General features: G+C 33.0%; 2 protein-coding genes, 5 long non-coding RNA genes and 8 other non-coding genes across 22 annotated transcripts; 7 read left to right on the top strand and 8 right to left on the bottom strand.

The window, feature by feature from the left end:
* Nucleotides 1-13,352: 13,352 nt before the first annotated feature.
* LOC112282196 (nitrate regulatory gene2 protein) lies at nt 13,353-19,303 on the top strand. Of its 4 annotated transcripts, XM_073533980.1 has the most exons (8): nt 13,353-14,070; nt 14,993-15,180; nt 15,260-16,448; nt 16,774-17,125; nt 17,252-17,502; nt 17,652-17,875; nt 18,034-18,186; nt 18,362-19,303. In XM_073533980.1, the coding sequence occupies exons 3-8, from the start codon at nt 15,357-15,359 to the stop codon at nt 19,098-19,100; spliced, it is 2,811 nt and encodes a 936-aa protein (XP_073390081.1). In that variant the 5' UTR covers nt 13,353-14,070; nt 14,993-15,180; nt 15,260-15,356; the 3' UTR covers nt 19,101-19,303. The 4 variants fall into 4 exon arrangements, with proteins under 4 accessions (XP_073390081.1, XP_024375323.1, XP_073390083.1 ...); XM_024519555.2 differs by lacking the exon at nt 14,993-15,180 and having other exon boundaries at nt 13,353-13,522; XM_073533982.1 differs by having other exon boundaries at nt 13,353-13,522; nt 14,993-16,448.
* Nucleotides 19,304-24,418: 5,115 nt separating this feature from the next.
* On the top strand, nt 24,419-28,537 carry LOC112283015 (uncharacterized). Its single transcript, XR_002969999.3, has 2 exons — nt 24,419-26,891; nt 27,905-28,537. It is a non-coding gene; the product is annotated as an uncharacterized LOC112283015 (long non-coding RNA).
* On the top strand, nt 27,050-27,132 carry LOC112283031 (small nucleolar RNA SNORD24). Its single transcript, XR_002970010.1, has one exon. It is a non-coding gene; the product is annotated as a small nucleolar RNA SNORD24 (small nucleolar RNA).
* Nucleotides 28,034-29,121, bottom strand: LOC141045405 (uncharacterized). Its single transcript, XR_012217530.2, has 2 exons — nt 28,984-29,121; nt 28,034-28,767 (listed from the first exon to the last, which is right to left on the bottom strand). It is a non-coding gene; the product is annotated as an uncharacterized LOC141045405 (long non-coding RNA).
* Nucleotides 29,122-29,333: 212 nt separating this feature from the next.
* Nucleotides 29,334-29,406, top strand: TRNAA-AGC (transfer RNA alanine (anticodon AGC)). The gene has a single exon. It is a non-coding gene; the product is annotated as a tRNA-Ala (tRNA).
* Nucleotides 29,407-29,408: 2 nt separating this feature from the next.
* Nucleotides 29,409-29,482, top strand: TRNAT-AGU (transfer RNA threonine (anticodon AGU)). The gene has a single exon. It is a non-coding gene; the product is annotated as a tRNA-Thr (tRNA).
* Nucleotides 29,483-30,305: 823 nt separating this feature from the next.
* LOC112282345 (uncharacterized) lies at nt 30,306-33,768 on the bottom strand. 5 transcript variants are annotated; one of them, XR_002969867.3, is made up of 3 exons: nt 33,425-33,768; nt 31,101-31,429; nt 30,306-30,787 (listed from the first exon to the last, which is right to left on the bottom strand). XR_002969867.3 is itself a non-coding variant. In XM_090250289.1 (2 exons), the coding sequence occupies exons 1-2, from the start codon at nt 33,751-33,753 to the stop codon at nt 31,372-31,374; spliced, it is 387 nt and encodes a 128-aa protein (XP_090106415.1). In that variant the 5' UTR covers nt 33,754-33,768; the 3' UTR covers nt 30,808-31,371. The 5 variants fall into 5 exon arrangements, 1 of the variants encoding a protein (XP_090106415.1); XR_016502872.1 differs by lacking the exon at nt 30,306-30,787 and having other exon boundaries at nt 30,808-31,429; nt 33,308-33,432; XR_016502873.1 differs by lacking the exons at nt 30,306-30,787; nt 33,425-33,768 and adding an exon at nt 33,152-33,301 and having other exon boundaries at nt 30,808-31,429.
* On the bottom strand, nt 32,608-32,728 carry LOC112283028 (small nucleolar RNA SNORD14). The gene has a single exon (XR_002970007.1). It is a non-coding gene; the product is annotated as a small nucleolar RNA SNORD14 (small nucleolar RNA).
* Nucleotides 32,904-32,992, bottom strand: LOC112283032 (small nucleolar RNA Z223). Its single transcript, XR_002970011.1, has one exon. It is a non-coding gene; the product is annotated as a small nucleolar RNA Z223 (small nucleolar RNA).
* Nucleotides 33,769-34,894: 1,126 nt separating the features above from the next.
* LOC112282344 (uncharacterized) lies at nt 34,895-36,059 on the top strand. The gene is made up of 2 exons (XR_002969866.3): nt 34,895-35,264; nt 35,578-36,059. It is a non-coding gene; the product is annotated as an uncharacterized LOC112282344 (long non-coding RNA).
* Nucleotides 36,060-36,882: 823 nt separating this feature from the next.
* TRNAT-AGU (transfer RNA threonine (anticodon AGU)) lies at nt 36,883-36,956 on the bottom strand. The gene has a single exon. It is a non-coding gene; the product is annotated as a tRNA-Thr (tRNA).
* A 2-nt stretch (nt 36,957-36,958) lies between these two features.
* Nucleotides 36,959-37,031, bottom strand: TRNAA-AGC (transfer RNA alanine (anticodon AGC)). The gene has a single exon. It is a non-coding gene; the product is annotated as a tRNA-Ala (tRNA).
* Nucleotides 37,032-37,243: 212 nt separating this feature from the next.
* LOC141045404 (uncharacterized) lies at nt 37,244-38,331 on the top strand. Its single transcript, XR_012217529.2, has 2 exons — nt 37,244-37,381; nt 37,598-38,331. It is a non-coding gene; the product is annotated as an uncharacterized LOC141045404 (long non-coding RNA).
* On the bottom strand, nt 37,828-40,684 carry LOC112282342 (uncharacterized). The gene is made up of 2 exons (XR_002969865.3): nt 39,474-40,684; nt 37,828-38,460 (listed from the first exon to the last, which is right to left on the bottom strand). It is a non-coding gene; the product is annotated as an uncharacterized LOC112282342 (long non-coding RNA).
* LOC112283030 (small nucleolar RNA SNORD24) lies at nt 39,233-39,315 on the bottom strand. Its single transcript, XR_002970009.1, has one exon. It is a non-coding gene; the product is annotated as a small nucleolar RNA SNORD24 (small nucleolar RNA).
* Nucleotides 40,685-72,089: the final 31,405 nt, after the last annotated feature.

The raw sequence follows: 72,089 nt of genomic DNA, 5'->3' as shown, positions 1-72,089 counted from the left end.
CAATTAACTTATGAAATTAAAATAAGCTAAATAAGTAACTTGTAAAATTTTAATTTTTATTATCTTGTATTCATCAATCTACATCCCATTTTAAAACTCCTTCCAATAAAAAAAGATAATATAACAAAAATACATACTTGAGTATCATCTCAAGTAAGACTTTTTTTCTCTTAGCTTATTATATAGAATGACTTTGTATAGAGGTGATCCTAAGCAACATACATTAAAAAAAAATTGTTGCCAACAAGGAGTCTAATCTCTCTTTCTTTTATCTTTAATACTATTACAATTAAGAAATTATCTACTACTTGATTAACAATAAATATACTAGACAAAAAGGATTCTTTACATGCATTAATCCAACTTGAAGGAGAATTCACATGGTTGCATTGTCAACTAACCTGGCACGTATTAAAGAATTTTCAATGTGGCCTTCTTCCTATCCGATTTAAATTAAATGATTTTAAAAATTATTTTTGGATTGAAATAGTAAAAGATTTTAAGGCTATATTGATTCTAGGAAAAAATCTATAAGAAGGTTTAAAAGGTTATCTCTTCTTGCGTCCTCCTCCTAAATTACACCCTCGAGCTCTTATCTCATAATCTTTGTATTCAAGTAATTTGCTAAAATTTCATAGAAGGAAGTAATTGACAAAAGTTCAAAAAATTACTTATTTGCAAGCTATTGATAGTACTCAGTTCTTTTTCTTATGCTCCTATCTTTCAAATCACAATCTAAGTTAGCAAAATACAATTGAATTCAATAAATTTTATTAAAAAAATACTGACCTTGGATTATGATTTGAGCTTATTGATCTTTTTTTTCTTTTTTTTTTCTTTTTTCTTCTTCCTTCCAAACTTCTTCTATCTAACTTTTCTATCTATTTCTTTGTCTTAAATTTCTTCTTTTACTTAAGTTGATGAGGAATTCTCTTGAATTCTTTCAGAACTCCTTCTACACAACTTCTTATGAATAGAAGAGATACGAGGGGTGGAAAGAATGATTAAATCTCCCTACCACTAGAGAAAAACTCCCAATTAGAAATTCACAAAAGATGAAAAGAAATGATATAAAGAATGGAGGAAGCGATTAAATCTCCCTTCCACTAAAGATGGGCCCTCAACTAGAAAAATTACAAGAAAGGAGGTGATGAAATCTTGAAGATGAGCTCTACCGTTTATGCTATAGAAATGACGACTAACTTAATAGAACCACCAATTAATACTAACACTAATATTAAATTACTTATTAAATACTTACAATTAAAAATAATAATATTATATAAAAATAAATTAATAAATAAATAAATAATATATTAAACTTATTTCAATATTTAAATTTATTGTGTATATGAAAAAAAAAATAACTAATGTTAATAAGTAAATATTAAAATTAAAATTAAATAAGAAAAGTAAAGGTAAAAAATAAATAAATGTAAAAAATAAAAGAAAAAATGAAGATTAAAAGTAAATTAAAAATATTAATCAGGATTAATTTTTATTAATTAATTAAAATAATTATCCTAATTTAATATTATCATTTTATTTCTACTTTAGTTTCATTCATTATTATTATTAATTTAATTTAATTTAATTTTAATTTTATAATATTTTAATTCTTTCTTATTTTTATTTTTATTTATTATAATTTAATATAAATAAAAGAATGTAATTTTTTTTAATTATAACATAAAATTAAAAATATAAATGATTGAAGACATAGAAATTACTAACCTCACTTGTATTTTGCTTCAGATAGCAACCTCTTTCTATTCCAAAATTTGTCAAAAATTCAATTTTTATTCAATAGCATTGAATTTTTCACCACTATAAACTTAACTTCAAGGTACTTGTATTTAGAAATTTCTACTATTAAATAATTATTAAGTATTAAGAAATATCTTTTCAAACATGGGATATATGAAACTACGAAGGCAATGAATCTCTTTTCAATCTAAAACTCACTACAAATTCAAATCAACTCCAATTTGAACATATAATTTTTTTTAAATCTAAAAAGAAGATATAAAACCTCAAAAAGTTTCAACTTAAAAGATGAAACAAGTAAAAATTGATTGATGAAAATCCGAGAGCAATCAACATTCAACTCAACAATAAAATTCTTGACTATCTTATAAAGTATGAATTTGAAATGCTTTGTTTACAGCAATTAGGAAAAGATGTAGAAAAATTACTGATGATGAAAATCTGTTTGAATTATTTACTTAATTAAATTAAGCAAGATAATTACAACAAGCAACTTCACATTCACACACACCATTAGAAGCACCATCTTCTAGCAAACGCATCAAAATGTGAGTATAAAATTCACTCCTCAATCCAAGTTGTAAGATGGCCTCAATTAAGAGTTTCTTGTAATTAGTGGTATAAAGTGGAGAAAGAAAATCATAAGAATAAAAGAAGAAAAATACAAAACAATTGCAATAAATGAAATCAAACAATTACACAATCCAAAACTTGGTCTAATATGTTCACTGAGTTTTTATCTAATAAAAAATAAAAATATAAAATATAAAATATATATTTTTTAAAATAACTTACTTTATCTTTTTATTAGTATAAAAAACATGTAAATTAAAGTTATTATGAGTAAATAATAAAGATTTAAAAATAACATGTAAATAAATAAAAAATTAAGTAAAAATATTTTACCTCAATGATAACTTGCTTATAGATCAAAGGTTTTAACCTCACCAAGGCTCACGTATAGTATATAAGGATGTCTAAAAGAAGCCACAAGGTCTTAATCTTATCCTCATAACTACCTTCAAGCTGCTACAACCCATATGGAACTTGTGCACTTCCCTTCTTACAATGACTATACTAGCTGGTGGTCCTTCTATTTTCTACTAATAGATCCAATGTTTTTACAATTATAACTTCATCATAGTTTTTAAAAAAATCCAATTGGCCTATAAAACCTTTTTTGGCCTTCAAATCTTGCTCTATTTCTTCATAATGGCTCCTAAAGTAATAAAACTTATTTTTACCAAAGTCTTAAAATTTTCTCTAAAAATTCTAAATAAATTCTAAATAAACTCTAAATAAATTCTAAAAATTACTATAATGATTTTATAATTTTTATATTAGTTTAAGACTATAACTTCTTATCTTGATGATTTTTTATAGTAATAAAATCAATTCAAATCCATTACAAATCTTACTTTTAATATAAATAACTAAAAAGACATGAGGTTCTTTTTCATGCTTCTTTTAGATACTAACTAATATTTATAGTTTTTTATAAGTAATATGTATAGATAGAAGGCCAATATAAATATTGACCTAAATAAATAATCCTTGATACTCAATAATAAATAAAAAAAAAATACTATATCAACTAAGATAATTGCTTCTAAGACTTACTAAGACTCCAATTCTATAACTAACATTCTAATTTTCTATTTTTCTAAATGTTTCTATACTATTTACCATATATTATAATTTTAAGTACTTTAAATATATCTTTTTGTTCTAAAATAACTAGTGAGTTTATTTACTAACTCACCATATGTCTCCAAATCATGAACAAAATTTAGACAAATTGAGAAAAAGTCTATTGCTAAGAGTTGTTGAAGAATTCAAGGATTTTTTAGGAATACTACTATAAATCAAGATTATAGAGATATAAAAAGAGAAATATTATTGCATGATTTAGGTACCTTTGATTCAAGATTTATTGGTATTTTTAAAAAATGGAAGTACTATGTATAAAAAGATTTAAGATTAAAATAAAATAAAAAAAAAAAAAAAAAAAAAAAAAAAAAAAATTGTATGCTATCAAAAAAGAATTATGTAGATTATGAATATTAGAAAATAATAAAAAGATTACTGATATTTATGAAAAAAATGGATTGGATGATTCCTTGAAATTGATTGCATCCATTAGATTAGGTGATGATGTTAAAATTATACAAATCCATTTGAAAGATCTTTATGATATTTATGGAGTCTTTTCAAGTACCAAAGATCATGGTTGAAACAAAATACAAGACACTGGATAAGAAGGTGAAATCCATTACTAAACCTTTGCTAAAAGATTTAAAGAACAAATGGAAGAAGCATCAAGAAAAAAGAGCTTAAGTGATCAAAAGAATATTGGGTACAAGTTCACTAAAGATATTTTCAAAGAATTGAAGATTAATTCTGATAGTTCTTTATTGTTGGAAGAAATTATGTACTTCAAAGAAATGTTGGTAAAATAAGATAAATCATTTACCTTTGAATCTTGTGAAATTCAATATGTAGATCCAAATATTGTAACACCTATGGTTATTTTTACTATACCACATATATCTTAGAATTTGATATCAATTCTAGTACCAAGGATACATTTATCAAGTTTGATAAAATTATTAAAAGAGAAGCTTAAGATGAAGCTTTTAGAGACTTTTTTTGTATCATATTCTAGACAATGGTTTACAATACCTAAGAAAAATGGATTATTATGATTTATTCAAGTTATGTAGCCAATGAATGCAATGACTATAAAGAATGTAGGAATTGGATGAATAGTAGATGATTTTGCTGAAGTATTTGCAACAAGGGCAATCTATTCAATGATTGATTTGTATTTATACTATGACCAATTTCAACATATAGAAGAAAATAGAGACATGATAACAATGAAAAGACCACTTGGACTACTTAGAATGTGTACTTTTCTTTAAGGTGTTATTAACTCAATTGTATATATGATGAAAGAGATGAATAAGGTATTAAAGGATTTTATTCTTGAAAAGACTATATCTTTTTTAGATGATGTTTTTACTAAGAGATGCAAAGAAGAAGATAAGAATGAGACTTTACATAAGAAGGAGTATTACAAAAGTATTATAAATTATATACAAGATTGTAAAAAAATATTGACGTTGCTTGAGAAAGTTCATCTTACATTATTTGATATAAAATCTACATTTGAGATACAAGAGGTTGTAATTGTTGGACATTTATATGGATTTTATGGAAGAAAATCAGATCCAATCAAAATTGATGCAATTAAGAGAATGAAAGAAGATTGCACTTCTTTAACTAAAGTATGTAGGTTTTTAGATGCATGTATATTTTATCATATTTGAATTCTTTACTATGCTTATATAGCGGATTCATTGTATGAGTTATTACATAAGGGTTATTAGTTTGAATATAAAGAAAAGTATATTAAATCAATGCAAAGATTGAAGAAATTATTGACATCACCTCCAATGTTGAAAAAAATTGATTGTAAGTTCAATAGATTAGTAATTCTTATAGTAGATACTAGTCCAATTGCCATTGAATGGGCTATAGGTCAAGATGATTTGAATAGACATAGATTTGAAATCTAATTTAGAGCTAAGGTTTTAAGTACTTGCTAATGTATATATTTATAAGTGAAAAGAGAATTATAAGAGGTTGTTTCAGCTATGAAAGTTGAAAAAGATTATTTGATAGGAACAATAATTGTGATTGAAAAAAAAAATTATCTTTGCTTGGAATAATTACTAATTTTTTAATACCAAATATTATATTTTTGAGACGAATAGTTTATATCAAAATATTAAATCTAAAGTTTAAGCATATTGTGGAAAAAGACAATCTAGTAGCAAATATGTTATCTAGAACAAATATGATAAAGAAGATGAAATGATTGAAGATATTGATGATGTGGGTACAAAATTTTATTTGGTTTAATAATTGAACAAAGAAGATAAGTTATTTCATGAAAAAATTTATGAAAGAGAGTTATTAGATATTGGACATTATTTGAGTATATTAATCAAATAAAATAATTGATTGGTTGAAAAATTTAAATGGATAAAAAAAAAAGCATATAAGTTTATATTAGAAGGAAGGTTTCTTTAAATTAGGCCAAAATCAAACATTGGAATGCAACTATAAGTAGTAGGTATCAAAGAAGATCAACAAAATCTATTCAAAGAATTTTATGATACTCTATGGGTAAAGCATAGAAGAATTTGGACTACTTCTACTAAATTGAAGGGATGATATTGATAGAAGAATATATATATCAAGATGTAGCTTTGTTTGTAGAATCTTATATAACTTATTAAATGTATTCAAATATATAACATTAAGATGGTTTACATCCAAAATATCCTTTGTCTATTTATTTTAAATGGGTTGTAGATTTTATTATCATGCTAATAAAATTACAGCAAATGAGGTATTTAATTCTAGCTTGTGAAGATTTATCATAGTAAGTAGAAGGCAAGGTACTAAAAATAAAGTCTACAAAAGAAATTTGCACATTTTTGCTTGAAGATGTTATTTGTTGCTATGGATGCATGAAGAAGATTACTACAAATCATGGAGAATTAAATGTACATGAAGCTCATGAATTCTTTGAGATATGCAGTGTTGGAGTAGAGAAAATTTGCCTTATGAAAGCACTAGGCTTCTAGTTGTCATTAATTGTTCAACTAAGCCTTAAGATTAAAAAAAATATTAAGTTTATATATAAAATTATTTTTCCTTTGAACTACATGTACTATCTTCAATGCTTCATAATTTCTTCATACAAACTCCAAATACAAAAAAAATCTACAAAAGATATAGATCTTAAAATTATCCTTACAATTACAACTTTTAATTTTCAAAATTTGTCATAAAACTCTTTATATTTTTAAAAGATTAATAAGGACTTAAGTCCAAATCCTATAAAATTTATACACAAATTATAGCCTAAATTATAAATCTTATAATCTTTACTTTTGATTCTTGAATGTCTCTTTTAAAGTCACCAAAATCCTTGTTATGGTTACAAACAGCTTGTTGAATGCCTATTGGATATGGCCTTCAACCAATAAAGATGAAGATCTTTTTTTTTAGCCTTCATCTATCCATACCTTTCTTTCATTCCTCCAAATAAGTTTTTTAGAAGTTTGGATCTTTATCTTTGAGCTCCAATCTTTTCTTTAAAATTTATACTAAATATCTAAATTTTATATAATTTAAATACTATAATCAGCATAAGTAAACTTTAAAATAAATTTTCTTATATCAACTCTCTTTAAATCAATACTAACCTCTCTAATGTACATCAATATTTATAAATATATTATATTTTTTAGTTAATTTTTATACACTATAAACAATTACAATATTATAACGGAATTAAATTATCATTAATTATTGCTTATAATCTAGAAGAAAATACAAAGAGTGAATGTAGACATCCATTAATTATAAAAGCTTTGGTTAAAGCTTGCAATAGAAGATTGAAAGAATGGCCTTGACTTCTATCTTATGTATTATAGGCTGATTGAATAATACATAGTTAAATGACAATATATATGCTAATAGAACTCATGATAAGTCAAAAACCTATTATGTTGATTGAATAATATGTGCCAACTTGGAGTATACTACTTTGGAAAGATAGATGTTAGAAGAGTTGTTGGCTATTAGAATTCAATAACTTGAGGAAAGATCAAAAAATATAGAATTAATATTGAAAAGATTACAAAAAGTTAGTCTAAAAAATAAGGCTTGGTTTAATAAATAACATCAATTGACACCTAAAGCAATTAAAGAAGGTGATTTGGTACTTATTTATGACAGTATTTTGGATAATTAATAGAGTATTTTGTAGAAGTTTTTAAAATGGCAATTTGGACCATATATAGTGGTAATAGTCTATAATAATGCAATATATTTATTGAAAGAATTGGATGGTATAAAGTTAAAGATATCTATTTCTAAGAAGTGAGTAAAGATTTTCAAAAGATGAGATAGAGAAATCAATGTAAAAAATCATACTAAAAATATCAATATTTTTGAAGAAAATAATTATACTAAAATAGATAGTAAAAATAATAACAAAAGAATTGATGCAAAAAATAAAGAGATGGTGTAACATCAATTATGACATATGATTCATTTGGTGCATATCAAAAGATGCACAAGTTTAGAAGGGATGGATGTCATATTGTAACACAAATATATGATGAAAATATATTAAAAAATAAATTTCTAATTAATATTTAATCATCTTGGTTCAATAGGAATTCAAGACATTTAAACATGGTTTTTATAAAAGCCTTTTAATTTATTTTCTTATCTTAATAGTTAGTAGATTAAAGATTGGTTAATAATTTTACCTCCTAGATTATAGAATTTCTTTTAGTACCTTAGAAAGGCCATAAATTAATAAAAATAAAATAAAAGAGATAAATAATTAATATGGTTGATACTAGGCTTAAATTGAAGATAGGATTGGACTAAAAAATTCCTAGAATAGATTGAATTGATACCTTGAAGTCGACCATTTGTAGGACAAGATCAAAATTAGATCTCTAGCTACTAAAATGGCCGCCTAGGATAAAATAGAGAGACATTCAAAGATTATCAATTGGGATTTGTAAGCTAGTTTTAAGCTTCTTTCAAAGATACAAGGCTTGTTTTCATAGGATTTGAAATAATTTTGTAATTGTTGTTCAAATCAAGGTTTGTATTGATGACTTGGAATTTGTGCAATACAATTAGAACTAGCACTTTCAATTAATTTGTACAATTGATATTATATCTATAATTCAAAATTTAATAATAGTTGATTAATTAGGTGTGCTAAGTATATGTAAAATTTTGTATTAATATAATAGTGTAGTTGAGAGATATCTGGATTTTGGCTCAAGAGGATATCAAAAATTGATAGTTTGGAATCGGATAGGATTTCTATGATATCTAAAGATCTACAAATTAGATCTAGGTGAAATTTGGCATAGTGTTAGAAGACTTTAAGATCAAGCTACATACTAATTTTGAATTGAAGTTAATAGTTGAAGAAAGAGAAATTGCTACTAAAACATGTACATCAACTTTCAAGTTAGTAGCCAAGTGACATTAGTATGATTTTTGGACTTTTTCTCATAATCTGTAAGTTGGATTGGACTAAAAAAAATTAAGCATATAAAAGAGTTATAGTAGCATTTATTATAAAAAAATTGCACTAAGTAGATGATCAAATTAGAAGTTACAGCTTGCCAAAGCTTACTAACTAGAATTAGAGCTTGCAAAGAGAAATTAAAATTACCTAATTATGAGAGTAATGAGGCAATTGGAGTTTATGTATAATTGAGGTTACTAAAAAGAGTGTTTTTTAGTAATTTGTATTTGCTTTAAGTACTTTTGAATTAAAATTAAAATTACATTCTTCTTATATGAGTGAAACCTATTAAGATTTTTTGGATATTTGTAAGATACAATTTCATCTCTCAAAGCAAGGTGCCCAATGCATTTTCAAACAAGACAATATGTATTATGACATCATATAATAGTCTGAAAAAAAAAAAAAAAAAAAAAAAAAAAAACTTACCTAATATGATATTCAAATAAGCATTTTTTTTTAGATTATTTTTGTTATATTTTTTTTTACTATTGAAAGGAGTATTTAAGTATGATGCTTCAACAAGCTTTACAACAATTATCATGGAACTTATAAACTTCTTCAACTATTATCTATTATTGAATAACCATGGTCTATGGACTTTATCATGGATCTTTTAGTCTCAAGTTCTTTGTTAAGAACTTCTTTAAGTTGTACCTTCATCTGCATTGGTATTTTATTATTCTCAATGCAGATGCTTATTGCAAAAAATAATCTCAATTCCATGTTGGCAACAAGATATGATTACTTCATCATAATATCAAGCCTATTTGTCCTTATAATAAGTTAGATTACCAAAGACTTAAACTATTTTTTATACATAAATAGGTTAATTCAATTACTTATCAATTGTACCTACTAAAGTCTATAAAGATCCATTATGTATTCTATGTGCCGCTTTTTGAGCCATACAAGATAGCAAATATATCAAAAAGATGACAAATATCACTTTCTCTTATAAAAATGGATAATAACCAACAACATAATGTTAAAGAAGTCTTAGGCTCAAGGTGGTGCCAAAATAGGTTAAAATAACTTGTTCATTGGCATGAATATAATATGAATAAATACATATGGGAGTGAGCCAAGAATCTTATAAATGCAGCAAAAAATATTGATGTTTTTTATTAACAACATCCATCTAAACCAAGATGAAGGATAACAAAACTTTGCTATCAAAGATATATGGTTTAAGAAATATTACAATCTATCTTCTATCTTTATTTATAATTTTTTTATATTTGTGGCATTAAAAAAATAAAAAATCAACAACCAACAAATTTAATTAAAGAGCTATTATTTGCTAAGTTATCAAATGAGATATTGCAATTGTCACAACTTTCAAGACAACGCAATAGAAATAAGAACCCTCAAGAAAAACATGTGATTTTTCAAACATATGGAAAAATTATATTTAATAAGATGTTTTGAAAGATATTCATCAAAGGTAGCATGTACCAAATGAAAGGTTGTATTGGCAGTAGCAAAAACAGTAGTGACGTCAGAAATGCCTTTATTTTTATATATATATATATATATATATGTATATATCATTAAGCATGAATGAAAAAATAATAAATGATAAACTGATAAATAAATACATGTAGTTAGTTAGTTACAATGAAATGTTTGCACAGGGAATATTGGAAAAACAGCACAAGTTCTAGATGCGAACAGCAATGAATTTCAAAGCCAGACAATATATTGAGGTGTGGAGAATAAATAGTTTTAGCCCTTAAATAACAGACAGCCAGTTATACCGCCACTTTGTCTACTTGTTATTTAACATAACCTGAATTAGGGCAACAATAAAATCCAACACTAGGGAGTTTATTATAGAAAATAATAATTCCTGTGGGGCCGCTGGAATGGCATGAAAGATGAGGATCGAGGGGGCGCATCTCTGGCAGCGGCGGCACCTTAAAAGGCACCTTTTGGGTGGAAGCTCCTTTAATTTGTTTCTTTTATGTTTTAAAACAAGTTTTTAAATAAAAAGTGGATAGGAAGTTGTGAGATTTTCTTCCATGCGGATGGATTTCACGTGAGAGAAGATCAATGCAGAGATATATAAAAGGAGTAATCAATGTCTTCATTAATGACAATTTTATTTATATGTTAATTAAAGTGTAAAAAAAATAAAAACAACAAAAACATGTGTGCAGTGTACGATTTAGCAGAGTCCACAGAAACTGTTTCCAAATCTAATTGACACATTTTTTATTTTTTTATTTGTTTGTGGACACTGGCATCAGATATTCAGAACTTGTTTCTATTCTGAATAAAATAACCTTTTTAAACTTGTTTTAAGTGCTGTCATGTGTTAAAGTTATGTGCTTGTATCAAATATATTATGTTATTTTTTTTTTAATAATTTATTGATAAGAAAAAAATCCTCACACAATCATCATACACATAATATTTACATCCAAAACAAAGTGGTTTCATAATGTGAATTCAGTATCAACTGATAATTAACTAAAAATTAAATTTTGAATTTAAGTTCCTGATCATGAGTAGACTACTAATTACTTCATTAACAAGTGAATTGGTAGCACTTAATCACTTCGTAATGTAATATACAACCAAGTTTACAGAATGAAGTTAGAAGGATACATCACCATTCTTACTTTCTTTTACAAAGGAAAGATAAAAATATAAATATGTTTTTTTTTTTTTTTTTTTTAAAACTCACATCAGTATATTCAAACACGGTGTCTATTCAAAACCATGTGCACATTATATTTTCTTGAGTGATTTCAGGATGCAAATTCAAGATTGAATTTATTATTGCAATTTCAAAACATTATTGGTTCGGATGAATACAAGGTGTGTAAACAATGTAATCTTTTCATATTTTTGTTAGTATATATATATATATATATATATATATATACTAACAAAAATATGAAAAGATTACATTGTTAACAAAAATATGAAAAGATTACATTTTTTATATATATATATATATATATATATATATATGGGAATGTTATATAGATCCATGCTTTTACTAAATCAATCCACCATCAACAAAAAATATGATAATTATGATGAATGTGGTTGGTTTGTATTAGTTGTAGAACCGATAGTGAAGAAATAAATCTAGAGGTTGTTTATTTTTTTCATGATGGTTAGGATGGATGGGTCAACTTAGTAAAAACTTGGGTCTATTTAACATTCCCTTACGTGTATATATATATATATATATATATATATATACAAGTGCAAACTCATATCCTTAGTTGTAAAATGATCTCTTGTACAAATATTAAACTGGAGTTCTTTCTGCAAGTCATGCATGGATTTTTGCTAGCCAACAATTTCTTTGATTTTAGCCAATGAGAAGGCTTTTTTATATCTTTTTCTTATACCTAAGCTTCTTTATTACAAAAATAATCAACTTGATTGTTTTTAATGGAAGGAGTTTTTGAACTAAAACTTGGATATGAAAGTTGGTGCCGCTTGGTGTTGAAGTACTGTTAAGGAATGCACTATTCTGTTAACTCTACATGAAGAAGTTTTACTGTAAAAAGCACTGCCAACGTAAAAGTAAACATAAAATGCAAAAGGAGCAATAGCCATCCGATCAAAAGTCTTGTGTCAGATTGGAGACCAAGGGGGGTCTTCCCCCATCAATGGGGTGGCGGCGGCTACCTTTTGAAAGCCATGCAATCGCACGGATCCAACCTCATTTCTATCAAATTGTTCCCAGCAGCGTTCGCTACTCGTGGGAGCCCTAGAACCATGTTCGGGAACCAGGTCATTAATGGCCAGGGCAGCTCGGGCAGGAGCGAAAACTACCCATGCTCTGGATAAAGCCTGCCTGGTGGGTACCAAATCAGCACAGCTTCCGTTCCAGGCCTGAGGCCTGATACCGCAGCTACTGCATTCAACTTAACAATATGTCTTTTCAATGTTCATGTTGAAGTGATTGTTGGTAGTTGATGATAATTTTGACCAACATCTCATTCGCACACACTTTGCGGAGTTTCTCTTTTTTTGAAAAACGATTATTTTCTTAAAGTTTAATTTTTTTACTAGTAAGTTATTGATGTTGTTGTTGAGCAATAACGTGTTCTTAAGTTTATTTTTTCCATGGTCCATAATGATCGTGGGATTTGTTTTGTTGTGTAAAATAGATCTAGTATCAGTTATTTTGTTCTCGAGGGCAATTCTTTGATTCATCGTGTCATTATCAGTTATCTTACTTTTGCTCAAACACATATTTTGCCCATTCTTTTAGTGCTTTACCAGAAACCCGTACACATACTAGTGCGTGCCCATATATATATACGTACAATTATATAAAATATTAATAATACAGATCATGTTTACTCATACGACTACGGTGCTGCCACGAGTGACGCGAGAGACGGGCGGCCGCGGCGGAGGCATGGCTCGGGTTCCTTTGCTGCCGCTCTGCTTGCCCTCCTCTTTTGTTGTTGTTGTTGTTCATCGCACTCTCATCTCAATTGCATCCATCTTGCTTCTTCTTCACTCACACACCCTTGGCTCAAGCAGTCTTTGTCTTTCCTGCACGGTGATCTTGGCATGGAGAAGAATTATCGGGAACTTGTAATTTGGGAGGTCGGGGAGGAGCTGCTTCGATCTCAAGTATGATTTCTTGATATGGTCTTCGCTATTTCTTGACCACCTTCGACGTTGGAAGTATCTATGAGAGAGATTGCGTCTTCTGATAGTGCAATAGCCATGCAGTTAGGTATATGGAATTGATGAATACGAAGTGGATGAGTGATTTTGAGGTGTGGAGTTGGTGCTTTTGTGATGTTAAGAGCCTGCATTGAGTGAGGGATTGTTCAGTGAAGCACTTGGTGCAAGCAGAGAAGTCACCGTGATTCCATGTTTGATGCCCGAAGCAGCGGTACGGATGCGTTTGATTGTTTTGAGGGCACTGATCAGTTTCAGCCAGCTGTAGTTAAGTGATAGATTCAGTTGAATATCTTGTGCGCCACGGGATTGATCGTTCATGCATTAGATCGTGGAAAATTCCTCCCGAGATTGAAGTTAGTGGACAGAACAACTGTTGGCGAGACTTTTCCCCTAGCTGACGGAGAGTCAGCTCGCACTCCTCTGTGATCTGGATCTCTCAAAGGAGACATTTTCTTGGTGTCTCAGTCGCTTGAGGCAAAGTGTGTCATCAGGTAGCTGCACAAGGAGCTACTCTCTCGCAGAAGGGCACCCACTGCAGTGGTTTGTGAGATTAAAAATAACGCATGGCAATATTATTCCTATACACTGGATTCCTTGTACACTTTTTCTATACTTTTAATTAAAGCAATTCTACCAGACGATCGGCACCTTTACAATGGCTGATTCGCGTGTTTCCAATAATACATTGTCGAAAGAGCAGTCGTATCATTAGCATACCTTAGTAAATGCAAGTTGATCTTCTGGTGTGACATATCAGATGCAATATTTGAGTCAAATTATAAACTTTAAACTGAACCAGTGTTTCTCAACAAATCCATTTGCGGATTTGGTACAACTCTTGAATGCCGCTTGTTTTAATGTTGGTGCAAGTCTTTGTGTACGTTGCAATGTGCAAGACTTTGAACCCAACATCTTTATTAGTTTTTGTCAATGGTGTTGAGCCAGGCAAAACCCCAAGCTTTAATAGAATACTGGAGTCGAGAATCGTTTTCTGATGGCCTCTCTGATTTAAGCTCTCGGTAGCGCTAGAGTTGTCGGAGTGATTCTTTTAGAAGACAGTTCTAGTCGATGAAAGAGACAGAAGTTGCCTTGCATGTGACTGCCGGTTTGGGTCCTGTCCATTGACGAGAAGTGATGTCTAGTCGACATCCTTAAAGATTTAGGTACATTAATGCGTTTAAATTCAATCGTCTGAAGTCCATCCCAAAGTTTGGCGATTGATGAATCTTGGTCAGTGACAAATCTTTTTTCATAGCTTGCATCAGCAAGTGGTTAAACGAGGCAACTGAGATTATATAAGATTTTCATATTTATTGAAAAGTAATATGTGCGGAAGATCTTGTTTAGTTTACAGCTCTTTATATTAAGGGCTGTATCTTCGCGTTAGTTGACGAACCTCCTTTCTGCATGCAGGATTAGAGTGTGTGATCTTGGACTCCTTTGTATCTCATTTCATAACTTTACTCAAGTATTGGCCGATTTGCACAAGAGATGTTGCTCATTGATAGAACTCTGGAGCTGCAACATGCGAATGCTGTGACCTGCGCATGCGACCGCCAGCCTCTAAGCAGTGACTTTTAGTCGGAGTTAAAATCTCAAGGGTAATTATGCTCTGGAACTTAAACCTAGTCCTGCAACGACTTCATGGGTCTGATGCAGCAAATGTGACTTTGTGTGCAGAGTATGTCTATGCGAGGAAGATGCTAGCAAGGAAAAGAGAGTGGCATCTCAGAGACTCATTTGGTTTGGTTCCTATCATGGAAGGCAAATGGTGTGAATGAAGTGTGGAAGTTGGCGCTCGATTTCAAGTTGGAATCTCATCAAGTTCCAGCAGAGCTTCCCGTCCCACTATTTAAAATTCTCCTGTGCCGCGGAAGTCAATTCTTATAGGATAATTTTCAGAATGGGATGCTCTAATTCGAAAGTCGACAACGAGGATGCAGTTGCAAGATGCAAGCAGAGGAAGCAATTGATGAAGAAAACCATATTGTCTCGGCATAACTTCGCAGCTTCACATGCTCAATTTGTTTCTTCTCTCAAAGGAGTTGGCTCAGCTTTCCGACAATTTGCAGAGGGTGAGGAGACAAAGGATGGAGGGGCTAACACGATGTGTCTTCTGGAAACACCAACGACTTCGACGACACACGTCCTATCATTACGCCCTCCTCCCTTGTTACCGGCGTGGTCCTTCTTATATGGTTTTTCTGCTGGCTTTTCAACACCTTTTCCTCCTCACTCACCGCTTCGAAGGAGTCCTTCAGCAACACGATCACCGAACTCAAGAGCGGCTAATTCTCCGGAGAGTTTCAGCATGGAATTCTTTCCGCCTCCACCTCCTTTTATTGCGAATAAGAACAGAATGGAACATACTACCCTTTCCATACCAACCAAAATTTACAAGTTTGAAGGCTATCCAAGCTCTTGCATGCCAGGATCGTACAAATTGGAGGACTTTCCCCCTCCTCCTTTGATTCAACCCATTCAACTGGATGATGATTGGAGATACTCCTGTCAGACTCCTTCTCTATCACATGCTGCTAAAGAGAACAACTCTCCTCCACCCGTCGCGGGTCGGATTAGTTGGCAGGATTTGTTTCTGAATCCATTTCGATCTTTAACCTCAACATTCAGTTACACAGAACACAGAAGGAATCATGAGTCAGAAACAAGGCAAAGTCAGGAGATGGGGGAACAAAGTAGACAAAAGTTTCAGCGGGGACAGATCCCCGAGGTGGACTGTAGCAGGAAGGATGAGGTTGAGCAGAAGAAGTTTGTTGAGGAGCAGAGAAATGTCCTGGAAGTGAAGGAAATGAAGGTTTGGGGGCCCAAGCGCAGAGGCCTCAGAGGGATAGAGCGAACGAGAGCTGAGGTGCTCCTTCCCAAACTTCCTCTAGAGAATTCCTCAGATAAGCAGTGACCTCAGAAAGAATTTTAAATCAGAGTTGGGGACCAATCTAGACCTGGATCAGGACTTCGGATAGGAGTAAATTCGCTTCACTCGGAGTGCTTAGATGATCTTTCCTTATCTCAATGTTCCTTGTACGAAGCTTCTGCGTTCAGATGATTCTCAGTGTTAGACCTTTTGATCCAGTTGTGGGACAGGTTAATGAGTACGATCTGAGTTAAACTGGAGTTATATACTAAAGTTGACATTCTATTTAATTCCTTTACGTTCTATGATTGATGGTTCACAGGACTCGAACGGAGTGAAAGATGTCCAGAATGTCAAGAACTTCAAACCCGAACCTGAGACGCTTCCGAAATCTTTGTCGAAGGTTCAGAACCATATGTCGATAACTACAAAGTCAACGAAGGCGCATGTGTCAAGAAAACCTCCGAAACTTGAACAAAGCGATAAAACGGTGGTAAATACCGAAATTGATTTGGCTGTTATCAAGATGGAGAGTGGTGATCGGGACCTGCTCGATGTTCTGAAGGAGGTTGATGATCATTTTTTGCAAGCTGCCGAAAGAGGAGAGGATATTTCTCGCATTCTTGAGACGAAGAAAACACACTTTCATACAAGTTTTTCAGATAGTTTGAAAGGTACTTCCGCACAATCGATTCATGGGTTAATATTCTATATTTTTCAAGTCAACGGTAGTTAGTTTTCCTGTATACGTTGATTGTTTTTGGTTTGGGTACTCATCTTCGTACTGCACGACTGTGAAGTGGTGGGTGAATCTGCAAGGATGAACTTCTTGAAGCTATCTGGGAAATCCGGTCTATCTGGTGGCAAACACTCCAGGACCAGTAGTAATACAAGTGTTATTAGTGACGATTCTGCGAACATCATGAGCATCCGAAGTATTAGCGACATGAGAAGCGCAAGGTGGTCTGAAGAGTGTGGACTGACGGGCAGCCATTCAGAAACTCTTGATAAATTGTTTGCCTGGGAAAAGAAGCTCTTCTCAGAGGTCAAGGTGTGTATGTTACACCGGAAATATCAAATTAAATATTTGCAATGCAATTTTTGTGAGGTGGGAGTCGTATTGAGATTTGTGTATATTATGAAGATTACACAGCTTACTCATTTTTCTAAACATGATGTTTATGGGGTTGTTGAAATCAGGAGGCAGAGGCTCTTAGAATCGACTTAGAGAAAAAGTACTTAATGTTTAAAAACCAAGATGCCAAAAATGAGGATCAAATTAACATTGACAAAACTCGGGCGAGTATCAGGGCTCTTCAAACCCGAATGGTGGTAGCTATTCATGCCGTAGATGGTGCCGCACAGCAGGTGCAGAAGCTAAGGGATGAGAACCTGTATCCTCAGGTTCTGGAGTTGCTTGAAGGGTGGGTAGAGTGTTTGCCGTTTCGAAACACCAAGTTGAACAAGAGTGTTTCTTGATATGTTGATTATCTCCCAGTGTGTGCACAATGGTGCTGAATTAAACCGAGGTTTTCAAAGTATTTTGAAGGTATTCACTGTTGCGTTATCGCACGTTCTGCAGGATGGGAACTATGTGGAGGGGAATATCTTTGTGCCACCAAGCTCAGCTCGAAGCCGTTAAAGCTGTGAAAAGGCTCGATAACTCTGCTGCCTGTAAACCAACTACAAGCTTTCATCGCCATTCAACAGCACAACTCGAACTAGCTCTCCACAGGTGGGCTTTGTTTTTTTTGTTTTATTATAATTCCGCTACCTGTTGCTTTTGGATCATGGCTGGGTTTTCATGTGAACCTCATGTAGCAATAAGTAGAACGAAAAGAAGTGTTGCATGTTGCTGTATGGCTGCACTTGATAGTGTTGCTGATCTTGGTTGAGAGATATCGCTGTAGGTGGTCGGAAGATCTGAGCCGGTTTGTTGAGTCACAACGAGATTACATAAAGAATTTAACTGCGTGGCTTCGTCTAAGTCTCATGAAATTTGGGACTGAAGAGGACAAGACTGGATCAAGATCGCCTGTGAGATCTCCGAGGTCTCCCTTATGCTATGTGGAGGCAAGTGCTGCTTATGGGCTCTGCCTTGGATGGCAAGTCGCGTTAGATCAGCTTGCCGATAGAGTAGTGCTGGAAGGTATAGGGTCATTTACAGCGGTGGTGCGGGAGATGATGAAGTTGCAGTGGGAGGAGCTGAGGATTAAAAGGCGAGTTGAAACTTATCACAGGGAATTGAAAAAGAGGGAGAAAGCTCTACTGAGTGCTACCATGCGAGATACAAGCTCCATACCAGTACCACAAATACCTTCTGCCACGTCCGGCAGTGATATGGATAGTGACGGTCCTGATATTCAATCTAATAGGTTTTTTCCTGATCGCCGATTTGATATTGTGCCCGGGGAATGTCTTCCAGAGCGGACTGAAGTTGCTGAGAAGCGGCTCAAAATGGAATCCACGAAGAGAAAACTTGAAAATGAGCTTGAAGCGGAAAAGAAAGCGTACACATGCACTCGAGCTTATACTCTCAACAGTCTGCAAGCTGGTTTACCACAGCTTTTCCAAGCCGTTATTGCCTTTAGTGACCTCGAGGCTGAAATACACCGTAGACTGAGCTCAACTCAGCAAACGCTGCATTAGCAAGTGATCCACCCTTACTGTCTTCCTGGTCGGGTTTTAATTGAGAAAATGGAAGAGAAATGTGGTAAATGTTGTTTTTTCCTCTCGGAATCCATGCTTCAACAATCAGTTGTCTAGTGGCTTCGTGGCTGCTGTACAGTAGTGTCATACCTACTATTATACAGTATCTCCAAGAATATAAAAACCAAAAACAATCTTCAAAACTGTCTGTTCATGAACGCCTCGCGACATAACTAGGAAGTCTACCACAGTGTCCAAAATTCTTGAGGAATTCATTTAGGTTTCAAGAGTTATAAGCAGCATGGCTATGAGTTTCAAATGACTTGCTAGAGCATTTCGAAATGATTCATGCAACAAATTCAGCACTTGCTTCGACCAAACATAGACTTTGTTTTTTTTTTTTCAACATAATATGCAAGGAAGTGCTGAACTAAGTGAAAGCAGTGTTAAGCAAATGCTTGTGTGAGAGATGAAGATATGGTTGTGATGCCGAAAACCTGTGTGTTTTTTACAAGTGACTGATTGTCGTATTCAAATCATTTTCCACAACGAAATTCACCATGGAGTATATAATGGCAAAGCTACTGCAGATTGTGTCAACAAAGTTACAAAATGAAGCATGAAGTAGAACTTTGACACAAATTGTTACTTCAACAAAAGTATGTTTCTATGTGTTTTACATTATATAAGAACACATTATATTTATAGAACTCCAAGTCATGTTGATTGCAATTGGTTTGTACTTGATTATTATTTGTGTAAGTAATAGAGAACAAAAAGAATAATAAAGAAGAAAGAGAAAACTAACATTACTAGTAAAGATAAATCAAATAGATAAAATTTGATAAAAAGAACTAATTTATGAAAAGTCTGATTTGCAAATAGATGATTAGAATAGAAATTTAAAAACAAATGATTAATAATTCCTATGCCTTTAATATCTATAAGATAGTTTCTATGAGAAGAAAATATATGAATGATATTAAAATGATTTGATAATGTGGGTTGAATAAAGAATGATTATTACACATTTATGATAATTTCTTCTAATAGATAATTTTAAAAAAAAATATCATATAAAAAATTCTATGTTTAGACAAATCTAAATACATGCAAATTCAAGGCAACTTATAATATCAACAATCTATATAAGATTCAAATTATTTTAAGACCAAAAATAATATAAACATCAAAGCATTGTTTTTATTTTGTTGTAACTTATTTTTTATGTTGATTTATTATTTTTACTATATAAAATTATTTTTATAAAATTCAAAAAATATATATAATTTTAAGTTTTCATCTAAATATTTTTAATAAAATCCATTTTACTAAAAAAAAAAAAAAAAAAAAAAAAAAAATCCTATTCTTTCTGAAGTAGCACAACAATTTAGATATGAATAATATCCACACTTCCAAATATAGTGTACTCTATATATCTAATTAAAGATCAAGAATATATCTTTGAAACATACAAATTTTGAAGGATCTAAGACTTTTGAAATTGATGTCTCTTGGATTGAATGTGCAATTTATTGGCATTAGCATGAAAAAAAATCTTGTTAAGCTGAAAGATCTCACACATGTAATTATAGATTCTTTTTTAGTAAGAATATTTTTTACTATTACTTTCTCATTTAATTTAATTTTTTTAACTATCTTAAGGTAGATTTAATTGCTATGTATATTTAATACATAAGTAGCTAACCACCTCCTTAGTCACATTCAGTACTGCTATTTTTTTAAGTTTTCTTTTTTAAAATCTATTAATACTTATGTATTTTCTTTTCTTAAAGTTTATTTACACTAATTCTTCTTCTTATCCATATTCCACTTAATAATGAGCTTTAGGTGATTAAATTAAATATTTAAAATTAGGATTTCTTAAACTTTTGTTTTAAGATGTAAAATTAGGATTAATAAAAGTTAAATACAATTATAGATTGGAAAAATTTATTAACAATACATAATGTTCAATACTTTTTAAAATTTACAAATTATTATAAGATATTTTTCCAAAACCTCTTTTTAGCTGTTTTTTCTTAGAAAATTAATTATTAAAGATAAATTAGAATAGAATAAATATATACAAACAACATTAAAAGGTTTAAAAACAAATCTTATGTCAACTCCTATTTTATGTTGCCTAAAATTTTTTAAGCCGTTTTTTATAGATAAAAATGCATCAAAATTTGCATTAGATGCAATATTATTAAAAATGGAGACAAATAATAAAATTTAACATCTTGCCTTTTATTTAAAAAGTTTTCAACACTTTAGATTGGTTTTGAGATCAATAATAAAGATTTTTTTGTTATTATATATTTTTTTAAAGAGTGGCATTATTATTTAGAAGGCACTTCTCATCCAATCAAAATTTATATCAATTACTAGAAGTTTAAATATTTCATGTCAATATGTGTTGTAAATTATCTCTAAGTCAGTTAAAAAATGATTTTATCATAGTTCAAATATAATATTATACATTATTTTGAAAAACAGCAAGGCTTATCAAATGCCTTATCTAAACTTTCTTGTCTTGCACTAAAAGAAAGAGATGACACATATGATTAATAATTAATTTATTTTTTGAAACTAGAATAATTAAAAATTCAAGCCATTAAATCAATAACTATAATTAATACTACTTTTGTAGTTAAATTTCATTCAAGTACAAAAATAAATCATTTTTTAATTTTAAAAATAATTTTCATAAAAAACTAAAAAATTGAAGTTTAAAAATAATATTATTTATTATAAAAGAGATTTATATTTTTTGAAAGGTTAAGTATAATTACATGAATTACAAGCTTAACATGACTTTATAGCAATAGAAAAATTTGGATATAATAAAACTTTGAAACTTATTTGAAGATATTTTTAATAAATTTAAGTATAAAAAAAATTCAAAGAGTATTTTTAATCTTTTGATAATTATTCTAAAGCAAAAAATCTATATTATTTATCCAATGGACTTTATTAATATGTACTTATTCCAAGCACAACCTTATTAATTTATTATAATCAGTTTCATTACAATTCTATTTATTTTAAATTCTTAATATTCTATTTTTATAATGGAATTTTATATAACCAAAATGGCACATTTTATATATTTTACAAAAACTATTAGGAGTAAAGAAACAATCAAATTTTTGTTTCAAAATAACTATCAATATTATAGACTTCAAAAGAATATAATATTTAATCTAGGATCTTAGTTTGTTATAAGTTTTTGAAAAAAATTCTTCAACATATTAAAGTGTGATATCAAATTATCTTCAAATTTTTATCCTCAAATTGATAGAAAAATAAAACATATAAACCAAGTATTAAAGAAATATTTACCATTTACTATCAACAAACTCTATTTATTAGCTAATTGTTGTTACCATTTCCAATATGATACTTATAATATTTTCAAAGTTAAAAATATAATAGTAAAGAATTTGGAAAGTAAAATGGTAGGACTTCACACAAAAATAAAGATACAACCACAAGAGGCCTAAAAAAATAATAATAATAAAAACTAACCCAGATTTTTTAAAATAAAAATATCTTAAATTTTGATTTGGTAATAAAATATGATGACTACTTTGTAATAATCAATTAATCTTGTAAGAATCTAAATTACATAAATTTTTTCTTATTTATCATCTAAAATAGATTAGTCTATTTTTATTTTTATTATAATTACTACAATCAATCAAAGTCCATCATATATTATACATATTTTTTATTATTTTTTTTATTACAAATAACACACCAAAAAGAAAGAAATTATTATCCATCTTCTATTGAAATAGATATCAACTAAGAATTTAAAATAGAAGAAGTCCAAGATTCAATGCGATGCCAAAATAAATTGAAATATCTTCTACATTGGCAAGAATGTGATATTAATAAATACACATAAGAACCATCTTGGAATCTTGCAAATATATCAAAGCTTATTCTTATTTTATTCTTAATAATATCCATCAAAATTAACAACTAATTATTGACAATGCAATGGTATAAATCACAAGAAAATAAGTTTAAAGATTAACTTGTAGAGTTTTTTAAAAAACATGAAAAAATAATAAGTAGTAAATTAATTTTTAAAAATATATTTGAAATATTGCTAAATAAAACACTAAGGTTGTTTTAATCTAAATAATTTTGCAATCGTAATAAAGATTCTTAAAAAAGACATATTCTTCTTCGAATAGATGGAAAGATACAACTTGTTTAATACTACAATTTTAAAAAAGACTCTTGATGCTTAGTAATACTACTAGAGGTGGATACCATATCTAATAAAATGCAAAATGTATTGTTTGAAGATAGTCATGAAGGTCTCAAAAATGATCAAACAACAAAGTAGTCTTTTTGCCTTTGTATAGAACATTATTGATGGTTGGAGGGACTTATTAATTATGTTTTTGGAGGCCATATATCAAAAAAAATTGTTAATACCATTTTATAGATTTAACACTTTATCAACTTATGAAGGAATTTGACTACTCATTATAGAATTTTGTAAGCATTATAGAAAATTAATGAGTGAAAATTTTTAGAATTGTGAAAAATTTTAGCATAATTTTTTTTTTTTTTTTAAATATGTTTTATAATTTTAAAATTAATCATATAGTCAAATTAATGGTTATTAACATTCAATTGAATTAGGGTCTTAAAAATTAGATTTCAAAGCTTAGTGAAGATTTCTATAATTTTGAACAATTTGTCAATTAGATTATAATGTTTTCTTGTGAGCTAATAGAGAACTTAAATTGTAAATTATTTTCAATTTATAAAAAAAAATGAATCACACAACAAGAAGCTATGCTTGTTGGTAGATTGATATGAAGATTTAAAAACAAAGAAAGCCAATATCCAAGCAGATTAAGAATTTTTTTATCTTAGTTTTTAAAAATAATTCTCTTTAATTTTTGTGTTCTTGATTTTAATATATAGATTAAAATATTTACAAATTTTAAAGCAAGAACAAAAAAATTATTAATAATTATTGAGATTTTTAAAACTTCTATAGGCTTTTATTAAGATTAATTAAGATTTTATTAGAATTTATTTAAAATTTTATTAGAATATTTTTTAGGATTTATTTAATTTTTATTATGATTTGTTAAATTTATTTATGGTTTGATTAGGATTTATTTAGAAATTAATTAAGATCTCTTTAGAATTTTATTAGAATTTATTAAGATTTATTTAAGATTATTTTATGATTTCTTAATAAAAAATTTAAAAGATTAATGATTTTTTATGATTTTTTTATGATTTTTTATGATTTTTTTAAAGATTTTATTATAATCTTAAAGATTAATTTTGAATTTATTTAGTATTTTATTAGGGTTGTTAGTTTTGTTTTTAGTTGCAAAATATAAGTTTACCTTCCGTAGCCAAGAGCTTAATGCATTCTAAAATAAGACAACATATAATACAACAATGCTTAGACCACAAGTCTTGTAGTTCCTTGAAAGCTTCCACAAGATCTTCTTTGTAGTTAGTATATATAGAGGCAAGACTAAAGCCATCCTCAATCTTATCAACACTTTTCATGTAGTTTAGTCTTAATTCAAGACTCTCTAGTATCTTTGTATTTGCCAATATTTAACTTAATTCTTTTATATCTTATAACTATCTCTACTTTCTTACTTTCTTTTTTCTTTAGTAATACATGAATATGTTATATTTTATATTATATTGTGTCTTTAGCATTTAGAGTCATATAAAGATATTACCTTTTGGAATTTTGTCTAGATCAACTTTCTTTAAAAAAATAAAAGATTAGAATGTTGATATTTTCAATTGTTTTATCTTGAACATTAAAAATTTATTTATTAAAGGATTTATTTTTTCTTAAGTGGCAATCTATTCCTAAAACTAATTCCATGATTATTCAATTCTACTTATAAATACTTCCAATTAAACATTATTAAATAAATTACTTCATTCTATTGACATGGTATCATTCTAACTATTATCTCTTTCTTCTTCTATTTAACTTTTTGTTTAATGAAACTAACTTAATTATCAATGTTTATTATTTTTTACTCTTTTTTGTTGCATTCCCTATGCTTATTTGTCTTGAGTAGCACCTACATATATCTTTGTCAATTATTTTGGATTGTGCTCCAATCGGTTTATAATTATGATAATTAATTTTATTTTTTATTTATCTTCTCTAAAGATTGTGCTATAATGTATTAACAATGGATTATTATACTCAATAGAATTGACAAATCAATTGTACAAATCTATTTATTCAGAATGCAACATTAGTCAAAAAGAAATATTTTATTAATTTCAATTAAGATTGATAGTAACATAATAATATAAATAAATCATCATATTAATAATTAAATGTTCACTTTAATGTGGTAAGTAACTATTATATACTACTATAATAATAATCATACATGAAGGGAGAAACAAACAAAGATTTAACATTTAGATACACTATGGTAGAAAGAAATTATCTATTAGCCACAACAATAGTATGAATAATAAATAAATAAATACTAAATGTTGGTCTCACAACTGATCATCTCGACTATATATTGACTTAAGACGGTTATAACTCCTTTCTATTGTTGAAACTATTATAACTTCTCTTTGTAACCTCTATTGATGCTTAAATCATAATTAAAAAATATTAATAATAAAGAAACCAAATCAATAGAACATCTATAACATAATTTTGGAGATGATAATCATAAAATTTGACTTGTACTATTTTTTTGAGTGCAAAATTTCAATACCATTATGATATCAAAAAAATCAACAAATAATGGTAAAATATATAATATGAATATATATAAAATTAAAATATTTAAGCTAGATATAGTTATTATGTGCTTTTAAAATTTGGATCATGTCTTACATAACTTTAAAGTTTTATAATATAATAAATCAACCAATATAATTTTCAAATAAATGTTGTTTAACTGAATTTATATTTGTATAGGTTTGACAAATAATTGACTAAAAAAGTTAAAAAGAGCCTTGTTGAAAATCTAAACAAATCATAAACCACAATCAACCTAAAAGGCTGTATCATATTATTAGAAAGGCTTTGAACTCAGAAAAGATGGTTTCAATAATAATTCAAATACCATACTAATCAACTACATATCACCTAAAACTACTGTATCAAGTAATAACTAAATATCAAATTTTGACATACAAATATTGGTTTCATCATTGTATATGGTCAAGAGCATTTAATGATATAAAGTTTCCAATTCTAAAATTTCCCTTCCAAGATGAAACATAATTTGCTGATCTTATCGAAGTTTATTAATTCTACTTGAAAAGTCCTTGGAAAAGTTCAATAGTACTCTTTGGGAAGAATTAAAGGTTATTGCTTGAAATATGTGGTTATGGTCTGTTTGAGCATATAAATCAACTACATTGGGACAAACTAGAATCCTAATTAGATTCACTGGAGTACTCATTAGAAAAAGTTAAATCGATCTTGTGGTGGTTTTACATATACTTAGGAAAAGTAAGTATACAGGCCACATGCAACTGCTGTTAAGATAAGGAGAGGAAAGGAAGGAAGGAGAGGAAGCACAACACACACACACACACACACACCCCGAACCCTAACTAACAAACTCCCTCACTCCCTTCCTACATTTCACTAGCCCTAATTTCTGCCCATCATCTCATATAATGCCCCCCTCCTGTCCCATGTTCTATCATGGCCGCCACGGAGGGTGCTGTAGGCGAGGGTTGCCCGAGCACCGTTTGCAAGGTCTCGGCTGCGCGCAGTCGGCCAGAAAGGTAGCGAGTGCCTTGCGGTTCTTTGAGCCTGTTGGCTGATGGTGGCGTCATCGCCGGGTCTAACCCAAGCGGTGTTGGGGAGGGGTTTCGTATTGTGTGCGATGTGAGGAACGTCGGTTGTTAGGATATCGGTGTCGTGTGTCGGGTGGGAGAGTGTCGGCCGGTGATTATAAACGTATTTGCTACTCTTGATGGCTTCGGCCAGCTGATTAAACACAATACCACTAAGATCGATGAGGCCTTGCGTGCGCGGGCAGAGTGCGTGTTGGTTGGTTAGGGGTGTCGGGTTGCTGATGATGAAGAAGCATGTATCAACTTTGTTACTGAATCCGGTTGTGGATGGGGATGTAACATCTTATCTTCTCTCTGAGGCAAGGTGCTGCGGCAGTAGTTTTGAAGTAGTGTATGGACGCTGGCGTGGTATACGTAGGATCGATGCACAATGCACCCCGGGCAGCTCTGATTTGAGAGGATGAATCGGCCCTAAGCATGTGCTAGAGATGCATGTGTGAAGCTCTTGCCGGTTGCGAAGCCGGTGGAGAGTGACACTGGGTCTGTCTCGTGTTACTTGCCTTATGTGATTCTCCATACTGCAAGCGTCAAAATGAGCAGATACATTTATGCTGAGAAGTAGTTTGGGGGGTGGTGGCGTGTGATGGGAGGGTAGGGGGAAGTTGAGTGGGTGTGGGAGTGAGAAGTGTGGAGGGTTGGGGGAGGGCAGGTGAGTTCTCCGTGATGACGATTTATAGATGACGAATCTGAGCTTAAGGCGCAGGCGAAGGTCAGTGGATCCGCGTATGCGATGTCTTATCGCATGCGTGCGTGAGGCTGCCGGAGGCTGCGAACCGCTGGGTTGCCAGTTGCTCTGAAGCACAAACGAGGCATTTGTCTGAGAGGATGATACAAGTGTGTGGGATTTCTGAGCTGGGGCGGGGCGGTGGGGGGGGAAGTCTGTAGGGGCACAGCCTGATGATGCAGTCTATAATCTTTGAGACCTGATTGCCGTGTGGCAGTGTTGAGAAACAGCAGACCCTGAAGGCTTGGGTAGAAGGTGGGGTGGATGTGGTATAGGGAGGAGTGGATGGGAAATGTGGATGACGGTGAAGATATTACATGCAGTCAATACGCTGCGGAGGTCTAGCTTTGGTGCGATGGGCTAGAAGTGACGGCTGACATGTTCCCTGCGAGCAGAGAGAAATATGCGCTGAGATTGGATTGAGGGCCTCATCTCTAAAGCAGAGCATAAGAGCGGCCGGGCTTGAAACTTCAGGGCAGCGGCTTTGAAATGCTTTGAGGTGCAGGCAGAAGTGATGAGAACCCCTCCGGGATCCAGTGATGCTGGGTGAGCTGAGAGCCTCGAAAGGGTTGCAGATATCTATTCTGTCCTCGTTGCAAATGGGTGATGATGATTACTACAGGTCATCTGAGCACGCCAACGAGGTTCTATGTTTGAATAGTCAGTTTTGTACATTACATCAACAGAATCGATCACTGCCGTAGAAGCAAGTATAGTTTACAGTATGACAAAGGAATACTACCTGTTGAAAGTGTAAATGAAGGGGAGTGTCGGTCTGAATATTTTCAGATTACTTTATACTAACTTTTCAGCCTGGAACCAAAGTGGAGGATATTGCTCATTGAACTTATTCTGGACCAGGATGAGGGAAACGTGCTAGTTTCCGTCTTTGCTGCAGACGCACATTGAGAGCGTACATGGTGACTTCTCTAAATTGCATGATACCTAGCTCAGTTTTATCTGGGTGTGTCTGTCATAAATGTCTTTCGTTTGTGAATTCCACACAGAAACGTCTAGGTTGCTTGATTACGGGATATAACACAGATTCTTCGCCAGTCACCCAAGCAATATGCGTAGAACCTGGTTGTGGGGAAGTTTTTGATAGTCTCTCTTAGATAAAAGCCCATGTCATGTGAAGGTTGTATACTATTATGTTGTGAAATTTGTGGCGTACTTATGTTGAAAAACAAACACTAAACCCTAAACACATGAAGGAGTGGAGACCTTGATTCGGTGTCCAAACCCTGGTTGCTTGCATAGTTGCACCAAGCTATATGCAGGATGAGGTTTGTGTACCTGTTTTTCTGTTCGATATTTTTTAAAGGTTGTCCATGTGATGAATAATACAGTGGAGTTATAATACCGCAGAGTATAGTTGCATAATTTCAGAGATATTTTTGTAGGGGTTGTCTTCACAGAAATTTGTTCGTAAGGTTCATTTCGTAAGATCGAAGTGGGAGGCATGTGGTAGAATAATTGCAGTGGCTGGGAAAGTTTTTATAAATCACTTTTCAGTGCGGCGGTGTCGACGCAATGAGGAACGGTGGGTGGAATGGAGAGTAATGGAGAGTGTTCAGGTGCGATGGAAACGGGTGTAAAACGGACAGGCGGTTGAAGGTGGGACATCGGAAGAAGGCTTCTACCGCGGGGATGTAGCTCAGATGGTAGAGCGCTCGCTTAGCATGCGAGAGGTATGGGGATCGATACCCCACTTCTCCACAGCTTCTATAGCTCAGTTGGCTAGAGCACCCGTTTAGTAAGCGGGAGGTCCTGAGTTCAACTCTCAGTGGAAGCATCGAGAGCTCTTTTGTCAGCAAGGAGGGAGTTAAAAATGAAAACTAGAGTTTTATTCAGGGTGCACCTCGCGTCTCGCCAGTGCAGATCCGTCCTCCCTCCGCACTCACCCACACTTCATCACCTCCACCCACCGCATTTCCGCTTCTTACATGCTTTCCGCTGCACGTCGAAGTGTTCATTGGAAAACCCACTGGCTGAATGGCCGAACATTTTAAGGAAATTTTCTCGTGTTGATTTTGTGCTTCTGTGAACTGTGGAGTGTATGCATGGCTGCCAGCATTTGTTCTCAGTTTTTTTAGACTTCTCAACGAGTGTCCAATTACTTGTGTTTTTCATGATTCATGAAGAACTGGGGGTAGTCACTACAGTTATGGAGTAATTGTTGCATTTTTTAAAAACCTTTGTTTATAATATGTTTGTAATTCTTTTCCATCTTTCGCTTCATTTGTATCTTTTCTTTCTTTTTATTCTTTTCCCGTTTTTGATCTTCTGCGTATCCTACTTGTAACGATTCTTTCGTTCATTTCATGACACAAGTGAAGCAGTGCAACTCGCTGACCGCGCCACTCATTTACATGGGTAATACCGTGAACAGTCTAAGAAAGTGGGTGAGTAGAGAAGCTTATGAGCATCCCGGCGGAATGTCCCCAGTTCAAGTGACATACAATCGGATCAGTTCCCAGATGGTCGTTGGAACACCCCAGCACATCTGCCGACCCTTTGGAGATAGATAAACAACATTGCACGCTGTGAAGCACACGACCAAAGCTAATACGCGCTGATCCAGAAGGTAGACAATCCCGCACAATGGATTCAAACTATTGCCCCCAATCAAATAGTAGCTCACTGACATTTCAGAATATTACTTGATATTTCACCAAATCACCTACCTCGCGTGGTGGTTGATTTCGAAATATCGAAAGAGTACCACATTGGCTCAGCTCTCTTTCCTCTTTGATTCCATACCACACTGCCTAACACCAAAGTTTGAACAATGATATTTAAGATTTGATAATTCAAGAGATCCTAGAAATATCAGGTGCCGAAATCCAATTACTGGGTTATGCAAAAGTGCGGAGCCTGAACGTTCTAATTTATTAGTAGATATGTTCTAAATAACTGTCAAAAGAATATCAACATGTGTAAATCTAATTAACTTTACTTAGGAATACACATGATAATTCTCACAAGCATGGGGCCTGTAGCAGCTGTATTGGCACCATCACAACACATCGAGCTCATGGAGATTCCAATCTAGCGTAGCAGTGTCAACCAGAGGGGCCAAGCAGACGTACTTGTGCACCTGCAAGGAATAAAATAATGTTCACCTTAAAGATTGCAGGATAGAGATGTATTAACTTCGAGAGATGACAAAATTTGTGGATTATACTTCATGGCAAAATAAGTTATTCTACCGAAACTGTTTCAAAGTGAGCATACAGAACGTTGTAATTGTGGTATCTGCAGCAGATCTAATACAAGATTCATAAGATTGAAGTCTGCTTGGTCTGAGCCACCACAACGACTTCAGCCAGGGGAGAACTGAAGTCAGTTACTGGAAAGCGTTACAAACTGTGTTAAAAACTGTTGCAACCCTTTCGAGGCTCTTAGCTCACCCAGCATCACTGGGTCCTGGAGGGGTTCTCATCACTTCTGCCTGCACCTCAAAGCATTTCAAAGCCGCTGCCCTGAAGTTTCAAGCCCGGCCGCTCTTATGCTCTGCTTTAGAGATGAGGCCCTCAATCCAATCTCAGCGCATATTTCTCTCTGCTCGCAGGGAACATGTCAGCCGTCACTTCTAGCCCATCGCACCAAAGCTAGACCTCCGCAGCGTATTGACTGCATGTAATATCTTCACCGTCATCCACATTTCCCATCCACTCCTCCCTATACCACATCCACCCCACCTTCTACCCAAGCCTTCAGGGTCTGCTGTTTCTCAACACTGCCACACGGCAATCAGGTCTCAAAGATTATAGACTGCATCATCAGGCTGTGCCCCTACAGACTTCCCCCCCCACCGCCCCGCCCCAGCTCAGAAATCCCACACACTTGTATCATCCTCTCAGACAAATGCCTCGTTTGTGCTTCAGAGCAACTGGCAACCCAGCGGTTCGCAGCCTCCGGCAGCCTCACGCACGCATGCGATAAGACATCGCATACGCGGATCCACTGACCTTCGCCTGCGCCTTAAGCTCAGATTCGTCATCTATAAATCGTCATCACGGAGAACTCACCTGCCCTCCCCCAACCCTCCACACTTCTCACTCCCACACCCACTCAACTTCCCCCTACCCTCCCATCACACGCCACCACCCCCCAAACTACTTCTCAGCATAAATGTATCTGCTCATTTTGACGCTTGCAGTATGGAGAATCACATAAGGCAAGTAACACGAGACAGACCCAGTGTCACTCTCCACCGGCTTCGCAACCGGCAAGAGCTTCACACATGCATCTCTAGCACATGCTTAGGGCCGATTCATCCTCTCAAATCAGAGCTGCCCGGGGTGCATTGTGCATCGATCCTACGTATACCACGCCAGCGTCCATACACTACTTCAAAACTACTGCCGCAGCACCTTGCCTCAGAGAGAAGATAAGATGTTACATCCCCACCCACAACCGGATTCAGTAACAAAGTTGATACATGCTTCTTCATCATCAGCAACCAGATTACATAGCAGAGTCGAAGAGGAAATTTCAAATTCTCATGCTCGGAGTTTTCGATATACACGATTCTTATCAGGGAGAAACAATCCTAACCCATCGGAATCGTGGTGATTTCTATCTCCAAAGATTTAGGTAATTGGCAATCTGTGTGGGATTTCACACGGAACACAGTTTATGAGCTATAGAAGTCCACGTATAAATGTGGAAAACCCCGTGCATGCCAATCACCCTTATTTCCAAGTCCACTGGCAAAATTGATACTGCGCGACTGATAACCGTACCATGTTCGAATCCACTGGTAAATTCTACCTTTCCACCTCAACGGTGTTGTGTAGAAAGGTACATACTGACAGACTCGTTTTAAGTGAATCTGTCACCACTGACTATATTTCTGTGCCTCGACAGAACCAAGTTCGATCGTGTGGTCCTTGACTTTACCATTGTCTCTATAGTCTCAGACGTCCAAGGAAGGTTTGGAAGCTGCATTAGCTCTCTAGTCCCGCAAGACGAAAGCTTTAGGCGGCCACTGCGAATGTTTAGGAAACAAGCCTAGGATTCTTCATCATCGACCTCCACTCTCCCCTCTCTGTCTCCCCATTCAACCAGGTGTTCGTTCAGATCAGCGGGTTAACTATCATATGGGATGCGAAATTATATTTCTGTCCCCGTATCAAGTCTGTTGAGCTTGACGAAATTTTCTTGTCGTCACCGCGAAACACCCCTCGCACCTCTCCTACACTGCAACTCCCAAGCTCAGTTCTTCACCAGTTTCTCATTCACAAATTCTCAGTAGCAGAACTGGCTTATACTGGTATTTCGATCATCACTGCTTCGACACTCTACTCGCAAATCCGCCCCAAAAACAAGCATCGATACATGTGGGGCCAATGCCCGATTGTTAATCCAGACATGTGCGTCTGCCTAACTGCCCACTCGCCCAACCACTCTAGCAATCCACCATTCAACTTCCAGTGCAAAGATAAAGAGCACACACCGTGTTGTACACACGGGATTGAGCTACATCGATAACGAGGAACAACCAATTCTGGCTCAGACTTCCCAGACTACGGAGCAAGGTTTGAGTAGCTTCGTAAGCTATAACGGACAGTGCCAGCTACAACTGTGAGTTATAGAAAAATCGCATACATACCAACCAATCCGCAAATACAAGAACCTTACAACACCAGTCCGACCCCTAAAACTACAATTCTGCGCTTAGTAGCACTCAGGTAAAGCTGAAGATGACCAAGTGAGCAAGACAACTAACTGATCAATGGAGATATCGCAGTCGGCACGGAAGCATATGTACACGCATTCGAAAGACGATTTGCATCTCCGAAGCTGAATTGTAACACAGACGGCCAGCAAAGCCCTAATTCTGAATGAAACCCTAAAAAAGAATGAATGCTGGAGAAATGCAAAGTGGGGTGGATGGATGGATAGACATCTAGGCCGTTGTTCTAACAAATGTTCGTAATTGGATGAAGTGTTATAGTAACGACGTCCATCCAAACCTCCGTGCTGGCAGCAAGTCATAGCAGTGTGCTGCCCGCTAGATGTCCAGACTTGGTCTGCCCCTTGCACATGATTTTCCATTTCTGCCCGACTATATTTTGTAGGTATCCCAGGGGTTGGAGGTCAGAACTGTTTACAAATTATTTATTATTCACAAATTAAATATAAATTAATATTTTATTTTAATATTAAATATTAATGATATTTTTGTACAATTATTAATACTTTTTTGTATTCTTATACTGAGTGAATTTTGAAATATAACTAGTGTAACAATATTTTTATTTTATTCTTTATTTACTTCTAAAAAATGATTTTTTTTTTTTATAATTTAGTAGGTTATTGAATTTTAAAATAAAAAAATTCCAGTAATAACAAATCAAGGTTTGAAATGTCTTGTCTCACAAAAAAGATACGATGTTTTGTTTCTTCAAGTTTTCTATCAACAGTATAAGTAAGTAATTTAATAATAAATTGATTTTTTTATGGAGATGACGAAAAACAAAATTAAAAAAAATACTTGAAAATAAAACAAATCCATATATTTAAATAATTTTGAATTTTAATTTTAAAATTAAAATCTTAAAAACCATAGTTTTATTGTTTTAAAATACTTACAATGCTTTAAATCATATATAAGTACTTTAATTTAAAGAAGGTTCTCAACAAAGTTTTGAACACCTATAAAGAAACTATGAATGAACAAGATTAAAAATAAACTAAAATTAAGAGAAAGAAAATAAAATAAAATAAAAAATAATGACAACAATGTACAAATTTGTAGATTATATTGTAAAAGTGTGGTAATACATTCTTATTTTTTTTTTACATAAAAATATGCAATAAAAATTATGAATTATTAATGCAACATCTCCAATTGATATTGATACATTCCATGTGACCTCTTTGCCAACAACTAGCTAATATTATGCTAATATTGTGCTTTTGTACATTTTTCTCTTTCTTTGCTTTAAGAAAAGGATGATGGTTGAGAGAGAGAAAAAAACTTGTTTTTAAAAGAACAAGTTATGAACTATAAATATATATATATATATATATATAAACTTGGAGTTGTTAAAGTCAAATCTTCTTGGTCATGTGATGATTAATTGAGTCCAATGTCACTCCACTCCATGTGGTGTGCTCAGGACTCTGGCTCAATGTGAATGAGCAAGATCATCATGCTATGAAATGTGTTTGCTGCTTTCATCAGAGACTGATGATGCAGTCTATAATCTTTGAGACCTGATTGCCGTGTGGCAGTGTTGAGAAACAGCAGACCCTGAAGGCTTGGGTAGAAGGTGGGGTGGATGTGGTATAGGGAGGAGTGGATGGGAAATGTGGATGACGGTGAAGATATTACATGCAGTCAATACGCTGCGGAGGTCTAGCTTTGGTGCGATGGGCTAGAAGTGACGGCTGACATGTTCCCTGCGAGCAGAGAGAAATATGCGCTGAGATTGGATTGAGGGCCTCATCTCTAAAGCAGAGCATAAGAGCGGCCGGGCTTGAAACTTCAGGGCAGCGGCTTTGAAATGCTTTGAGGTGCAGGCAGAAGTGATGAGAACCCCTCCAGGACCCAGTGATGCTGGGTGAGCTAAGAGCCTCGAAAGGGTTGCAACAGTTTTTAACACAGTTTGTAACGCTTTCCAGTAACTGACTTCAGTTCTCCCCTGGCTGAAGTCGTTGTGGTGGCTCAGACCAAGCAGACTTCAATCTTATGAATCTTGTATTAGATCTGCTGCAGATACCACAATTACAACGTTCTGTATGCTCACTTTGAAACAGTTTCGGTAGAATAACTTATTTTGCCATGAAGTATAATCCACAAATTTTGTCATCTCTCGAAGTTAATACATCTCTATCCTGCAATCTTTAAGGTGAACATTATTTTATTCCTTGCAGGTGCACAAGTACGTCTGCTTGGCCCCTCTGGTTGACACTGCTACGCTAGATTGGAATCTCCATGAGCTCGATGTGTTGTGATGGTGCCAATACAGCTGCTACAGGCCCCATGCTTGTGAGAATTATCATGTGTATTCCTAAGTAAAGTTAATTAGATTTACACATGTTGATATTCTTTTGACAGTTATTTAGAACATATCTACTAATAAATTAGAACGTTCAGGCTCCGCACTTTTGCATAACCCAGTAATTGGATTTCGGCACCTGATATTTCTAGGATCTCTTGAATTATCAAATCTTAAATATCATTGTTCAAACTTTGGTGTTAGGCAGTGTGGTATGGAATCAAAGAGGAAAGAGAGCTGAGCCAATGTGGTACTCTTTCGATATTTCGAAATCAACCACCACGCGAGGTAGGTGATTTGGTGAAATATCAAGTAATATTCTGAAATGTCAGTGAGCTACTATTTGATTGGGGGCAATAGTTTGAATCCATTGTGCGGGATTGTCTACCTTCTGGATCAGCGCGTATTAGCTTTGGTCGTGTGCTTCACAGCGTGCAATGTTGTTTATCTATCTCCAAAGGGTCGGCAGATGTGCTGGGGTGTTCCAACGACCATCTGGGAACTGATCCGATTGTATGTCACTTGAACTGGGGACATTCCGCCGGGATGCTCATAAGCTTCTCTACTCACCCACTTTCTTAGACTGTTCACGGTATTACCCATGTAAATGAGTGGCGCGGTCAGCGAGTTGCACTGCTTCACTTGTGTCATGAAATGAACGAAAGAATCGTTACAAGTAGGATACGCAGAAGATCAAAAACGGGAAAAGAATAAAAAGAAAGAAAAGATACAAATGAAGCGAAAGATGGAAAAGAATTACAAACATATTATAAACAAAGGTTTTTAAAAAATGCAACAATTACTCCATAACTGTAGTGACTACCCCCAGTTCTTCATGAATCATGAAAAACACAAGTAATTGGACACTCGTTGAGAAGTCTAAAAAAACTGAGAACAAATGCTGGCAGCCATGCATACACTCCACAGTTCACAGAAGCACAAAATCAACACGAGAAAATTTCCTTAAAATGTTCGGCCATTCAGCCAGTGGGTTTTCCAATGAACACTTCGACGTGCAGCGGAAAGCATGTAAGAAGCGGAAATGCGGTGGGTGGAGGTGATGAAGTGTGGGTGAGTGCGGAGGGAGGACGGATCTGCACTGGCGAGACGCGAGGTGCACCCTGAATAAAACTCTAGTTTTCATTTTTAACTCCCTCCTTGCTGACAAAAGAGCTCTCGATGCTTCCACTGAGAGTTGAACTCAGGACCTCCCGCTTACTAAACGGGTGCTCTAGCCAACTGAGCTATAGAAGCTGTGGAGAAGTGGGGTATCGATCCCCATACCTCTCGCATGCTAAGCGAGCGCTCTACCATCTGAGCTACATCCCCGCGGTAGAAGCCTTCTTCCGATGTCCCACCTTCAACCGCCTGTCCGTTTTACACCCGTTTCCATCGCACCTGAACACTCTCCATTACTCTCCATTCCACCCACCGTTCCTCATTGCGTCGACACCGCCGCACTGAAAAGTGATTTATAAAAACTTTCCCAGCCACTGCAATTATTCTACCACATGCCTCCCACTTCGATCTTACGAAATGAACCTTACGAACAAATTTCTGTGAAGACAACCCCTACAAAAATATCTCTGAAATTATGCAACTATACTCTGCGGTATTATAACTCCACTGTATTATTCATCACATGGACAACCTTTAAAAAATATCGAACAGAAAAACAGGTACACAAACCTCATCCTGCATATAGCTTGGTGCAACTATGCAAGCAACCAGGGTTTGGACACCGAATCAAGGTCTCCACTCCTTCATGTGTTTAGGGTTTAGTGTTTGTTTTTCAACATAAGTACGCCACAAATTTCACAACATAATAGTATACAACCTTCACATGACATGGGCTTTTATCTAAGAGAGACTATCAAAAACTTCCCCACAACCAGGTTCTACGCATATTGCTTGGGTGACTGGCGAAGAATCTGTGTTATATCCCGTAATCAAGCAACCTAGACGTTTCTGTGTGGAATTCACAAACGAAAGACATTTATGACAGACACACCCAGATAAAACTGAGCTAGGTATCATGCAATTTAGAGAAGTCACCATGTACGCTCTCAATGTGCGTCTGCAGCAAAGACGGAAACTAGCACGTTTCCCTCATCCTGGTCCAGAATAAGTTCAATGAGCAATATCCTCCACTTTGGTTCCAGGCTGAAAAGTTAGTATAAAGTAATCTGAAAATATTCAGACCGACACTCCCCTTCATTTACACTTTCAACAGGTAGTATTCCTTTGTCATACTGTAAACTATACTTGCTTCTACGGCAGTGATCGATTCTGTTGATGTAATGTACAAAACTGACTATTCAAACATAGAACCTCGTTGGCGTGCTCAGATGACCTGTAGTAATCATCATCACCCATTTGCAACGAGGACAGAATAGATATCTGCAACCCTTTCGAGGCTCTCAGCTCACCCAGCATCACTGGATCCCGGAGGGGTTCTCATCACTTCTGCCTGCACCTCAAAGCATTTCAAAGCCGCTGCCCTGAAGTTTCAAGCCCGGCCGCTCTTATGCTCTGCTTTAGAGATGAGGCCCTCAATCCAATCTCAGCGCATATTTCTCTCTGCTCGCAGGGAACATGTCAGCCGTCACTTCTAGCCCATCGCACCAAAGCTAGACCTCCGCAGCGTATTGACTGCATGTAATATCTTCACCGTCATCCACATTTCCCATCCACTCCTCCCTATACCACATCCACCCCACCTTCTACCCAAGCCTTCAGGGTCTGCTGTTTCTCAACACTGCCACACGGCAATCAGGTCTCAAAGATTATAGACTGCATCATCAGGCTGTGCCCCTACAGACTTCCCCCCCCACCGCCCCGCCCCAGCTCAGAAATCCCACACACTTGTATCATCCTCTCAGACAAATGCCTCGTTTGTGCTTCAGAGCAACTGGCAACCCAGCGGTTCGCAGCCTCCGGCAGCCTCACGCACGCATGCGATAAGACATCGCATACGCGGATCCACTGACCTTCGCCTGCGCCTTAAGCTCAGATTCGTCATCTATAAATCGTCATCACGGAGAACTCACCTGCCCTCCCCCAACCCTCCACACTTCTCACTCCCACACCCACTCAACTTCCCCCTACCCTCCCATCACACGCCACCACCCCCCAAACTACTTCTCAGCATAAATGTATCTGCTCATTTTGACGCTTGCAGTATGGAGAATCACATAAGGCAAGTAACACGAGACAGACCCAGTGTCACTCTCCACCGGCTTCGCAACCGGCAAGAGCTTCACACATGCATCTCTAGCACATGCTTAGGGCCGATTCATCCTCTCAAATCAGAGCTGCCCGGGGTGCATTGTGCATCGATCCTACGTATACCACGCCAGCGTCCATACACTACTTCAAAACTACTGCCGCAGCACCTTGCCTCAGAGAGAAGATAAGATGTTACATCCCCATCCACAACCGGATTCAGTAACAAAGTTGATACATGCTTCTTCATCATCAGCAACCCGACACCCCTAACCAACCAACACGCACTCTGCCCGCGCACGCAAGGCCTCATCGATCTTAGTGGTATTGTGTTTAATCAGCTGGCCGAAGCCATCAAGAGTAGCAAATACGTTTATAATCACCGGCCGACACTCTCCCACCCGACACACGACACCGATATCCTAACAACCGACGTTCCTCACATCGCACACAATACGAAACCCCTCCCCAACACCGCTTGGGTTAGACCCGGCGATGACGCCACCATCAGCCAACAGGCTCAAAGAACCGCAAGGCACTCGCTACCTTTCTGGCCGACTGCGCGCAGCCGAGACCTTGCAAACGGTGCTCGGGCAACCCTCGCCTACAGCACCCTCCGTGGCGGCCATGATAGAACATGGGACAGGAGGGGGGCATTATATGAGATGATGGGCAGAAATTAGGGCTAGTGAAATGTAGGAAGGGAGTGAGGGAGTTTGTTAGTTAGGGTTCGGGGTGTGTGTGTGTGTGTGTTGTGCTTCCTCTCCTTCCTTGCCTGCCCCTTTCCCTCCTTCCCATCCCCTCCTAGTCCTCGTCCTTCGTCCCCCTCTTCCTGGCGCCGTGCTGGCTTCTCGGAGTCGTCATTTAGTCCGCCGCCCCTCCGCATCCAGCTGTACCTGTTATCGTCGAGAATTTTTGTTTGCTTGGTGTGGCTTGCCATTTTCTTCGGAAACTTGGCCTCAGTTTTGGTTGTCTTCCGTTTGTGTGAATGTGAGTGAATCCATTTGCTTGTGTTCAACGTTGTGTAAAGCAGGGATGGGCCCACCAATAATGAACTTGTAAATGTGGAATGGAGGTAAATGAATTTTATAATTTATGGGTACCAAATGATTAGTTTAAGCTGTTGTGAAAATTCGTGGTATTCCTTTATTACTTAGGAACTCTAGATTGATGAGCATTGTCCAGTCAAGTTAGAGAACTCAAGGTATTAGTTGAATATTGCAATTGCACTAAACAATGTTGTGGCATTGTAAAAGTTTCAGTACAATTAAGAGTATAAATAGTAGGTGTCAGTTGAGTGATATGCTCTAATATTGAGTGCCATCGTTTGCAACACATGTTTGTATCTGTAAAATAGAAGTATGTTTACTTTGGCATAGGGTTTTGCCGTTACTCAAGCCCTATAAATAACAATCTAAGAGACAAAATTTATCTTTGGGGTTAAGTCCATCGATTCTTTTGCAAAATTAATAGAGCATCAACAAAAGTTTTTGGATTTATGAAAAACATTATCAATGTATTAACAAAACTTGTAAAGATTTCAGTGCTCAGGTTTTAATATATATATATTTTTTGTAAGATGTGGTTTTGAAAGCTATTCACAAAATAATGTAAAACTCAATAAAAGTTTATTATACACATCTTATAATTCGACGTTTAGTTATATATTTACAAAGGCTATTGAAAGAATAAGAACACTTTGGTACAATAATTGAATTACTTTTTGTAAGACATTTCAAAATTATTTTTATAGTATATAGTATCATTAAATAAAAAAGATAATAAAAATGGCAAAGTCAAATGAATTGGGTGCAAAAATAATTAAAATAATATAAGAAAAATATCACTTATATCTCTTAAATATGTTGAAATATCAAGAATATCCTTGTATTTTTTATAATAGCAAATCTATCTCTTACTTTTGTGATAATATCAAAACTATCTTTTAACATGATAAGCTATTACAATTATTCTTTTATACATGCAATTGGAGCCTAATTTTTATTCCATAGAGAAATTAATGGGTCTTTTTCTTTTTTTTAGGCATATTATGCATCAATATAGGTTATTTTCTAATATCCATTGATTTTCTAAAATATAACACATTTTACATGTTGTAACATCAAGTTGATATTATTTGATTTGATACAACTCAAATTATATTGAAAAGAGTAGATGCATTATATTGGTTGCAATTGGCATTGCAAAAATAAAAGAAACATGTAATTTGCTTCTTGTTTGTCTTAAGAGGGAAGAATAGTACAATAGTAGTGAGCCAAAGAAAGACAATGGTTATTGTAGCTACTTGAGCCAAGGATTTTATTTTATTTTATTTTTATTTTATTTATAGTTTTTATACTTGAAAACTAAAGTAGTAGTAAAAATTACTGAGGCCATTACAAGAATTAACTTTGCAGCTTGTATTTCTATTGATTGTGCCATTATTTTTCAATCAATGCTTAATCTAGTTACACAACTATAAGTTTAATATCTACAACCTATAAGTATAGAAAAGTACTACCACAAATATCTAACATATTAATTGAAATGAGATCATAACCAAATTCATCACTAAGTCTTTTAGGACATTTTGAAATGCTTGTGACCAATCTAGACCTTAAAGAATAATAAGTCATTTAAGACTTAGCAATGCATGACATCTCAATCATCAATACCTACTAATTTCAATTCAATATCAAGATAGAACTCATTTTTTTTGAAGAACACCATATGACTAGAATTCTATCAAACATTTGTTGAAGATCAGCAAGTACTTGCTTAGTTACATCCACATAGAGATTAAGCATAGTATGTTGCTAATAATAAAAAGGCAGCAAAAAGTTAAAGTAAGTTATTGTGGTGGCACCAAGGATTTAGTTGGATGAGGTAGAAATGGATGTAATATCAAAAGGATGGAAGTTGCCTCGTTGGTGAGCAAACCACCACCTATAAGTAAAGAATGTTGGAAGTAAGAATCATCTTTCTCCACACTTCTCTTAGACTACAATCCTTGCTGATGGTAAGTGTTTGTAGCTTTTAGACTTCTTTTCTTTAATAGGTTATGGGCCCACTCACATTTGCTTGAGTGTTTTTTGAAGTTCTTTGAAGTCGTTTTGTAAGTGTGGAGTAGATCAAGTTGTTGTTGCTGTTGTTAGGCTTTGGAAAAAACTAATTTTCACATTCAGATCTAGATCATGGTTTGCTCTTACTTGTGGTTAAGATCATTTTAGTGTTAGTGTCTTGTTTTTCACCTATAGACAAAGTTTGTATTGTGATTTTTCTGAGATAGATCCTTGATAATCTAACTTTACGATTTCATGTTCTAAAGTTGCTAATTGTGCTTAAAAGGCCTCTTATGGTGTATAGAGGTGATTTGTGAGCATAAGAGAGATATTAGAGTGGAAAATCAGATTTGAGACACTTAGATAAGTCATCAGACTCATGACAAGTCTTAGAAGTGAAGTTGAAAGTATTTTTGAGAATTAAAACACTAGTTTGTTCACAAAGAAGGATTCTGTGATTCTAAGGCAGCAAAACCTTCTTACTGATTTTTGAGAGCATTAGGACTTCTTCTTACAATCTTTTTTGATACAACTCTTTCTTAGACATGGCTTCAAGTAAGGGTGAAGGATTGAGAGTTATTGAGAAGTTTAGAGGTGACAATTTCTACTATTGGAAGATAAAAATGGAGCTTTGGTTGGCATCTTTGGATCTTTGGGATATTGTAGATGAAAGTGAAGAGGCTCCAAGCAAAGATGCTGATATGAAGGAGAAGAAGGAGTTCAAACGTCGTGAAAAAAAGGCTTTTGGATTGATTGCAACTAATATAGATGAAGCCAACTTCTCCTACATTATCTCTTGCAAAGGACCAACGGAAGCATGGAAGACTCTTTGCAACATCTATGAGAGCAAAAGCTTATCCAACATCATCTATACAGGGAGGAAGTTCTTTACTTGAAAGATGGAAGAAGGTGAAGACCTCATGGCTCATGACAATAAGGTAAAGGCTCTTGCAAATCAACTAGCAATTGTTGACAAGCCTTTACAAGAAAGTGATATTGTCATGACCTTGCTAATGAGCCTTCCCAAATCCTACAACTACCTTATTTTGGCATTAGAGTCCATCAAGCTAAAAGAGCTTATAATGGATTATGTGAAGGCAAGACTTATCCATGAAGTAACCAAGAAGAAAGAAAAGAAGCCTCAAACTGAAGATTCAGCACTCTACTCATGTCAAGGCAAGGGCAACTATTCAAATCAACGAGCTAATGTCAAATCTTGCTTCATTTGTAGCAAAGTAGGCCATTTTGCTCGAAATTGCTACAAAGGCAAAAAGATGAAGAATGAGAATACAAATAGTATGCAAGATGAATTTGGAGGACAAGATTATCCATTCACGGCAACAAATGGGACCTCTATGGGTGCCATGTCAAGATGGATTGTGGATTCAAGTTGTTCCAAGCATAGGACACCTTATAAGTGTTCATTTGATATTTATGAGGCTATTCCAGCATCAAACGTGGTGTTGGCAGATAGAGATATATGTGAAGCCATTGGAATTGGCTCTATTATGGTGGAGGTGGTTGTGAATGGACAAACCAATAGAATCAGATTCAAAAACGTCTTTCATGTGCCTAAGATGAAGCAAAACCTACTTTCAGTGAGTAAACTTATAACGGAAGGTTTTAAAGTTCAATTTGATATGAATGGATGTTTTGTAAGAACACTGAGTGGATACAAGGTCTTCAAAGGCTTGAAAGAAGGAAATTTGTACTACCTCATTTGTAAAAAGGTGAATGGAGTGGAGGTAGCCGCATTTGCTAAGTTTACATCAAACCAAGATAAGTTGAATATATGGCATCGTCGCCTTGGCCATTTGAATGTAAAGAGCATGAGAGAGCTCAAGACCATGGTAAGTGGCTTAAATCTTGGCAATACAAGCCATAATGCAAAACAACTTGCATGTGAAGGATGCATACAATACAAACAACAAAGGGCCTCATTTCCAAAGAGTGTAGCAACATGTCCTACCAAATTGCTGGAGATTGTCTATTTGGATGTATGTGGACCTATGAAGAACACAAGTATTGGAGGATCAAGGTATTTTCTTACTTTCATTGATGATTACTTAAGAAAGATTTGGATCTACATTCTTAAAGTCAAGAGTGAATGCTTTTGGAGGTTTAAGGAGTTTAAAGCACTTGTTGAGAAACAAAGTGAATGCAAGATCAAGGTGCTACATACGGACAATGGAAGTGAGTACATATCTAAGAAATTTGATGTTTATTTGAAGAATGAAAGAATTTCTAGACAAACTACAACTGCATATACTCCACAACAAAATGGTGTTGCTAAAAAGGCAAATCAAACCATTGTAGAGATAACAAGGAGTATGCTTTATACTCAAAACCTTGGCTATGAGTTTTGGATGGAAGCTATGGTGAATGCAATGTATACAAGAAATAAGTGTCCAATAAGTGCTCTTGCATCAATGACACCACAAGAAGCTTGGAGTGGGAGACAACCTTGCATTTCCCATATAAGGACTTTTGGTTGCATTGCATATGCAAAAACATCAGATTGTATGAGGTCCAAACTTGATGCAAAAGGTATAAAGTGTGTATTTCTTGGTTATTTTGAAGGTACTAAGGCATGTAGGCTAATGTACTTAGAAACCAAGAAGATCATCAAAAGTCGTGTTATTGAGTTTTTGGAGGATAAGAGTGCTTGTGAGCACTTGGAGATGTGTCTAAGTGGGTGTAATAGTCTGTTTGTGGACACATCTTTGAATTCAGCAAAGAAACAAGAAGATGAAGACAATGAAGATGATGAAGATGAAAAGGCAAAGAAGGTTGAAAAGATGAAGGCTCTTACAATTGCTAGGACTAGCAATGAAAGAAATGAAGATGTTGAAGATTGGGATGATGATAATGATGAAGAGTACCAACCATTGAGTAAAAAAGGACAAGGTTTAAGAGTTGGAAAAGAACAAGGAGTACAAGAAGTTGAATGTTCTTCTATAAGTGAAAGAAGATATCATTTGAGAGAAAAAAGGCAACGTGGCGAATGGTGAAGGATCACATCTTTCCTCAAGTAAATAAAGAATATGTAAATGTTGCTTTTCTTGCTGATCCATTATCTTTGTGTGATGCTATGAAGTGTGAAGATGCAATCAAGTTGGAGAAGGCTATAGAAGAAGAGTACCAATCTCTTATAGACAATGGTACATGAAAATTGGCACCTCTTCCAGCAAATCGATCTAGTGTTGGTTGTAAGTGGGTGTTTAAGAGTAAAAGAGATGTAATGGGTGTGGTGGTGAGCACAAGACAAGTTTAGTTGGAAAAGGATACTCACAAGTTGCTGGAATTGATTTCAATGAGACTTATGCATCCGTTGCCAAATTCACCACTATTAGGACTAATGTAGCAATTGGGACAGCAATGGATTTGAAAATACACCAAATGGATGTGAAGACGGCCTTTTTGAATGGAGAATTACAAGAAGACATCTACAAGGACCAACCTCAAGGATTTGTACAACAAGGCAAAGAATATCTTATGTGCAAATTGAAGAAATCCTTGTGTAGATTGAAGCAATCACCAAGGGCATGGTATCAACGAATTGACACCTTCTTTGTCAATGAAGGATTTGTGAGGAGTGAAGTTGATCAATCATTGTATGTGATGTAATCTAGAGAGTTCTTGTTGATTGTAATCCTTTATATTGATGATTTAATCATCTTGGCTAACAATATGGAAAAGATAGATTAGATGAAGGCCAAATTAGAGAAGGAATATGAGATGAGTGATTTGGAAGAGTAGCACTATTGCTTGGGGGTGGAATTTGGAAGACATCATGGTAACAAGACTATTACAATGAGTCAAACTAAGTACATTGAAGAAGTGTTGAAACGATTCAACATGGAGGAGTGCAAGTCTATTGGAACACCCTTGGAGGCAAATTTGAAGTTGATGAAGCTTAGGGATGAAGAGGTTGCACAAGTTGAAGGTGAGATACAAAGTATTCTATACAAAGCAGTAGTAGGCTCATTCATGTATGCAATTGTGGCTACAAGAGTGGATCTTGCATATGCGGTGAGTGTTGTAAGCCAACACATGTTTAAGGCTAGACCAATACATTGGAAAATGGTAAAGAGGATATTGAGGTACTTAAATGATACAAAAGACTTCAAATTGTGCCTTGGTAGTAAGAACATTGACTTGTGAGGTTATTGTGATGTGAATTGGGCTGGAAATGTAAATAATAGAAGATCCACAATAAGATATGTGTTCTTCATTGGAATGAGAGCCATTTCATGGAATTGCAAGAAACAACCTATCATTACAAGATCAATGATGGAGGCAAAGTACATGGCAGCAAGTCATTGTGCAATGGAGGCGTGATGGATAAGACAACTCTTAGAAGACGTTGGTCTAGTGCAATTAGAAGCAACTCTAAGTACGTGTGATAATCAAAAATATCTTGCATTTGCCAAGAATCCAAAATACCACTCAAAGACCAAATACATTGATGTTCAACATCATTTCATACGTGAAAAGATTGAAGATGGAATAATATGTATGAAGTATTGTACTACAAATGACATGCTTGGTGATGTACTTATGAAGGCATTAGTGAAGGATAGACATCATGACTTGATTCAAAGATTAGGATTAAAAGTCTTTTAAATATTAACAAAGTGGGAGTGTTGAAGATCAACAAGTACTTGCTTAGTTACAACCACATAGAGATTAAACATAGTATGTTGCTAATAGTAAAAAGGTAGCAAAGAATTAAAGTAAGTTATTGTGGTGGCAGCAAGGGTTTAGTTGGATAAGGTAGAAATGTATGTAATATCAAAAGGATGGAAGTTGCCTCATTGGTGAGCAAACCACCACCTATAAGTAAAGAGTGTTGGAAGTAAGAATCATCTTTCTCCATACTTCTCTTAGACTACAATCCTTGCTGTTGCTAAGTGTTTGTAGCTTTTAGACTTCTTTTCTTCAATAACATTCACTATTCAAATGTGTAGATCTTTCTCAACTCTCCAAATTGGTCCATAATGATGGATTCAAGAGAATACGACAAAGATTGGAAAATGAATCATCTTTGCCTATTGATAAACTTTTCTTATGAAGTCTTTTAATATTAATATATGAAATGCAAGATAATACACAAGCTTGTACTTACAGATCTCTCTGTTTGTGACAAATTTATGTGACACTATTATTGTTGTAGCAATTGAGGAACTACTTTAGCTTGAACATATATTGCATAGAATACATAAATTACAACATCTATAGATTATATATCAAAGATATGAATTTTAAAGAATTAAAAGATCAATACACTCTTTTGTCACTCAACAAGACTAAATAATCACTCAAAGATGATATAATATTAAACTAGAATGGCTATTGCTAAAGACAAGATGACTAGAAAGTCTTAAAACAAGACTAAGGACTACAAAGGTATCAACAAGAATGAAGAAGGCTTCACTATTGCCTCCATATATATTCTTAACTAGAAGCTAAATTGTAATATTTTATAGAACCTCTAAAATGTGTTGACTTTACAAGACATGTATCTGAACTTACAAAGCAAGTTTTTTATATGTGCACCACATAATTAGCTTGTTTTGTAAGCTACTGATATATGATAAACTTGTTAATGAAGTTTCTAACCTATTAATCAACTATAAATACATGTAAAGTCAAAACAATGTCTATGAAGCTTCTAGAAAGCTTTTCTAGAAAATACTATGAAATAAATTTATTTTTATCTACTTCTATTTAATCATATAGATAAATATTAGAATAAATATGTATATCTATGACATTGCCTTTCCTACTAGAAATAAGTTTCAAGAAGAGCAGTCATCATCTTTTATGGACTTTGCTATTTATCATGTTGATTTTGATAGATATTGTCAATGAAAAGTCTCAACCCTCTTGGCTGTATTTATAAGATTCTTTGCTGACTCCTATGTATATTTTATTAATATCATATCCATGCTAATGAACAAGATATTCCAACTTATTTTGGCATTGCCTTAAATTTATTTATTTTTATTTCAAATTCTTGATTATTATCTATTTTTATAAGAAGATGTGGTATTTGTCTTCTTTTTAAGATATTCACTATCTTATATGACTCAAGAAGAAATATGTAGAATATAGGATGGATCTTCATAGATTCTATTAGATATAATTGATAAGCAATAGGATTGATTTATTCACTAATAGAAAAAGGTTCAAGCTTATGATAGTCTAATTTGTCATAAGAATAAGTAGTCTTGATATTGCAACAAAGTAATTGTATCTTATCACTCACATTAAATTATAGTTATTTCTCAGAATAGTTATTTGTACTAATCTTTTGTTGTTCTTGATCTTCTTTTAACTATGCCTTTATTGTTGCATGTGTCTTTGACAAATAATTTATCAATTTTTTTTCCATAGAACTATCAACTTTTTAAAAGTCAAAAGTATCAAGTCATAGATGATAACTATAATTGATAAAGAAAGATGTTTGTTGAATGGAAGAATGTACCAAATTATTATATACAAACTTTGCCAATGGTGAAAGTTTTTTCTAATCATCTTGATGATAGTTGATGGTACACTTCAGATATGATTCCAAAACTTGATTCATCCATTTTGATTGCCAATTAGTTTGAAGATGAAAAGCCAAAGAATGCTTTATATCCGTGTTTTAAATCTTGAAAATGGTTTTTTAAAATCTTGATATAAATTTTGTTCTTCTATATAATATAATATCTTTGGATAATTTGTAATAGAAATAGATATTGTTAAAAAAAAACTTAATAGTTTCTTTACTTATGATAGATTTTGTATATAATATAAAATGTGCCATTTTAGTAAAACAATCTACTATCACAAATAGAGAATTATATGAATTTGAGATTAAAAGATTTTTAATAAAATCTATAGAAATAAAAGACTATTGTTGTTCTAGAATAGATAATCGCTAAAGAATTCCATAAGATTGATGGTAAGGAGTTTTGAATCTTGAAAAAATATCACATGACAATACAAAGTCTTTGACTACCTTCTACATTTGAAGCTATCAAAAATCTCTTAATATTAGCTTTATAGTCTTGTTGTATCCAAAATATTTGGTTGCTAGAAAGTCATGATGAGCTTGAAGAATACTTACTTATGCCTCATTTTTTGAAATGTATAATTGTTCCTTGAAATAGACTAGATTATTTTTAAACTTGAACTTAGAAGTATCATAAAATTTAAAAGAATTATTCTTGATATCATGAATAAAAAGATCAGGGGACATACTTGATTGAATTTCCTTGACAAAGATTGAATCAACAATCAATGTTGATTTTATTACTCAAAAGTAAAAATGCTCTAGTTTCAAGAGAATTGTTCTTTATCGATCAAAAGTCACATTTTTTTTTTGATGTAAGATAAGGATATCTAGAAAAGGCATCTAATAATCCTTGTTGTTTTTTAGATCAATAAGTGATTTTGAAATCAAATCTTCATAAAGACATGCTTTAATGAGCTTGACAACAATTCAAAATATGTACCAACATGAAATATTTGAGGTTCTTGTAATCTATATACATAGTGACTAGACTTGAGGCGCCTTCTTGATAATGATGCTATTCTTGAAATGAATATAAAATTGTAAAGAATTCTTTCTCTTGACAACTAAAAACTTTTTGGAATAGAAAGCTATTATATAGAATTTGTTATTTTCTCTTATTTTTAATAATACTACATCCAAAATAAAATCTTATGTATTTATTTCCATAAAAAAAGCCTTCTAGATGTCAATACAATATAAAATTAGTGCAAAAGTAAATTCTTTCTTTAAAGCATCAAATTATGCTTTGGCTTCTTTACTCCATCCAATTTTGTCTTTATAAGTCAAATGTGTAAGTGGAGCTATAACTTGAAAAAATTTCTTGATGAAGATCTGGTAGTAAATGGCAAAATTCAAAAAATATTGCATATATTTTATTGTTTGTGGAATCTTGCAATTTATGATAGTCTAGATTTTCTTTGAATCCATCATTAGTCATTTGTTCAAAATGACTTATCCTAAAAAATCAACTTGAATAGTATAGAATATATACTTTTTTAACTTAGCATATAATCTTGCATCTCCAAGTTTTTATTATACATGATGAATATGAACTTCATGTGCTTTGGATTATTAGAATAGATTAAGATGTTGTCCAAATAGACTTTGTAGTTTGTAGATGGACAATCATAAAGACAATGCTTTAGAAAAATATCTACATTTTTATTTTTAAAAACATCCTAGAAATCTTGATATTGGTTAAGAATATTACCTAATGACTTTCAACCATTAGAAATAGGCGTGGCATATATAACAAAAGGTGATCCTTATTTTGCAACATGCATAAAAGCTCTTGGACCTACTAATAAGGATTTGGATGTATTAAACTTACGTATTTCTACTTGAATAACAAAAAAATTGATTAAACTACTAAAAAAAAGTTAAGATTATAAAAAATCCGATCTATTTGAGGCTTATATTTTTTTAATCATGATAATCCTAAAATAATTAGATTAAGAGGAGACCTTATCATGTTAAATATTACTATGCTTTTTTCATCTTTAATTTCTATATTTAAAGAAATAATCTCAAGGATAACATCTTCACAAGACAACTAATAACCATCTATGACATCTACATGTATGGATTTAATTTTCTTCACTAAAGATATTTCTTATTTTTTGACAAAGTCTATTCTATAAAATAGAGTGAGACTTTTAAATCTAATAATGTAAAGACTTTGTGATTTTTAGGTCCTAAATATATATCTATTTTAAAACACGGTGAGGAATCTAAGAAAAGAATAGGACCTTTATTAGATGTTGGATTTGATTGCAATCACATGTTCTCTATTACACTTGGAAAAATTTGTTTTTTAATATACTATTATTTTTTAGCAATAATGTTCTTCATTTTTGTGATTGCATTGCTTCTTTGGACAATATTGAGTAGTGAGCTTAGTTTCTTCACAATATAAGCAAAAACCTCTTTGACAACATTGTTGTATTACGTGCAGTCTTGCTTGAGAATGCACCGTGCACTTGGCTGTGGAAGATAAAAGAAAATTGCAACAAAAGGTCCTAACAATCTAATAGGATTATAGAGAATTTACAATTAAATGTTAACAATCATAATCAAACATTAAGCATGCTCAATTAAATTCTATTAAAGTTATAAAAGAAATACAAAGAAACCCTAAAGAAATATAAAAGAATATTAAAGAAAACTTAGTCAAACCCTAACAAAAATCTAATAAAATCTTAAATTCTAACCAACCTCTAATCCTAATCCAACCTTAATCAAATCCTAGACAAATCCTAAACTCTAAACCAAATCTTAATCAAACCTTAATCAAATCCTAAACCTTAAACCAATACCTAACCAAATCCTAAACCAAATCCTAAATCCTAATAAAAACCTTAATCCAAATCCTAATCTAAACTCTAATTCAAATCCTAAACTCTAAATGCTAAATGAAATCCTAAACCAAATCCTAAACTATTCTCTAACCCTAACAAACCCTAAACCCTAAACCAAATCCTAACCAAATCCTAACCTTAATCCAAATCCTAATCCAAATCCTAAATCCTAAATCAAATCTTAAACAAAATCCTAAATCCTACACCCTAAACCAAATCTTAACCAAATCCTAACTCTAAATCTTAATTAAATCCTAATCCAAACCAAACCCTAATCATAGATTTGAAAATTAAATAACTAAAGTTTGAACTGTTGATTCTAATTCAAAATTTGCACACTTCTTAGAATTTAAGTTAGAAACCAGTATACAAATTTTGAAGAAAATCACACTTACCAATTAGTCGATGACTTCAAAATTCCGCTCGGATGTCGGCTGGTCTCTCCTTCTCTAATCTTGATGCCAACTTCCAGTGTTGATATCTCTCCTTTCCACCATTCAATTGCTTCCAAATTTTACTTGCTTATAGGAAATCAAGTCTTCTACTGATAAAACCAAAAATCTCTCCAATCCAATTAGAAGATTGCTAGATATCTAAGAAAACCTTATTGGTCCTCAAAATCCTAAATCCTTAGACCTTAGTCTACAAAAACCTTCATATGTATCGATCTAGCCATTCAATTGACCACAAATCTTTTACACACATTCACAAAAAATATACCAATAAGTCTCTAAATTTTCACTTGTAAAAATGCTACAAAAGACACGAAATCCAAAAATTTATAAACTGGTTTTATTTCTCAAAGATTTGAGTTCACTGAGAACATCAGTCACTTTGAAAATCCTTCAAAAATCCAATACTGATCCAAACGATACAAAATTACCTCTTAAAAATCCCTCCACAAGTCTTCTCTTTTATTTGGCTCTTCGATCTCCCAAAAAACCCTTGAGTCGCTGTCAAAGTGCGGTTTTGTGCCTCGGGGTCTGATTTCAACACAGGTTCATAACTGGTCCTCTTTGAGTATCAACTTTCGTCTTCTTGAGGTAATTTTTACTAATTTGCACTTCTAACTCCTCCCTACATATGCCTATATCATTTATTATTCTAATCTACCTTATTTTATCTTATTTATGGCCTTACAAAGTAAATAGAAGCATAATTTGCAAAAAGGCAGCATTAGCACCTTTAATTTTTCTACCCTTTGACTAATATCTATTTTTCCAAGATAATTTGCTAAAATATTTTTGAAGTGAGATCCTCAAAATATGATATTTTTTTCACCCTTTTACTTGTTAGCCATGTTACATCACGACATCCATCCTCCCTGAACCTGTCTATCGTTTGGCATGCACCAAGTTCCTTCATTATATTGATATCGAATGTTCTTCATCTTAGTCAAATTCTTGATCTTTATTTTGCTCTTTTTCTTCCATCTCAATATCTCCTATTAGATTTTTTTCTTCATCAAAATAAATATCTTTATCTCTTTGATTAAACAATTTGATTCGCTTACCTACTATTAATATCTTTAAATCTGTACCATGTAATTCTTGTAATAAGTATGTTCCATTCTCGTGCACTTATTTGACAACATAAAGTCCAAACCATCTCCTTGCAAATTTCTTTGCCTTACTATGCTGGTTGTTCAAACTACTATCATAAACCAATATCTAATCACCATTTTGAATTGGTTTTGGATGCAATCAATGCTTTTTGTCAAACCTCTCCTTGTTTTTTTCACTTGCTTCTTTCAACTTTTTCACAACTACTTCAATGTCCTCGAGCCTTCTTTGAAGTTGTCGAATTCATAATGCCAATAACTCTTCTCTTGTTAAACCATCTTCCCAAGGTAATATAGCCCATGTTGATACAACCTCTTCTATCGACATTACTGGTTTTTGACCATATATCGATTCTGTTGGCATGTATCTTTTAACCGTACTATAAGTTGTGCGATCTGCCCATAATGTAAATGGTAATAATTTAGACCAATCACTTATCTTACCTTTATATGCTTTAACTAATGCTTTAATAATCGGAGAATGTCCACATTCACTCTTGTCATTTTCTTTTGGATTATATACTGTTGTCAATTCAAGTTTAATATCCACCCTTTCAATTAACTTTCATGCTTCATGTGCATCCAATTCTCTTCTATCTGCAGTGATTTTTCCAATACATCCATACTAGAAAATAATTTCCTCTAATATAAACCGACATACTCCTTCCGTAGTCTTTGTTTTATTAGATTTTTGTACTTGATTTGTCAAATCTTCCCGAGCAAGTACCAAATATTTCCTCTGACCAAATCCCATTGGCATTACAACTAAATCAACGACCTATTTATAATGAATTACTAATGGATATGTAGGATACAAACCATCTCGATGATGAATATTTGAATATATTTGATAAGTTTCACAAGATCCTACAAAATCCGCCACATCCATATACATGCTCTTCTACCAATATTTTTCTTTCAACTTAATAAATGTTGCCCAAATACCTGGATGTTCTGCCCGTAAACTTTCATGAAATTCCTTAATAATCTTTTGATGAGCTTCTAAACCACATATCACTCGTTGTGGTACTTCTCCTCTCTTCTTTGGATGCTTCCATAAATATCTATCGCGTAAAAAATATCCATAGGCTTTCTTTCGGATTTTCTTAAATTCTTGATTTGTCTAACCATCTTGTTGCTTTAATGTGCTTAAATACTCTCCAATGTCTTTCCATTCTTCTTCATATAGATCTCTTAAAAATATTTCTAATAGTATATTCAAATATATACTTTCTTCCTTTGATAATGCATTAGTATAAAAATTTGTATCCACATTATCTTCTAAATCTATCATATCTTCTTCATCGTAATACCTTGCTCTTGATAACATATCTGTGACTGAATTTTCTTTTCTTATAATATGTTTAAATTCCGAATTTATGGATTTGATATATGCCATCTACCTTAACATAGCAATATCGGGAGTTGAACAACTTGTAATCATATCCAATAAAGGTAGACAATCTGTTTCTACAACTATTGATGCACCAATCAAATACTCCCTTTCATTTTTCATAGCTATTACTACATCCCATAATTCTCTTTTGATTTGTGCATATATCCTTTGTCTAGCATTCAAAACCTTTGCTCCAAACCTTATTACATATCTATTCCCTTGTTCATCATCTTGTCCAACTATCTAACCTATTCTTATTGGTCTTGCAACAACTATTAATATCACTCGCCTTCCACATTCATAATTTACTTTCTTCAAAGTTGGAGGTGAAGAAAGAACTCCTTTTAACTTTGCCATAGCTTTTCTTTGTTCTACTTTCCATTGAAATTTTTGATTCTTTCATAACAACTCATATAATGGATTTGCTATATGTGCAAAATGAGGTATCTATATATGATAGAAAATACACGTTCCTAAAAACCTCTTGACTTCCGTCGTATTTGCACACTCTTTTATTTTTTTTTTATAATATCAACTTTTTTCCTACTTGATTTGTGTCCATATGAACCACACATGTATCCTACTACCAAATCGTCTTTTATTCCAAATATTGATTTTGTCTCCAATAAGATTAAATGAACTTCTTCTAGCCTTGTTAAAATCTTCTCACAATCATCAATATGATCTGTCACAAACTTCCTACATCCCTTTGAATCCAATGTCTCATCCTTTCTTCTTCACATCCTTTAATTGGCACATCATCTAGAAAAGGTATTATTATTCTTGGAATAAAATCTCTTAGTACCTTATGCATTCCATTCATCATATGTGCCACAAAATTTGTAGCTCCTTGTGGTAATGTATACATTTTGACCAATCCCAATGATATCTTTATAGTTGTCAAATCTCTACTTTGCATTACTAATTAAAATTGATTGTATCCTGAGTAAAGTTCTTTCATAGAATAAATTGATCTCCCTGCAAATGCCTCTACAAACTCATCCACAATTGGACTCGAGTCCATGTTTCTAATAGTTATTTTATTTACTGGTTGCATATTTTGAATAAATCTCAATGTTCCATTTTTCTTAGGTATTATGAACTACCGATTGGAATATGGTGCAATAGATGGTTCTAAAATTTCCATCTTAATTTTTTCATTGAGTAATTCAACTAGCTTTGATAAATGGACCTTTGAAATTGGAATTGGCCTCAAATTCCATGGTTCATGCGGAATTATAAAAATAACCATTGGTGCTACAATACTTGGATCAATGCACCCTATTTCATGTAATTCAAATGCAAATGCTTTACCATGTCATGAAAGCATTTCTTTAAAATATCTCTCCTCATCTCTTATCAAAAATTTATCACATCCAATTTTTAAACCATCTAATGTCAAATTATCCTTAAATTCATGACCTATTTTCCTTGGATCTCTTCAGTTAGGTTGCATAGAAGCCTCTTTAATCCTTTCTTCAAAATCCGATGGTAGTGGCAATGCCATTGGTTTAACCTTGCAATAGTCTTGTATTTTGTATTCACCTTCACTTCATACCTATCCATATATTCTTTTATTCCATCATAAAATTGCTTAGTATGGATATTTATTACTTTATCACCTCTTTCAAAATCTCCATTCAATAATATTTGTAAATCATTCATAGTATCACCAAAACAAGATTCTTCAAACATTCCTAATATGTATTCATCTTCATCAATCATTCTACATTTCTTTAACCTCTATTCTACATTCTTAACATTTTTCTTATCGATCATACTAAAATTATTCATATTTTTGAATAAAATATATCAGTTTCGTAATAATCCTATAATATCTTCATCCTTTTCTATTAGGCGAGAAGCCTTCACTCTTTTTACCATTGCAATCCCGCTTTATAATGGCATCTAGTAAAAATCCTTTGAGTCTTTAAGATCTTGAAATTCTTTATGTATCTATGACAAAGGATGTTCCTTCAAACTATCTCTTTTATCCTTTGTCTCCATTTGTGTGGCAGTAATATATGGTTGTCCTAATATAATAGGATATATAGACATATCTTGCACAAAGAAATTTTGTTCATGAATAACATCTCCTATTGTCACCTTGATATTTGGACAAGCTCCATACAAATCCCCCTTTGAATTGTTTGCTGCTCTTATCATCCATCCATGCTCAATATCAATAGGCCAATTTTCTCTTTTATATAATTCTATTGACATTAAATTTATTTCAGAACCATGATCAATCAATGCTATAATTGATTCTTCTAAATCTCCCAATTTTACTAAAGTTTTTGTAGTAGCCCTTGTCCAATGACTCCGAGAATAATGACTTGAAGCTTAAATCATATCGTCTTTTCTTGTAAATTTGACTCGTGAAACATCTCCAACAATTTGTATTTCAATTTCTTCATCTTCATTGCTTCCTATTGTCTTTGTACCTTGTGTATTTGATGTCATAGTATCACCAATAGATTGCTGTTTTTTTTTTTTATTGTATCAATAATAACTTAATGAAATTCTTGTTTTATAATTCTTACAATTTTATCAATTGTAAATTCAACCTTTCCACTTAAAATCTGCTCCTCCAATACTTTCTTCAAATCTGTAGCAGCTTCAATATCTAATTATAATTTATAAGTAGGAACCTTTACTTTTTCTTTCACAATCCCCCTCTCCTTTGTAGAAATATTCTATATTATCTCTTTATGCATAGGATTCTTCTGTTGTCGAGTTTTATCTCCCCTTGTGATTCTTTTTGATGGTCCTTCATGATTTTCGTCTCTCCTTCATTTTTCATCTATTAATGCTTCATGTTGACTCCTTACAATATGAGCACGAATTAATAATCTATCTACTGGATCATCCAACCTAGTAATTTGTCAAATGTTATTGCCAACATGTTTTAGATCATCTCCAATAAAATTTTCCTTTTCAGTATAATTCATTGCACTTGACCATAAAGAACTAGATTCTCCTGAATACTCAAGATTTATACGTAAGCATTTGCTTAGATTTTCCCCCATCCAAAATATTGATGCTTCATTGCTTGAAATTGTATGTACCTTGAAAGCATCTCTTACAAACACTTTCATTCTCTCTTTACCAAAATTTATCTCTAATTTTTCTCCACTCTCTTTTTGTATCATACCATCTTTAAAAAAACAACTCCTTTGCATAGCGCCTCTGAAAAATCCTCACACTTTCGTTGTCGTATTACGTGTTGTCTTGTTCGGGAATACACTAGGTATCTAGCTGTGGAAGGTATAGTTGTTTTTGCAAATAACAAAGAAACCCTAATAGATTTTATCCATGTATGAAGAATACAATTGAAATATCAATTTCCAAGTATTTAAAAACACTCCTCATAGTCATTTTAACCATAAAATATTCCAATTGCTTTATTTCTTTTATAATTATGTTGTTTTTGTTTTTCTTAACAAGCCCTAATCCTAGCCAGTGAGCTTTGACAAGCTGTAACTTTTGATCCAACCATCCACTTAGTGTGAAATTTTGCACCCAAATACCAGTATAAGCCTTCTATATGCTCAAAAAATTTCAGCCCAACCCAACTTACAGATTGCAAGAAAACGCCCAAAAACCGCACTGATGATACTCGGCCGCAACCTTGAAATTTGATGTAGAAACTCCACAAGTAATTTCTCCTTTGTCAACCGTTAACTCCAGCTCAAAATTGAATAGCCAGTTGATCTCCAAATCTTCTATTACCAAGCCAAAAATTATGTCGATCCAACTAGTAGATCTTCAGATATCACAGAAATCCTATCCAACCCTAGACTGCCAACTTCCGACAACCCTTTGTACTAAAACCCAGATATCTCTTGATTGCATTGTTAGATTAACACAAATTTTTGTATACACTTAGCACACTCAATTATCCAGACAATACCAAATTTTGATCCATAGATGCTACACGACTTGCAAAAACCGATTGAGAATGCAAACCATCAATGTTTTATATAAAATCCGAAACACCAAAATAAACACTGACTTTGAGCAGCGATTGCTCTTCCCTCACAAATCCTAATGAAACCAAACTAGTGACCTTGAAAAGAGCTTGAAGCTAGCTCTTCGATCCAAAAAACCCGATCTGAAAAAACCCCCTCATTTTCTTAACCTTCCTCCCTTTTAACCCTAATTCTCTCCTCTTTCAAACCCTAGCCTCTGAATTTCTTCAATCTTCCGTCTTGAATCCGGAATTGGCTCCTTCCATATTGGATCTAGAATTGACTCTTGCCGTCAGAGCTTTCTCCTCTGTTTTTACCTTTAAGAGATCCTTTTACCGAAAACAACGTTCTCTGAAACGGCACAGAGAACAGGACAGCCTGAAACAGAATCAAAACCCCGTAATTGAGACCACATTGAGTTGCCCGACCAATTCAGGTTTCATATTGGATAAGAGTCCAGTAGTAAGATCCGGATTTTTCCATAATTAAACTGCATTGGGTTGCCCGACCAATTCAAGTCTCATATTGGGTAAGAGGATCCAGATTGGATTCTTGAAATTGGATCCAATTGGCTCTTCGAATCAAGCTCACCCATCGTGTGAATAAGTCCTTTCCCTTCCTGCTGACTCCCATTATTGGAATCAAATGGAGCATTTTAGTATGCCCCGGCTGACTGTAATGGGTGACTGAACCTAGCCTCTCAGTATTTGTACTGAAATTGGTCGTTGCTCCCAATATTCGAGGTAACTTAACATTAATAAAAGTCCTCTTCCTTTATATTTTCACAGTATACTCATGTTACAATATGACACCGTCTTGAATGATCTATGCTATCACACCACATACATCTATGCACCATACCTTCTATTGGTCTTAAATTTTGTCTTGTTGATATTCTTGATGATTGACTCATCTCTTCAAGTTTTACAAATTTTATTTATAAATCTCTCATCCCTCATATGATTTCATCAATGGCCATTTCTTCTTTCTTTGATGTAGCCATTGAATGTTGAATCATAGATGTAGGATAAGTAGCAGGCAATTTTCCTTTAGATGCTTGCAATGGTCTTTGAATTTCCATCCTATCTTTTCTCTTTTCTCTTTTTACAAGGATCCCAATTGCCTCTTCTACTTTCTTCCAATTTGTTGTCAAATCTTCAACTTCTTCTTTATCTTGTAACAAAATTTCCAACTTCTCTTGAAACTCTTCATTAATCGCTTGAAGAAAAAGCTCCACTTTACTTGAATCTAATAATTGCCTCTTCTTCTTTGATAAATAAGAATATTACTTTTCAAACTCCCTTAGTAACTTTGTTGTTAGTAGATCCTTCTTAGGCCTTTTAATCCATTCAAAAAATGACTTCCTTGTAACTCGGTCACTATCTTCTAAAAAATACACATCCTTTAATACTTGAGATAATTTTTCCCATGAACCTCCAGAATGTCCTATGATGGACTTCACATGATTTCTTATTTCAGGTGCAGTAGCCAATTCAAATAGCTGAACCATCTCCTTCTCTGAAATACGCTTCAATTCCATTTCCATTACGTAACACCTTAAATATTTTGTAATATCCTTCTCTTTAAATTGATCAATCTTATCTACAACACCTTGTAATGCTTTATCTGCCATGCCCTCTTTGTATTCCTTAACCTATTCTTGTTGCATGAATAAGGCCAATGCCTCAAACATGCTTGCAGAATTGAGATCAAAATACATACCTTGTCTTTCAATTGAAGCTCTACTTCCAACTCTACTTGAAGCACCACCATAAGCTCCTCCTTCCATTCTCTTGCCTTCCTTCTCCATAACCTAAATAGATCAAAGAAACTCCAAATACCTCCTACTTCAAGTTTTTCATGTCGGGTTCATCAAATATGTCGTATTCCATGAAGTCTTGCTTGAGAATGCACCAAGCACTTAGGTGTGGAAGGTAAAAGAAAAATACAACAAAAGGTCCTAACAATCTAATAGGATTATAGAGAATTTACAATTAAATGTTAACAATCATAATCAAACATTAAGCATGCTCAATTAAATTCTATTAAAGTTATAAAAGAAATACAAAGAAACCCTAAAGAAATATAAAAGAATATTAAAGAAAACTTAGTCAAACCCTAACAAAAATCTAATAAAATCTTAAATTCTAACCAACCTCTAATCCTAATCCAACCTTAATCAAATCCTAGACAAATCCTAAACTCTAAACCAAATCTTAATCAAACCTTAATCAAATCCTAAACCTTAAACCAATACCTAACCAAATCCTAAACCAAATCCTAAATCCTAATAAAAACCTTAATCCAAATCCTAATCTAAACTCTAATTCAAATCCTAAACTCTAAATGCTAAATGAAATCCTAAACCAAATCCTAAACTATTCTCTAACCCTAACAAACCCTAAACCCTAAACCAAATCCTAACCAAATCCTAACCTTAATCCAAATCCTAATCCAAATCCTAAATCCTAAATCAAATCTTAAACAAAATCCTAAATCCTACACCCTAAACCAAATCTTAACCAAATCCTAACTCTAAATCTTAATTAAATCCTAATCCAAACCAAACCCTAATCATAGATTTGAAAATTAAATAACTAAAGTTTGAACTGTTGATTCTAATTCAAAATTTGCACACTTCTTAGAATTTAAGTTAGAAACCAGTATACAAATTTTGAAGAAAATCGCACTTACCAATTAGTCGATGACTTCAAAATTCCGCTCGGATGTCGGCTGGTCTCTCCTTCTCTAATCTTGATGCCAACTTCCAGTGTTGATATCTCTCCTTTCCACCATTCAATTGCTTCCAAATTTTACTTGCTTATAGGAAATCAAGTCTTCTACTGATAAAACCAAAAATCTCTCCAATCCAATTAGAAGATTGCTAGATATCTAAGAAAACCTTATTGGTCCTCAAAATCCTAAATCCTTAGACCTTAGTCTACAAAAACCTTCATATGTATCGATCTAGCCATTCAATTGACCACAAATCTTTTACACACATTCACAAAAAATATACCAATAAGTCTCTAAATTTTCACTTGTAAAAATGCTACAAAAGACACGAAATCCAAAAATTTATAAACTGGTTTTATTTCTCAAAGATTTGAGTTCACTGAGAACATCAGTCACTTTGAAAATCCTTCAAAAATCCAATACTGATCCAAACGATACAAAATTACCTCTTAAAAATCCCTCCACAAGTCTTCTCTTTTATTTGGCTCTTCGATCTCCCAAAAAACCCTTGAGTCGCTGTCAAAGTGCGGTTTTGTGCCTCGGGGTCTGATTTCAACACAGGTTCATAACTGGTCCTCTTTGAGTATCAACTTTCGTCTTCTTGAGGTAATTTTTACTAATTTGCACTTCTAACTCCTCCCTACATATGCCTATATCATTTATTATTCTAATCTACCTTATTTTATCTTATTTATGGCCTTACAAAGTAAATAGAAGCATAATTTGCAAAAAGGCAGCATTAGCACCTTTAATTTTTCTACCCTTTGACTAATATCTATTTTTCCAAGATAATTTGCTAAAATATTTTTGAAGTGAGATCCTCAAAATATGATATTTTTTTCACCCTTTCACTTGTTAGCCATGTTACATCATGACAACGTCAAATCTTTTCATATTTTGAGAATATTTTAAAATATATTGTATCAATTTTTATTCGTTTTGGCCTTGATGAATAAGTTTTTGAAAACTTGGAAACTACCATCATTACTTGATTTATTCTTCTCCAACCAATTTTTTTATTTTTTGTACCTTTTAAATAATTGATTATTGCATGTTATTGCTTGAACAATAAATTATTCCAAAGATTTTTCTTTCAACATTGTTACTAACAAATCTTTGATATTATCCTTCAATCCATACCAAAATTGATTAATTAGGGCTTTATCATTTTAGTCTAGGTCACAAAGAAGGTTTTGGAATTTAGCAATATATATGGTAGTTGATCATGATTCTTGTCATAAAAATAAAAATTTGATCTTTGACACTCTTTCTTGATCACTTTCTCTGAATATAGCCATAACCACTTCTACACATGAGTTCATATCATAAATGAATCATGAATTCTTTTTTTTTTATTAAAGGTGCAAACAAGAGAGAGCGCTTCCAGATAAAAGTATGCCTATGAATCCAACTTGAATAAATCCATGAAGATATTAAAAAAGATGCAACCTCAGATAAAAGTTGACTTGTTGTAGAAATCCTTGAAATTTTAATCTTATTCTATCAAACTTACTAGATATACTAATTTCTATCTTTATTGTATTTGTAGAAGTAAAACTTCATGGATTTAATTATGAAGTTGATCTACTTATTTCCTTCAACTTCACAACTTCTTACCATTGATTTTGAACTTCTTCCAAAGATGTAGGATTTATATTTCTAAAATTGGTACTGATGATGCATGAATTTTTTACTCTAAGAGTATTGACAAGTTCATGAAAAACTGCAAAAATTATAAATCTGTTCTTCTTTCGAGTAAATGTAGCATCTATGAATTTTTCTTCTAATTTAAATAACTTATTAAATTCAAAAATCAAATTAAAAGAGGATAGTTTGGAGCCTAATATGAAATAAAAATTTCTATAAAGAGAAATAATCTATTCTTTTTTTTAAAAAAAAATCGATGTTTGAAAACTAAATAGTTTGTTTAAAGGTGGATAATCCAAAACCTTCAAAATACAATAATAAAAGTGAAATAATTCATTCACTTTCAAAACAAGAAAAAAATAATAAATTAGCACTCTTATGAAATTGTCAAAGACATGAATCTAAAAGAATCAAAAGATCAATATACTCTTTTGTCACTCAAAAAGACGAAATAATCTTTTAAAGATGATATAATATTAAATTAGAATGGTTATTATTAAAGAAAAGAAGATAAGAAAGTCTTAAAATAAGACTAAAGACTAGAAAGGCATTGACAAGAATAAAGAAGGCTTTTGTAACAAGGCATGGATATGATATTTGTATTATTTGCAGATAAAGATATATAGGTGGAGTTATTTTTGAGAAATTTTTAGAATTGAGGTTAGAGTGGTAGTTCATATAGGATCCACCATTGAACTTTTTAGATAGGCTAAGGATAATTATTATAATAGGGTATATATCTAAAAAAATTTAGAATGGTAGTTAACTTGATAGAGCCTATTATTAGGGATATTTTAAAAAGTTCCAAGATATTTGAATAAAATATAAATAGAAATGGTTGAGGCTATTTGGACATTTGGTTAAGTATGGCTTCAAAGTCTTTTTCTTATTAAAGTTTGATTTTCTTGTTCTGTTCTATTTGGTTCTATGCTCTTCTACGTAGTCTTGTCTTTCAAGTTCTATTTTGTTTAGTTACTTTTAGTTTTATTTTAGTGTACTTGAACTTATGTTGTGTTAAAATCCTTGTTATTATGGATTTGGTAAGGTTTTAGATCTTAGAAAATTTGGTATTCTTTCATTGATATTAGAGCGAGTATTAGTTTGTCTTTTGGTAGTATATTGATAACTAATATTCACTTGAAAGTCAATTGTTGTGATCACATTGGATACTATTTTTGAGCTACAATGAACTACCTTAAGAAATAAGGTGGAAGAAAAAAAGGCATTATAATAACAAAGTTCAATAAGTAAATTAGACCATGGAAGATATGGCAGAGCAATCCCAGATAAAAACTCAGATATAACATCTTTTAGGCCATATAGCTACTCTAAAAGAATAAATAGAAGCTTCTAAGATAAGAGAGTTGACATCTGCTAGGTTGAAATTGAGCAAGGCCAATACATACTTAAGGACCTCAAGAAAAGAAGATGTATGCCAATGGCTCTTTAACATGTGACAGTACCTCTAATTATCTAGGACAAATACCAACAAAAGAATTATATATGCTTCTTATTATTTAAGAGATGCAACAGTGATTTGGTAGCAATATCAAGCTCAAAGCTATAGAATTCAAGGAAAAATTTGTGATTGGGAGGAGTTTGAAACTAAGATTAGAAATCAATTTTATTCTATCAATGTAGAAAAGTTAGTACGCCATTAGTTGGCTAACCTTACATAATCCAGGTCAATATAAGATTATGTTTCCCAATTCAAGTTGCTATGTCTTCAAATTAACAATATATTATAGGCAGAGATGATAGATTGGTTTGTATAGGAATTGAAACCTGTGGTCCAATAAGATGTGGAATTAAAAAATCTACAAACATTTGAAGAGACAGTTAGAATTGCAAAGAAGGTCAATGCTATAGATTTCAAAAATTATGGAGTATAACCTACAATGTAGAATCCTATGCCACTAGCCAACTTTGTGGCACAATAACCAATGTTGATGGAGATTGATGCTCTGCAAGGATTATTGATACTAAAGAAACAACAAATATTGGTGCAAAAGGGATTTTGCTTTTTTTATTAGAAGCTAGACCATCAAATTAGAGACTATTCAAAATATCAAAGTTCAAGCATCGATAAGTCATGGCAAGTTTACAATCTCAAGGGCCACCAAGTTGATGAAGAAGTAGAGCAAGAAAATGAGGCTCTATAGTAAAGCCACCAAAGGTCAATGTTGGAAATACTTATTATTTTTCAAAGACAAATGGTATGGCCTTAGACAATTATCAAAAAGGTCGACTAGTGTATCTAACAAGTTGACTAAGAAGATAACCATGTTGAGTACTTGTGGATTTAGGCTCTACAAAAATTTATATCTCAATAGCAATTGCCAACCCACTTGGGATTAAAACAAAGGTAATTAAAAGAAGAAATATATATCTAGCAAATGATCAAGAGAACATGTTAGACAAGATAAGTGAAGAAGAAACCTTAAGTCTAAATGACATCTATGCCTTGAGGAAGAAGTTTAGAGTAACAAAGCTTAAATATGATATTATCCCTAGTATGCCATGGCTAGAGGTGGGAAATAAACAAATTAATTGGCTAGCAAGGACAATCTCTCTTAAAGATGGATGATGCATGTTGGCTCTTTGTGTTCCTATATTGAGTGGAATAGCAAAATAATCTATGAATAAAATCTTATTTTTAGAAATAAATTTTATGAAGAAATAAATATAACATAAGCAATTAATATATGTAGTAATTCCTAATCTTATCTAAGCAGGAGGAAAGACAATCAAAAGAGCAAAAGATATAGAACAACTTATACATAAATATTAAAATGTCTTTCCAACCAACTTATCTAATAGCATGCCACCTAATCAAGGTACCTTCTTTCAAATAGAATTAATACCTAGAGCCAAACTGGCAAGTTGGCCAATTTATTACCTAGCTCTAAATAAACTTGAAGAATTGTGAAAGCCATTGGATGAACTCTTGGAGAAGAACTTCATTTAAAAAAGCATGTTACTATAGAAAATACTTATACTCTTTGCATTCAAAAAAAGATGGTAGACTTTGACTTTGCATTAATTATCGAGGCTTCAATAAGTATACTGTGAAGAATGCAAATCTATTTTTACGTATTGATGATTGTTTTGATCAACTTCAAGGTGCAACCATCTTTAACAAATTAGACCTTTGGATTGATTATTGGAAGATTACTATTGCCAAAGAAAATAATGAAAAGACAGCATTATATATGCACTATAGACACTTTGAGTGGCTTTTATTACCTTTTGATCTCAACAATATTCCAGCCTCTTTTATAAGTCATATGAATAGATTATTTTGAGATCTTATGCATAAGTATGTAGTCATTTTTATTGATGATATCATGGTCTATAGTAAAATATCTAAAGAGCATGAGTAACATCTATAGGAAGTATTTTGCAGGCTATGTTGTTGTATTGTGGTTCAACTACCATGTGAAAATAATCTCATTATGTATTAAATATACAATTTACTTAACAACATGGTGAGAGCCATATTACTGGATTTTAGTGGGTTGTAGAATGTGGTTGAATTACTACTTTAAAAGGAGGTTCTTTAAAAGGATTACTATTATAATTTGTATAACTTTATTTTCTTTTGATAGTAGTTTTTGCGATTGATTTTGTTGGTAGTTTAGGGCATCCATATAGATGAATAGAGATGAATGATAAAAACCTCCATTCCTATTGGTCAAAAATCATGACCAATGGGCTTTGAGGAGGCTGCCCAAGGCCATATTAGAGATTAGGGTTATTCTTTCTGAGCCCATTTGAGCTTTGAAGGCTAAGGTCAGCAAGTTTAGGTTTTTGGCTATGGTTTTGATACAAATCTTATATGATTTGGAGTATATATGAAGGAAATATAGGCATTCAAAGTTAAGGTGTTGATTTGGGAGCTACTTTTAGTATTTTTGTCATAACGCAAGCGTACAAAGGACAATTGAGGATTGGAAAGTGTAACTAAAAAGAAAACTTTTGTGGCTACACTTTTTGTATATTGCTTATTAGATTCTAAGTTGGAATAAAGGAGATATTGGATTTTGAAGTTAGTACATGCAATCTAAGGATAGTAAGTGACCCGATTTACTAGTGGTTGTGTTTTGAGCTATATCTTGAGCAAATTGACAAGATTTTGGCTCAAAATTTCATAGAATGTGTAAATTCATGCTGGTAAACTTTGTACATAAGTTTGATGACATTTGAGTATTTTATTCTTGAGATATTAAGAAAATAGTACTCAGGTGCTTGTAAATTAGGGTTTAGAGCATCTGCTAGGGTTTCTTAGATGCCAAAAGATTGGAAGTGAATTTGTGATTGTTTTTTTTGTAATAAAACTTTAGAATGAATTCTACCTAATTTATAATTTTGAGATAAATTGAATAGTTCGATCAAGAATTATGAATTTCTAAAGTTTGAAAAGAGAAAACCCTTTGTGGGAAGAATATGTTTTGAAGGGATTTTGTTATATTTTGAGTTTTATGAAAATTAAAGGAGTTTTGGAAGCTATAACAAGATTCATATAAAACTTTAAGCTAAATTCTCTACAGCTATATACCTAGTGTATTTTCAGATAACAAATCACGCTATATGACAACATGATAGTCACTTCTATTGTAAACAATCAAACTGTAAACTTTTGAAGATAGAGGTGATCTTTTTGAGGCATGTAATATCTTCCAAAGGCATACACATGGAGCAAGACAAGATAAAAGTAATAGAAGATTGGCCAACTCTCAAAGATGCTTTTAAAGTTCATTCATTTTTAGGCCTTATAAGATATTATTGCCATTTTACTTAACAATTTGTACACATTACTACCTCATTAACAATCTTATTGGAGAAAGGTTCTCCATTTGAGTGGAAATTGGAACAAAAAAAGGCCTTTAAAGAGTTGAAGGAGGAACTAATTACTCCTCTAATATTACAACCATATGATCCTGACCTTGTATGTATACTTGACATTAATGCTTTTGACTTTGCTATTGATGTGGTTCTTCAACAAAACTTTGATAGGAATCTTCAACCTGTGGCATATGAATTGTGCAAGCTTAAAAGAGCACAGCATAATTATTCTGCATGTAATCAAGAACAACTAGTAATTATACATACCACAAAGATGTGGCAATATTAATTGTTGGATAAGCCAGTGACTGTTTAGACTAACTATTGATCCCTGCTATATAATTTGAATCTCAAAAATATAAAATTATGACATCATTATTAAAAAGAGCAGTTGTAACTCTTTGACATTTAGCTTGAGTACAAATAAGGGCAACAACACACTATGTTGGACACCTTATCGTACATATCTAACTTAAAACTTGAATCAAATGATAATGTAGAAGTTGCTACCATTAGTAATGCCATTTCAGACTTAACAAGAGAAGCGGAATAGAAAGAAGCTATGTATTGCAATGCTTATTTCAAAATGGTTATCAATGGACTAAAAATAAGTAATATGCAATATTAGAATTATTGTCTCAATGATGGCTTGCTCTATTTCAAGAAAAATTTTATATATTTGATGATGCTATACTTTAGATGCACATGCTTCAAAAAGCATATGACATCTCAATATCTAGATACTGAAGGTATGAAAAGACTCTAGAATGGATCTCAAGGATATGGTATTCAACAAGTTTGGATTGTGATGTTTGAACTTTGGTACTTTCTTATAAATCATATTAGCATAATAAAGTATGCAATGTAATATCTCTTAAGTTTTTGCAACCAATTCTACTACCTATGGCATATTGGAAGTAAGTAACAATGAATCTCTATATGTATTTGTCCCAGATGCCTCATAATCATACTATAATTGTTGTCTTTATAGACCAATTCTTAAAGAAACTTTACTTAGCTGTAATGCATTCACATATTGATATTCCAACCCTTGTATAAGTCTTCCTCAACACTATTTTTTTTCACTATGGATTACCTTGTGTCATTATTTCAGATCAAGGCTTGTGCTTCATGGAGAATTTTTGGCAAACCTTATTCAAGCTACTAGATACATGAATTGCCATATCTATGACTTTCCATCCTGGAACACATGGACAAATAGAGCATGCAAATTGGATCCTAAAAAATATGCTATGTATATTTGTAGTGGTTCACCATAATGATTGAAATGAATATTTAACTCCTTTGAAGTTTGCCAATAATGATAGTATTTAAATAAGTACCAGTTATTTACCATTCTTCATTAATATGAGTTAGTATCCAATTATACCAACAATTCTTCATTGTTCCATCAACACCAATAATTCAACAATAAAAGAGTTTATACAATGACTTACAACAACCTTGCAAGAGACACAACATTTTCTCTTTATTACACAGAATCAACAAAAGTAGTATGTGGATAACCATTAGTAACATAAGACCTTTTAAGAAGGTGACCTAGTATTAGTCTTTAATGCCAACCTTCGACTTGCTACATCAATCCAAGTCTGTAAGCTAGTATATCAATGGCTTGGATCTTTCTACATTTTTGTAATAATTTTTGATGTTGCATATTGCCTTGAGCCTCTGCCACATATTTGAGTCCATCCAATCTTCCATATTTTGTAACTCAAGGAGTTTAACATTGAATCAAAGTACTTTTTTGACCAACACCAACCACCACTACCACCATTGGTTGTGATTGATGATCAATAGAAATATAAAGTAGACAATATTTTGGAGCATTGCTACCTTTGCCATGGTAGTGGAAGTCTGCAACTCTAGTACAAACTTCTCTGGGAAAGTTATTTTATCCACAATACAATGTGGGAACTTGTAGAAAACCTCACTGATTGTCAAGAAACTACTTGAAAAATACCATTAAGAGTAAAATAAGGATGTTTTGCATTAGTGGAGGGAGATTAGTTGTAAGAGGGCATAGATAGGATATTTGTATTATTTGCACATAGAAATGTATAGGTAAAGTTGTTTTTAGAAAAAATTTAGAATTAAGGTTAGAGTGATGGTTCATGTAGGATCTACTATGGAACCTTTTAGATAGGCTTAAGATGATTATTATGGTGGAACGTACATCTAAAATCTTTTAGAAGGATAATTATCTTAATGAGGCCTATTATTAAGAATATTTAAAAAAATTCTAAGATATTTGAAAAAATTATAAATAGAATTGGTTGAGGCCATTTGGACATTTGGTCAAGTATGGCTTCAAAGTCTTTTTCTTATTAAAGTTTGATTTTCTTGTTCCCTTCTATTTGATTCTATTCTCTTCTACTTAGTCTTGTCTTTCAAATTTTATTCCATTTAGTTACTTTCAATTTTATTTTAGTGCACTTGGTCTCACATAGTATCAAGATCCTTATTATTATGGATTTGATGATATTTTAGACCTTAAAAGATCTGATCCTATTTTAGCTTCACTCTTTTCTTCATATGTACTTTTAACTAAGAGCTATGTGGCGGTGTCCTATTGTACTTCCAAAATATATTGACTTTGCAAGACATGTATCTTAACTTACAAGATAAATTTTCTATATGTGAGCCACGTAGTTAGTTTGTTTCATAAGCTATTAATACATGGTTAACTTGTTGACCAAGTTTCTAAGCTATCAATCAACTATAAATACATGTAAAGTTAAAGTAGCATTAATAAAGCTTTTAAAAAGCTAATCTAAAAATACTATGAAATAAATCTATTTTTACTTACTTCTATTTAATCATATAGATAAATATTAGAATAATATGTATGTCTATGATATTACATTTATTTGTACAAGAGTTTTTATGATACTCATTGATCACTATAAAAGATGACAAGAGGTGCTACTATGGGCATACATATTTATATCCATATTTATTTAGATAATATGAATATGTATAAGTAGATAAAAATAGATTAATTTAATAATATTTTATAGAAAAGCTTTTTAGAAGCCTATAGATATAGTTTTATTATTATAGGTATCTACAATTGACTAATAAATTGAATATTTGGCCAATAAGCTAGACACATGTCACACTTGCTGGTAGCTTGCGGTACAAGCTAATCATATAGCATACATATAAGAAACTTACTTTGCAAGTTAAGATATGTGTCTCAAAAATTGGACATATGTTAGAAGTCTTATAGAATGTTGCCACATTGATCTTAGTTAGATAGTATATATGGAGATAAGAGTGAAGACTTCTTTATTCTTTTTAATTTCTTTTCTACTTCTAGTCTAATTTCAAGAGTCTTTAGAGTTTTAGTCTTTGGCAATATTCATTCCAATTTCTTCTTAGATATACATATTTTTTTATTATTATTTTATTATTTCTCTTTGATATTTATCTCACTTGTTTAAATATTTTCTTTGACTTTGTAAGCTTCTTAAGTATTGGCCATGGCATTAGGTTGAAGTTGATGTAAAAATTAGTTTTAAAGCAACTCAAAAAGTACTGCTTGGAATATCATATTCATACAATGCTTAAATATGAATATATATATATATATAATCAACCAACATGACAAATGAGCTATATGTCAAGGACATACACTAGAAAGTTGTAGAAGATTCTAGAAGGTTCTAGAGAAGCTTTGAAGTTTGTAGAAGCTACTTGAGAAGTTTTCAAGCTTGTGTAAGCTGCTTGAGAAGCTTCCTAGCTTGGAGAAGCTACTTGAGAAGCTTTCTAACTTCTGATCCTCAGTCTCGATAATAGACCTCTTGGAGCTCTAGCTCACTTCTCTAGTGTTGTTCTTATACTCATCTGATTAATCTAGTTCTTGTTGATTCTTCTTGAGCTTCTTCTTTAGATTACCAGTCAATATTCTAAATTTGTGATAGTTTGTCAAAACTACACTCATCTTTCATATCAAAGCTAGTTCCTTCTTGTTAGAGTGTGGATTATCCCTATGCTTCAAGGTGTTGGCATTTTAGAGGTTGCGGATTACCCTCCTCCAAACTGATATTTCTTCTATTATAATATTGGAGTCTTATCTTTCTTGGAGAGTGAATTATCCCTCTTTTCGAAGGTTTTAAGGCATTTTAGAGGTTGTCAAGTACCCTCTTCTAAACCAATACTGCCTTCTTGTAAAGTCATTTCTTTCCTTCTCTTAGAATGGTCGAAAGTTAAGATATTAGTATGGCTAAAAGTTTGGAGTCCAAGTTGGACGCCATTATGAATGTTCTTGCTACGTTATCACAAAGAACTGTAGAGATTGAAAGAATCACTGCAAGACTTCATAATGATGAAGCACTTGAGATGGCATAAGCGAGGATTCACCAGCTTCAAGCTTCAGCACCAAGAGAAGCAACTTTGCCTCTAGTTCAACAAAGACCATTGGTCTTATAACAAAAGGAATCCCGAATTAGCCTTCCAAACAAGTTTGGTGGTACACGTTCAACATTTCGAGGTTTTGTC

This window comes from Physcomitrium patens, chromosome 5 (genome assembly GCF_059467195.1).
Source record: "Physcomitrium patens ecotype Gransden chromosome 5, ASM5946719v1, whole genome shotgun sequence".
Taxonomy (NCBI): Eukaryota; Viridiplantae; Streptophyta; class Bryopsida; order Funariales; family Funariaceae; genus Physcomitrium; species Physcomitrium patens.
The sequence above is the reverse complement of the archived record's forward strand: the minus strand, read 5'-3'. Positions and strand labels throughout refer to the sequence as shown.

Excerpts from the sequence above, each read along its gene's own strand:
- LOC112282196 (XM_024519555.2), top strand. The coding sequence starts at position 15,357 with ATGAAGTGTGGAAGTTGGCGCTCGATTTCAAGTTGGAATCTCATCAAG. Across the intron at positions 17,126-17,251 it reads TTTTTCAGATAGTTTGAAAG|TGGTGGGTGAATCTGCAAGG; the intron begins GTACTTCCGCAC and ends ACGACTGTGAAG. Across the intron at positions 17,503-17,651 it reads AGCTCTTCTCAGAGGTCAAG|GAGGCAGAGGCTCTTAGAAT; the intron begins GTGTGTATGTTA and ends TGTTGAAATCAG.
- LOC112282345 (XM_090250289.1), bottom strand. The coding sequence starts at position 33,753 with ATGGAAAATCATGTGCAAGGGGCAGACCAAGTCTGGACATCTAGCGGG. Across the intron at positions 31,430-33,424 it reads TGCGATATCTCCATTGATCA|TGTTGAGAAACAGCAGACCC; the intron begins GTTAGTTGTCTT and ends GCCGTGTGGCAG.